The sequence below is a fragment of the Eptesicus fuscus genome, chromosome 7 (assembly GCF_027574615.1).
Source record: "Eptesicus fuscus isolate TK198812 chromosome 7, DD_ASM_mEF_20220401, whole genome shotgun sequence".
In the NCBI taxonomy this organism is placed as follows: domain Eukaryota; kingdom Metazoa; phylum Chordata; class Mammalia; order Chiroptera; family Vespertilionidae; genus Eptesicus; species Eptesicus fuscus.
In genome coordinates, this window is record NC_072479.1 from 38234242 (window position 1) to 38306330 (window position 72089).

The 72089-nt window shown below is 36.6% G+C and overlaps 1 protein-coding gene and 1 long non-coding RNA gene across 2 annotated transcripts; both read right to left on the minus strand.

Moving 5' to 3' along the window:
• Window positions 1-19721: 19721 nt before the first annotated feature.
• Window positions 19722-31418, minus strand: LOC129149770 (uncharacterized). The gene is made up of 3 exons (XR_008556576.1): window positions 31129-31418; window positions 27560-27632; window positions 19722-20306 (listed from the first exon to the last, which is right to left on the minus strand). It is a non-coding gene; the product is annotated as an uncharacterized LOC129149770 (long non-coding RNA).
• On the minus strand, window positions 27711-31135 carry ATXN7L3B (ataxin 7 like 3B). Its single transcript, XM_028136819.2, has one exon. The coding sequence runs from the start codon at window positions 31079-31081 to the stop codon at window positions 30788-30790; it is 294 nt and encodes a 97-aa protein (XP_027992620.1). The 5' UTR covers window positions 31082-31135; the 3' UTR covers window positions 27711-30787.
• Window positions 31419-72089: the final 40671 nt, after the last annotated feature.

Genomic DNA, 72089 nt, shown 5'->3' on the forward strand with positions numbered 1-72089 from the left:
TAAATTAGATAATTAAATGATGAATGTGAAGTTGTACTATAACTATAAAATTAACAATGGTTTTAATTCAGTACCCTATTGATTATTATAACAAGCCTGGAAATCAGTACTTTGAGTTCTTAAACATTTTTTCTGTTTTCCACATTTTCTTTGAGAAGCCTAGGGGAAAAAAATTGTAAAACAAATATTTGATAAGGAACTTGTATCTGGAATGTATTAAAAAATCAACACAACAGTAACAAGAAAAGAACAAATGGACACCAAGTTGGAACATGCTCCTCACAGAAAAACAATGCAGGACAATAATGTAAATATGCTAAACATCATTACTTAATATGGAGATGCAAATTAAAATGGCAATGAGGTAATAAATTACAACTCCAAACCCCCTAAAATAGCTTTAAAAAACCCCAAAACTATCACCAAGTATTAGGAAAGATATAGAACAACTAAGATACTAAACCTTGCTTTGGGGAATGCACAATGATAAAGTTATTTTGGAAAAAAGTTTGAGTTTCTTACAATGTTTAGCATTTGCTGGAAATGCAGAAATGTAGATATATATTGACCTGAAAGAAATCAAAACACATGTCCAATAGAGACCTGTATTCAGTGGTTCAGGCAGTTGTATTCATACTAGTAATCAACCCAACATGGAAACACTCAAATATCTATTAAATAGAAAACAGATAAATTCATTGTGATGTATTTATATAATAAAATACCACTCAGTAATAAAAAGGAATGGAATCTAAAGCATGCTCTAACATGGATGAATTGCAAAGGCATCATGTTAACAATGACAGAAGACTGACAAAAAAAAAGCCTAAGAAACTCTATGGTTCCTGTCATATGACATTTTAAAAAGTCAATATTGTAAGTCAGTAAGTGATTCATGTTTTGCCAGGGCCTGGGTATGGGCAAACACACATTTGCCAAATGTCATCAAATAGTACCCTTAAAATTTATTTACTTAACAACGAATTGATTTTATTTTGCATACTATTTTATATGTAAGTTATATCTCAATAAATATATTAATACATATATTATTTTTTAAAATATATTCTGCATTGTTCTTTCCTTAGTGAACCATTACAGTTGTGTCTCTGTCACTTACACACACATGTGTGCCCTTTTTCTTCTGTTTTTTTTCTTCCTATCTTCCAAATTTTTCTCCCTACAACATTCAATAAAAAGAAATATGTGAACTGTGAACATGGTTTCTATTTTTTCTGGACCTGAGTCTTTTAAAAGCAAGTCCTAAATGAAACTCCCAATTAAATGACAGTGTCTCCCTGTGATAATTATCTCCCTCTTAGGTAACTTTCCAGCTCTTTAAATATCAGGTAGTTATGATGGAATCTAGCTTAATTCTTGCCTAGTTAATTTAAGGTTTCCATTGATTCTCCTAAAAAAAAGACAGCCAACAGTCACTAATCGTTTCCTTTTAGCTTAATCTGTTTATGGAAAGAGAAAAGGAGATAAAAGAGTGAGCAAGCAATTTTGTCTAAGGACCACAGATAATCTTAACCAATTTTACAAACTGAATATCTTACAATGATAGAACTCTTTCAGAAAAAAAAATACACATTTACAATTTCTTTTAAAAACTATATATTTTTGTTTACTTCAGAGAGGAAGGGAGAGGAAGAGAAAGATAGAAACATCAATGATGAGAGAGAATAATTTATGGGCTGACTTCTGCATGACCCCCACTGGGGATAGAGACTATAATCTGGGCATGTGCCCTGACCGGGAATCAAACCATGACCACCTGGTTCATAGGTTGATGTTCAACCACTGTGCCACTGCTGCCAGGCTACAATTCATTTGCATAAACAAGTATGAGGTTCATGGATAATGTCAAGATCACAGACAATTGAAGAGAACCCTTTCTCTATGAGAGCAACGAATGTCCCTGAAAATATCTTTATTTTGTGCCTGGCTCATCATAGAATCAAATGCATTGATAAATAGTGGTATTTGCCATCACGATGATGGCAACTTCTTTCCTCAGTTGAGGTAACATTTCAAAATGTAGTTTAATTTTCTGTTGCTATTTCCAGAGTAGGAACATAGAGCAGGAATGAGAACATGATTCAATTTGAAAAACATGACATTAGGAAATGAGTGAAAACTCGAATGGCACTTTCAAAGTTGTTTGCCTTACTTGGTTTTCTACAGATGTCATTTTTTCTCAGCAAAATATACCACCACTAAGTATATAATTGATGTGCAACTGTGTGAGTTTGCACTGCCAGACATATTTTTTTCTGAGTCCCCTGATTTTGTAGAGCAACAAAATGGTATAACCAAGAGTCTGTATTGTTTCTATGACTAGCATTTCATTTACCTCAGAAATGATTTACAGATAATGCTATGAAAAAATATTAGCAATAATAAAATTAAAAGAATATACTTGATCATAAAAATAGCAGAATTTATATACTTTTATATATGGAACATCCAGTAAACTTCCAATTATCCATTACAATGGTGAAGATTTAGTTGATGAACTTAAATATTGACAAATAAGATACAAACAGCTTTATATGTAAAAAGTCAAATATTTTCCCCATCAGTTTTATACATCCACTGCTAAAAATAACAAACTATTAAAGCAAGTAGTCACCAAAATTTAAGAAATACTGTATACTGTATATTGTTACAGCTGACACAATTTAATGAGCTGATCATTACCTAAGACTAGTTAGAGAGAGAGAACGTTCTACAAAGAAATATCAGCCCAATAGAACAAAGCAATAGTTATCTGCAGGCCTGGTCCCCTCCAACTGCCCTCCCCTGAAAGTCTGGTCACCCCTAACAGCCCTCCCCTGCAGGCGTGATCGCCCCCAACTGCCCTCCCCTGCTGGCCTGATCGCCCACAACTGCCCTCCCCTGCCGGCCATCTTGTGGTGGTCATCTTGTGTCCACATGGGGGCAGCCATCTTTGACCACATGGGGGTGGCCATCTTGTGTGTTGGAGTGACAGTCAATTTGCATATTACTCTTTTATTAGATAGGATAAAGTAAGAAATTGTTAAAAAGACTGCATTGGTTAGAAAAAGAGGATGTTCCAGTAAAAGTCTGTATTCGGCAAAATAATAAATTTCACCTTCTCTTTCATTTTACCTATATGTAAATAATATTTGCCCACAAAAAGAAGTGATGCTTCAAGATATTTCAATAACCTTCATTTTGTATGTTACAGAAAAGAATCCTTAAAAAAGCAATCACTCACATCAAACCACATGTATTAAGTGCCTCCTTAGCTACTTGTTTCAGTGAATTGAGTTTAATTTACTACGTTAGGGGAATGATTTTTCTAGTATTCAGCCTCAGTTAACTTTTCTATATTCACTCTGCACTGAGCCCTCTGGAACAGCAGAGCTCATGGAACTAATATTGCAACCCTGTCTGGTGGGCCAGAACTTTGCCTTCCATGATTTGCCATCAGTGGTTTTCCTTGTATTTTTCTTCCTCTTTTTTTCTCCCCTCAGACATCTCTGATTTCAGGACTCGGGCAATACAATAAATTATTTCATATAGTTTCTCCTGGACATCTTCCAAGCCAAGTGCTCTCATTCTGCTATTTTGTACAGACTATGTAGCATCTCATGTTTTTATTGGATACATCAATTGTGCAGAGCATTTGATTGTATATGGGCAAATAGGACCACGCAGTTTCTCTAGTTTATCTTCTGTGTAATGTATCCTTTAAGCAATCTCATAAATAAACCCAGCCATTTCCCCAGCCTGTACTCCTTTGCAGGACCACGCTGAGAGTGAAATTCTTTTTTCACAATAATTTAACCCACCCTGAGGACTGGATGGGCAATTACCTTCCCTTTGAATCTATTTTGTACTGAGCTGGGAGGCGGGGGATGTTTATGGAATCTCAGCATTTACCTAGGCTTCATGTCCAGGAATTAAATCCAAGCTCCTAAAGAAGTCCCACAGCTCCAGCATGCAAGGCCTTGCCTTGCATCTCCTTCGTTTTAATTTCATGAGCCTTTATATGGTACTTACTATTTTCATCCAGAAAAATCTTGGCTATTTGATACATATCAGAAACACCTCATTCTGATCAACTAAGTTTTCTGAAGAACTATGAGCATAAATTTTTTTAAAATTAATTTTGAATGGACATCATTTAAAATATATTATGCTTTTCTTAAGCCTGATTATAAGAGACTAAAATTGGAGATACATGGGACATAAAAATATTATTACTAACACCATTAACTGGAGGGCTCTAGCACATTGTTTTCTTCCAAATTGGCCCAAATCACCATTTTCTTTTGTTTTTTTAGAGTACCTAAGACTCCTAGATTTTACTGTAGACCTACCTATTGAATCAGACTTTCCCAGAATCCACTTCACTGTGTGGGTGTGAGAGGAGGGATGTGGTGTGAGGGGGAGGAGAAGAGGGGGAGGAACATTCGTCCCAATGCAATCAGTGACTACGCATCTGACTTGAGAGCTAAGCTGTCTCTAGGGTGTTGCTGTTTTCTGTCTTGCTGTCACTGCTCATTGCTGCCACTGTACCAGCTAGTAACAGCCAGCCCCCTGCTGTCTAATGCAGTCATAGTCCAAAAAAGATAAATATTGCAAACATGATAAATTCCTTTGTAAGATCAGAGTAAATATTCTGTAAGGGTAGGCCCAAGGGGCTCTCTTATACATATTTAATGGGCTAGATGGTAGAAACAGCTTTGTCCCCTTATTGCCTTAATTACACTGTTTTATATATATACTAAAGGCCTGGTGCACGAAATTCTTGCACTGTGGGGGGGGGGGGAGGGGTGTCCCTCAGCCCAGCCTGCACCCTCTCCAATCTGGGACCACACGGGGGATGTCCAACTGCCGGTTTAGACCCGATCCCTGTGGGCCTCAACCAGCAGTCGGACATCTCCCTCACAATCCGGGACTGCTGGCTCCCAACCACTTGCCTGCCTGATTGCCCCTAACTGCTTCTGCCCGCCAGCCTGATCACCCCCTAACCACTCCTGCCAGCCTTATCGATGCCTAACTGATCCCCTGCTGGCCTGATCACCCACAGCTGCCATACCCTGCCAGCCATCTTGTGACCACATGAGGCGGTCATCTTGTGTGAGGGTGTGACAGTCAATTTGCATATCACCTCTTTATTATATAGGACTAGAGGCCCAATGCACAAAATTCATGCAAGAGTAGGCCTTCTTTCTCCCAGCTGCTGGCACTTGCTTCCCTCTGCCACCCAGGACCTGGGCTTCCCTCGGAGCCCTGGCTTTGTCCAGAAGGTCGTCCGGAAGGACGTCCAGTCTAATTAGCATATTACACTTTTATTATTATAGATATATGTGTGTGTGTGTTTGTGTGTGTTTATTATTGATTTCAGAGAAGAAAGGAGAGGAAGAGAGAGAGAGAGATAGAAAAATCAATGATGAGAGAGAATCATTGAACAGCTACCTCCTGCACAGCCACCACTGGAGACTGAGCCAGCAGGCAACCTGGGCATGTGCCCTGACTGGGAGTCGAACCCTGACCTCCTAGTTCATAGGTAGATGCTCAACCACTGAGTCATGTCAACCAGGCAACTACACTCTCTTGAAGTCCCCTTGCAGTCATTGGCATTTCAGGAATATACTATTATTTTGAGGCCACTTTCATTTTATTTTCTAGATCTCACATCACCCTCATAAGCTCCTGACGGGGCTTTACGGATATGGGTTGCCTTGCCCTGGAGACAACTCTCTTGGGCATCTCCCCTGCTTTCCTTTTGGACCACTAGAAAACTCACAAATCTTTGTCCCACTAAACAGGAGAAGTTCAGTTCTGCTAACACCCTCTCTCCTTACCTTCCATTATAGGTTCCTTTAGCCAGCCTTTGTATTGAGGACTCTCTTAGAGAAATCAGGTACCTGTTCTTTTTTTCTCTTGTAAACTCATAGAAACACATGACAGGTATTTTCCCAAGAAACTTCCATTCTTTTCCTGCAAGTTTATGCATGCTAGCTATGTCTCATCTGTGCCAGATGACTTCAAATTCTATCACTAGTCTTGGGGCACACTCACTTTTTTTAGGTGTGGAGAAAGGACCCTCTTCCTCCTTGCCTCCCTAGGAGAGGTGGGAGGGTAAATGCCGTAGACATTTCTATCCCTATTGAGTCTCTAGCCCTGCTTTACATCATCTGTGAATGGGAACTGATAATGACCAGGTTGTCCACCTCTTAGCAAGTCCTTTGGAATGTGTGAGCTCCTCTCTTTGTAATACAGAGCTGCACCACTTACCCTTTGTCCTGAACTTTGCAACCTCAGTCAGTCCCTCTCCATCTGGACAATAGGAATCATCCCATTTAATATCCAGTTACAAGTATGTTGTGTGAACCGAGGAGCAATTGCTTTGTAATATCTGTTTTACCTGCCCAGAAGCCTTTTTCATTTTGTTTTATTCCGTATCTGGGTGTATTTTAGATTTTCAAACCTGCAGCACTAATATGTTTCTAGTTTTTGATAAATATAATGGTGTAGGCTGCCGTGTGTTTTTTTTTAATGTTTCAGATTTATCTGTCACATCACCCAAAGCGAATTTTAAATAACTCACTGAGTTTTTAAAATTTCTTATATTTTCATCAAAAAATATATATATATATTAAGTTCTCAGCACTGTTTAAAGAAGGCCCTTGATATGTATTTACTTATTAATCATATGAGTTTTTTTCCTCTGTAAATTTTTATTCCTCTAACATGGCAACTTTGCATGAGCAATGCTTTGGCATTCTCTATGTTAAAGAGGAAAGAGATTGGAATGTGGGTAATAAATTCAAATGTTGCTTCACCAATCACTAGATATGAGATTTGGGGAAAGTTTGTTAGCTTATTTCAGCCTCATTTTCCATATGGTAAAGCACAATAGCTGCTTTTCTTGTTTCAAAAAATAAAATGTGCCCTGCCGGTTTGGCTCATTGGTTGAGCTTCGACCTATAAACCAGAAGGTCACGGTTCAATTCCGTGGTCAGAGCACATGCCCAGGTTGCAGGCTCAGTCCCAAGTAGGGGCCATGCCGGAGGCAACTGATCAATGATTCCTTCTTATCATTGATGTTTCTATCTCTCTCTTCCTGTACTTTCCTCTCTGATATCAATAAAAACATATATATTAAAAATTATAAAACAGAAAAAAATAAAATGTTATAATAAATATAAATTTTCTGGAACTTAGTAGGAGAATCATTAGCACCTTTCACATACCCTTCAATTTCAATCTTTCTTCCCTGAAGATAGTCCACTCTGAGTGTCTTCTTTGAATTTGCAATGGTGATCTCTTACTCTCAGAATAATTAATCTTTCAGAATCTGTATCACAAAACCTACAAATCAATTACTTAGCCACCCTTCACTCATTTGAAAACTATAAAATATATATGCACTTGCCAGAGGCAGTAGTGTTGCTTTTCCTAATGCCTCTGACTTCTATGATGTAATTAATCTGAGCTTGGTGCTCTGTCAACTTCAATAATCCTGACGGCCTTATTACACTCTCCAGCGGAGAGATAAGTATTAAGTGAGCACCTGAGGGAATTAGATTCTGCTGTCATCATTACCAGCCAATGTTTTTAGAAACCATTTCACCCCTTTGCGTATATGAGAAATTGTATATTAAACTGAGAATGAATAGAACTGTTGGGTTTGCTAACTCATTTTTATAACTGAGGACAGGGTAGAGGAGGAGAGCTACTGAGGATTCTAATAAGGAAGAAGAAAATTAAACTGCATCAGTGTAGGTAAAACCAAGAGTCTATTTTCATTATTAAAGCTGTTTGTCATTGCCGCAACCACTGGTTGTTGTCTCAAGGAAGCATTGTACATGCTTGCGATTCTAGAAAACATCTTCTCAATTTTGCTTTGCTGCTTTGGACTTGATTGCCAGGATGGTAGTGTGATTGGATACCTGAAAAATAATAAATTTTGGCATGCAGAGTTGAATAGTGGAGAAAAAGGATGAGGAAAATAATGGTGGTGGCTTAAGCCCATGTTAAATTTATGCAAAAATATGGTTAGCCAAATGATGAACAGATGCAGCTGAGTATTTCTATCATTTTTGTTAAATATCCTGCAAATGATTCTGGCTGGTTATATAAGAAAATTGCATCAAAATGAAGTGTGTACATGAGTAAAATATTAATGGCTGATCTCCATTCAATGGGCAATAGATAAGGAAGCAGTTTTTAGCCTCCAGCTGTGGAAACATAGTTTTTCTGGGGGGAGATGGGGAAAGGAAGCAGGGTTCGCATGTTGTTTTATTTCAGTCTCATTTCCTATTCACTTTTTTTTTTCTTAATTTTCTGACATCTCTTTGGTTCAGGAGAATATCTAACATCTCCAGTCTTCCCTCAGTAATAGGAATCAGCACTTGCAAACTTTAGTTAGACTTCTGGTATTGCGAGTCTTTCATGAGTGGTGGACACCTTGGAGAGGAGCTCATAAGGGTCTCAGAGATTGAAGAGCCCTTTATGATGGGAAGCTGTCTTTGCCTCCTGAGTCACAGCTGCCATGAGTCCAAGAGTGGGCTTGGAAATTAGGAATGGCCTCATTTCTCATAAATGAGAAGCTTGGACAAATATGATAGTGATTAAATCAACATTGTCATTTTGAGGGATGAATAAAGGCATACAGGTAGGAGAACAGGATGGGGGTAGGCAAAAGGCCAAAAATGTCCAGAGGTAGTAAGTAAAATCCATGAAGTAGAAATGGCTACAAATAAAGAGAAAACACAAGTGGATCAAAATAGGAGAGAGGTGAATTGCTATTGTAATAATAACATAGACCTATGTAGCCAAACACTATACAAAAATCATCTCCTATAGCATCTCATTCGATTAGCACAATAATCCTAAATATATTATAGGATGTTTCCCATTCCTACAGATGTGGAAAACTAAAGTGCAGGGAGATTTAAAATTCATCCAAAATCATATAGCTCATTGAACCCATTCTCTTAAGCACTGTTACTATGTTGATTTCAGTAACACTTGTAGTAGTGGAGGGAGAGTTGGGATGTAGTTGAGTCATTATAATAACAGAAGTGGAGAGTGGGGAGCAGGTACTTTCAATGAAATTAGTTCTATTTCACAGGGCATTTTAAATCCTTAAACTATATTTCCAGATAAAACTCATCCTTTTTTCCTTTGAGACTTGGCTGTATAGTCCTGAGGACTCTAGAACGCTTACCCATTGGAATATTCTAAAAATAGTATGGAAAGAGGTCTGCAAAATGAAAAATGAGAAGTGAAGATGTGGGGACAGAGTGGTCCAGGTAGAGACATCAATAAGTAAGTATAAATGCCTTGAGATAGAAATGAGTCTGGAATGTGCTAGTCTCAGCAAGAAGGCCAGGTTAGCTCTATTTTAACAGAGATTCTTTCTGTGCTTACTGTGAGAGTGACTGCTATATAGGAAGGGATCAGTAAACTACCTGTTGAATGAAAACATTAATGAACTAGAGGCCTTGTGCATGAAATTCGTGCACAGGGGCATGGGAAGGGGGAGTGTCCCTCAGCCCGGCCTGGACCCTCTCCAATCTGGGACCCCTTGGGGGATGTCCAACTGCTGGTCATCCCTCTCTCAATCCGGGACTGCTGGCTCCTAACCACTCACCTGCCTGCCTGCCTGGTCATCCCTAACCCCTCTGCCTGCCTGCCTAATTGCTCCTAACCCCTCTGCCTGCCTGCCTGCCTGATCACCTTTAATTGCCTCTGCCTGCTGGCCTGATCACCCCTACCTTGCCCCCCTTCTGGCCTGATCGACCCTAACTTGCTCCCCTGCCAGCCTGATCAACTCTAATCGCCTCTGCCTCAGCCCCTCGTCCTAAGCTGCAGTCTGGCCTCCCTCTGTGTGAGGTGACCTGGCGGATCAGGGGAAGGCACTGCCCCCATTACTCTGCTACTGCTGCCACTACCAGCCTGAGCCTGGGCCCTTTGCAGCCACCTGCGGCTGCCTGAGCCTCAGCCCGGCCCTCACAGCGGCTTTGTCTGGAAGGAAATCTGGATGGCCGTCCAGAAGACATCCACTCTAATTAGCATATTACCCCGTTATTAGTATAGATGAAAACTGAAGATTATTTGAGCACTGAGCATTGACAAATGGGAATGAAATATTACAAAATGGCAATAGGAGAGGAAAAAGATAGCTTGAGCATTTAAAATGAGAAAATTTCTTTAATTCACAAATTTGTTCTTGATTAACCCTGCTTTGTGTTTATATTTTATTATACCCAATAGCCTCATGCTGTTTACTTGGCTTCAGAGACCTACATTTTTCCAAATAAACATATGCTCATTAAAAAGGGCATTTCTGCCTTTTCGTGAATGGGGAATAATGCCAATATTTGAGAACTTCATTTCATCAGGCTGTTCATCTATGTAAAGTTATTAGGGTCATTTATTTCTAAATATATTCTGGATTGAGAGTTAAGTCAAAATCAAATCATTGCCTAATTGGCTACAGATACATTTTAATAGCTTCAGTGTTCCTTATTACCAATCGTGCAGACATGCTTTTTGACTAACTCAAGTTTTATGTCAGATAATAACCCATCTTTGATATGAACTATAATTATATATACAGGGTGGGGCAACTGTAATTATATATACAGTTGATCATATGGAAAATATTAAAGTAATGTAATAATACAAGAATAAACTATATTTCACATACTCATGTCCGTAAACCTCCTTTTGCCCCACCCTATAATCGTGCCATGTAGGATATTATAACCAATTCATTGAAAATCTACAAATAAAATACATGACATCCACTTTGTGTCCTATTTTGATGCTTCTTCATTTCTTCCCGACTTTACTCATGTGCATGTGTTTCTTCATTGTATGGTGTGTGATCCATGTGGTATCCAAAATTCTGCTTCTGGGTCTGCTACTTCTATTAAAGCTGCCAGTTGTTTGCATAAAATGTGGTTTAAAAAGTTCAATTTTTATTCACTTTTATTTTTCAGTGCAATCCATAAACACTGCTGCTAATTCTATGAGAACTTGGCAGCATCAATCTGAGTTACAGGCACCAGTGTGCACTGAGAATCCCTCTCCCTTCAGATGTTCAGTGATCAATCTTAAACCACATCTCTTGCTTGCAATAAATAGTTGAATTAGTTTGCAGGGACTGACATATCAAAATAACATGGACTTGGTGTTGTAAAAAACAGTTTATTTTCTTACAGTCCTGGACACTGGAAGTCCAAGAATAAGGAGTCAGCAGGTTTGCTTTCTTCTGAGGCCTCTCTCATTGGTTTGCAGATGGCCACCTTTTCGCTCTGTCCTCACTTGGACATTGCTCTGTCTCATCTTCTAATCTTCTTTTAAGGACACCAGTCACATTGGATAAGGGCCCACCCTTATGCCCCCATTTTACCTTAACTCTTTAAAGGCTCTGTCTCCTAATATAATCAGATTCTGTGGGATTGGGCTTTAAAATATAATCAGATTCTGTGGGATTGGGCTTCAGCCCATAACAAAAGTATTTCTCATGACATATCCCCTAGAAGAGCCTTGATGGCCCTGACATACTACATATGCAGACAAATTCAGGGCACCTCAGACTCCAACTAGGGCCTCTGCTACAACTCTGATGGTTTGCAGGGTAAAGTGAGGATTAAAGTGAATAGATAGTTTTACTTCTACAGAGCATAGACATATGTTAAGTTTTAATGAAGCCATTATACACTGTGTTTGTGTACATATTTTTATCTTTAGGACCAACATAAAAAGTTGATTTTACAACCCCATCCTATCTAATAAAGAAGGAATATGCAAATTGACTCTCAGGCCATAACAAAAATGGCTGTGCCCACAGCGGAGGCAGGGATTCCATAACACAAGATGGCTGTGCCCACAACAGAAGCAGGGATCCTGAACACAAGATGGCTGTGCCCACAGCGTAGGCTGAGTTCCTGTAACGAGCCTTAACGAGCAAATGGTCGGACCTGAGGCTGCACCCCCCACCTGGTGGGGCTTGACAGGGGACCTCAAGCCATGCCCCCTGCCCCGGCGCCAGGCGGGGGGACATCAGGCCACGCCCCTGCCCAGCAGAGCTTGATGGGGGACCTCAGGTCTCACTCCCCACCCAGTAGAACTTGGTGGGGGAATTCAGGCCATGCCCCGTGCACCGGTGCCAGGCTAGGGGACCTCAGGCCATGCCCCCCACCCACAGGGCTTGACTGGGGACCTCAAGGCGTGCCCCCCACTCCGGCCCGGGCAGGGGGACCTGAAGCTGCACCCCCCACCACAGCACTGAGCTGAGGAACCTGAGGCTGTGCCCCCTGCCTGGTGGGGCTTGACAGGGAACCTCAGGCCGTGCCCCCTAGCCTGGGCCAGGGGACCTCATTGTGTGCCCCCTGGTCCGGGCCAGGGGACCTCAGGCAGCACCCCCTGCCCCGGTGCCAGGCCAGGCGACCTGAGGCCGTGTGCCCCACCCGGTGGGGCTTGATGGGGGTGGGGCCGGCCAGGTCTGGGTCTTGTGCGATTTGAAGGCGAACGTGGGTGGGCGGGGACTTGACTCTGGGTCTTGTGGTGCACCGCAGACTCTGACAGGGGAAAGATTTTCATATACACTTTACTAATTTTCTTTCATCTCTGACACTTCTATTATAGAGAAAGGGAAAATAGCAATATTAAAATATTTCCTCTAATTAATTCCCTTTTAATGTGCATGAATTTTGTGTACTGGGTCACTATTTATACACATAAAACATCAAGGCTCAGGAAAGTTATCTAATGTGTAAAATGGCAAGCACAGCACGGCCGGGCCCTCCCCCAGGCAGGTCCAGGCACTCCACGTGCCTGCCTCTGGAGTCCCCTAGTCCTCTCAGCCCCCCAGCCGCCCAGGGCCAGCCCAAGGTGCAGGCAAGCCTCAGATGGCTGATACCCAGCCACCCAGGGCCACCCGAAGCTCAGGTAACCAGGGCCGGCCAAGGTTTGCACTGCTGGCAGTGGCAGCAGCAGAAGTGTGATGGGGGTGTCACCTTCCCCTGATTGCTGGGTCACTTCCTGACCCTGAGCGCTCCCGTTCTGTGAGAGGGGCAGGCTGGGCTGAAAGACCCCCCTCCAGTGCATGAATTTTCATGCACCAGGCCTCTAGTCTATAATAAAAGCATAATATGCTAATTAGATCAGACGCCCTTCCAGACATCCTTCTGGACGACCTTCTGGATGAAGCCTGGGCTGCACAGGAACCAGGGTCCCAGATGTCAGAGGGAAGCTGGTGCCGGCAGCCCCCAAGTACCAGAGGGAAGCTGGTGCTGGCAGCCGGGGGGAAGGAAGGCCTACTCTTGCACAAATTTCGTGCATCAGGCCTCTAGTTTAGAATAAGCACAGAAGTTAAGAAATGGTAAAGGTGTGATTCTTGAATAAATTTTCTTTCCCATAAGCTATGCTCCTTCACAAGTCACATAGTAAAGATTATTTTATAATCATACTTCCACATTTATATATACTAAAAAAGATTTTAAGAGCAAAATGAATTGCCAACTACTCTTTGAAAGATGTTTTGTTAGACAATCTTACTAGAAAATCATTGCAATAGTTGGATACATGTCTAAATTACCAAATAAAGAAATAACACATTACAGACAAGTAACCTTTTTTTTCTTCTAGAAAATATGATTAATATATATCCTTTGAGTAAAATTAAAATTTAATGATATTCAATAGAGGGTATTTCATAAATGTTCCACTAGATCTTTCCTGGTGAAAATATTAGTGAACATTGGGTATGCAATTGCAATGTTCATGTGTATTGACTGGTTTGAGAAAAGCAAGAATAAACACACTGCTTTGGTACTACTATCTGCTCCTTATTCCTAATCTGGGACTTTAACTCAAGCCCAAAAGTTTACCTTGAAATAATCTAATACATTGACTTAGTCCTTCTGTGAGATTTCACTTGAATTCTTTTTTTTTTTTTTTTAGATCAAAGTCTCTTTCTGTTAAATGACACTCAGAAGTCATTTTACGTCATTTTACTGAACTGCTCCATAATTGGTTGACCTGTAGCAAAACCATAGAATTGAAAACAGAGAACAAAATGATTGGGGGTGAGTGGGTACATTTAAAATTATAGCTTAAGTGATCTATAATCTAGTTGTTATTTTCTTAATAAATGAATTGTCTTTGTGCTCAAATCTAAAAATGATGTTTGCAATGTGTGAACTCTTCTGAAAAGTAATTTTAAAAATTATATTCAAATATGACATTTATCAGACACATGAAGTTATCTACTGCTCTAAATAGACCTGAGATTGGCCACTATAATTTGATCACTAAAAGGAGTTCATCAAGGTTTAAATTTTATTCAGTTTCCATCATGGCAAAAACAGACATGCCAAAGTTTATAAAAACGTAGGGTGAATTCCATTTTAGCAAGCATAACAATAAAAATAAATGATAGGACATATGGGAAATGTAGAAATGTTTTAAAGCCAGGTTTTCTCTCTGTACCAGTAGTTAAATTTAATTGTAGTTTTCTAAGTCTTGTTAGATGCTTTTGTTGTGTCATGGTATGTTTTGTTATAAGCTTTTCTTTTACTTCATTAAGCTACCTAATCATAACTTTGTTTCTCTATGTAAAATTAAAATGTAAAATTTGTGCCTAAATCATCTTATAATAGTCTACCCTCATAATCTAGTATCTTAGCTTTTTAGAAGTTGTGATACTCTCATTAATGCTGCCCCCAAAAAGAAAGAATTAATTAATCAAGCTTTAATTGCCAAGGTACTTCCTAGGAAATGGAAGTTATGAGATGAATATTAACCTACCTCATTTGCATTTTGCAACCAAACAGAAAAACTTCCCATTTCACTGTTTGGATTCATAATGTACTAGGCATAAAAGGAAAAATAGTAGATTGCTATTCTTAAAAATAATTTTGAAATGTCTTGATTCTTAGAGATATTAAATTTGCTTAAAAGTGTGAGATCTTAAATTTCTTTAAAAAATAAAGTAGATTAAAAACAAAACAAAAAACAAATTCTTAAATTCTTCAGAGTAAAAATCTGGAATATACAAATATTTAGAAAAAAATATTTCATAATTGAAATAATGGTAAGATAATTTTTTTCTCCTTGCCAAGGTGAAAATGAATTCATTATTTTACTCTTGGAATTAATATAACAGAATATTCAATTCAATATACCTCTACTTTTATCATTTACTCTACTAATATTTATTCAACATCTATAATGGGCCAGACATTGTGCTGGGCAGTACACAGGACAATCATTATCAGTTCTCATGAAACTTAACCCTTTGCACTTGCTTGCTTTTTTCTCGATTCCTGCTACCGATGCTAACTGTGTCGAGTCACACTCGACATTCGAGTGCAAAAGGTTAAAATTCTAACAGGAAATTCTTAACTTTGTGAGGAGCTGTGTTGGGGTTAATGGTCCCTACCTTCAAGAAGTGTGCTTATTCTGCTCCTCTCCATTAGTTCTGAGGGAAGTGAGAGTGATGTGGTGGAGCATTGAGACTGGAGTGGTGGGTGAGGGGGTGGGAGGCAGGGAAATGATTCAAAAGTGCCCAAGTAAGTGCTCCAAAGGGGGGCTGTCACAGTCGGTAGTTGTTCACGTCCCATATATTACTGATAAGTTCTCCCAATGGATGTAAATAAAATGCAACAATCAAGTTCCCTAAATATCAGATGTTGGCTTGCTTTGATATTGTGATATCCTGTGCATCCATGGATATTGTGTTTCCATAGGGAACTCCAGGATTTGGTAGACAGGGCCTCTTGTGGATTACTTATATGACACCTACTCTTACTGAACTGTGCAACCCTGCTCCCTGAAGACCAAACAAGAGAACAAACAGTGTATACTACCTTGGAAATGCCACCCTTAACTTCATAATACCTTATATCTAGGTACTTAGGAGAGAAGTGAGGCTGAGTCTGTAAATGGGTGTGGTCAGCAGGAATCTAAAATGGCCTCTAAACCTTTGCTCCCCAGGTTTATACACCCTGTTTAACCCCTTGAAAGAGTGAGGGGGGAGCTGTGAACATAATGGGTTATGACTCCTATAATTAGGTTCCTTTGGGGTTTGAGTTCATAAAAAGGAAGATTACCCTGAGTGGGCCTGACCTAACCATGTAGGTACTTGAAAGAGAGTGAAGCATCAAAGGTGATTTTCTGTTGGCTCTAAGCTTCCATGTTGTGAGAGGAGGTGGTTATATGGCAAGAACTGGAGCGGGAGGGGGCCTATAGAAGCTGAGAGCAATTCCTCGTAAACAGCTAGCAAGAAATCAGAGACCTCAAGCATACAACCACAAGGAAATGAATCTGCCAATAGTCAATGAGCTTGAAAGAGGACCCAGAGCTCTGATGAGGTAAAGGCTCTGGCTGACACCTTGATTTCTGTCAGAACCTCAGCAGAAGACTCAGTTAATCTGTACCTGGATTCTTCACTCACAGAAACTGTGAAATAATTAATATTTGTTGTTTAAAGCTAGTAAGCTTGTGATGACTTGTTATGTGGCAATAGACACCAATTGATTCAATGGAGGGATCAATCAATGTGTGACCTTGAGTAAGTTCCTTAATTTCTGTATGCCTCAGTTTCCTCAGCTGTAAAGTGAAAGAGAGGTAGTTTCATTTTCATGACTGGGTAAAATTTATTCTTCCAAAAAACATGTACTAAACACTCAAAATAATATAAAAATTGATTGCAGAATAAGAAAAGCAGAATCATGCTCCTAGCATAATGTCACACAGAGATGTGTGATGTATATATTTTTTAATTCTAAACACTTAAAAATTGTCTTTTGTGTACCTGTTAGTGAGAGGAAATGCAGAACATACAGATAATTCAGCAGTGTAGAACGTTACTTTTTAATGCATGTGAACTAAATTTTAAATGATGATGATGACAGTTTTCACAAGACTTAATTTTCTATATTATATCTTAACAATTTGCTCACTACCAGTTAGTGATATGTACTCTGATGTTTATCATTGCTACAAAGAACTAACTAATTCCTAATTATAGGGCCCAGACTCTATCATAGTATCTGCAGCTGGATTATTCAGTTACATAAATTGGTATTTATAAAATATGATCATTGTTAAATGTTCTTTTTCTCCATCTGAACACAGAAGATTAGGATAAAATGGGACCAGAGAGAAAGAAAGCTTCTGGAATTGAAATGGGCCAGGTGGGTATCAGGACAGCTTCACATATACATAAAGGGATGTGGAATCTATATAAGATTGAACAATGGGCATTTATATCTAAATTATCTTCCTCCTCTTTCTGAGCTAAGGACAGAGTGACATTTTTCCATAAAAGATCCACTTGCCTATTTACATGATATATCATTACCTCTGAAGTAGCCATCACCACCCTGTATGCTGTTTTTTTTTTTGTTGTTTTTTTTTTATTGATTTTTTTTTTTTTTTATAGAGAGGAAGGGAGAGGGATAGAGAGCTAGAAACATCGATGAGAGAGATGATCAGCTGCCTCCTGCACACTCCCCACTGGGGATGTGCCCGCAACCAAGGTACATGCCCTTGACCGGAATCGAACCTGGGACCCTTGAGTCCACAGGCCGACGCTTTATCCACTGAGCCAAACCGGTTAGGGCTACCCTGTATGCTCAGTTAACCACAGCTCCAGGCATAAACCATTCCTGCCATTGCAGAAAATTGTATTGAATAGCACCGATCAATAACAGGTAACTTTTAAGGCCTAAAACATTGTCCCTATCCAAGAACATGACTAACTATAAACCAAATATAGCAAGTCACTCTGAATTACTCCTCCCCTCCCTCTGTTCAATGATGCTGCCTACTAATAACTGTGAGTTGCTAGGCATTACCTGCTATATTGCATTGTTTGAATATGACCTCAAAGTGGATGATTTGGTCCCAGATTGCAAACTGCCCATGGTTTTGCCACTGAATCACAGGTAAAGTTTGAAGTTTGGAAAATTTGCTTTCATTCACCAATTGAACTCCCAGAGCATATAATAATGATGTATTGTTTCATTGTTCCAGTTTATCCCCTGTCCATTTTTTTAATTTTATTTTTTTATTGATTTCAGGGAGGAAGGGAGAGGGAGAGAACTATCAATGATGAGAAAGAATCATTGATAAGCTGACTCCAGCATGCGCCCCCACTGGGGATGGAGGCTGCAACCAGGGCATGTGCCCTGACCAAGAATGGAGCCAAGACCTTCTGGTTCATAGGTCGACGCTCTACCACTGAGCCACACTGGCTGGGCCCTTGTTCATTCTTTATGCCAAATCACATTAAGCAAGGAAGATCCAACTTCAAATATCTTTATTCCTTCCATTGTCTCATATATTCCAAATTACTCCATCAGCTAATCCACTATGCATTTTTTACTATATGTCAAGGCAAATTATACATTTATTTCTAACTTCTGATTAGTTACATACTCTTGTCAATATGTTATATTACATGGAAATTTAACATTTCCTTTGAAGACTTTCTCTCAACCTCCATTACAGTTTGGTCTTCAAGCTCTAGTTTTTAAAAAAATTCTCTCAGGTTTTCTGTGAGTTATAACAGAAAGGCCTAAGGTAATGATATAATTTATTGTCTCAAACATAACACTTTTGAAAGGATAAGGAGATACTACCAGTAATACCTGAATAATGATAGTTGGTTTCAGACTCTCCCAGGAAAACCAGAATGTATGCTCACTCTAGTAATAATCCTCTGGGCCTTGTTAGGGCAGGTCTGATAAATATTTACATATATCCAGAAGATAAAGCAGCTTAATTATCTTTTTCCATAGAAACCTTATAAATGTCCCTAATATACCACTTTCTGAGCCTCTAGTGCTTCCTTGAGCCTATCTCATAGCTTTGCCAATAGTAAAAATTATAAGCTTTATAGACCAGTTAGCATTACTTTCACAGTGGCATTTTAGACTACATTTTAGATTATTCTTTCCCCTGTAAATACTGAACAACCTATAGTAAATAATAGATAAACTAAATGGAATCTTCACTCTTTTATATGTTCTTCACTAGTACAATATTGTTCTGATAGAGATTGTTTTATTACTCTATTGTTCTTGTGGTCTGCTGTCATTGCTTAGAAGAAAAGTTATAGCTAATGATAAGTTGATGATGAGGAAAATCAGATTTTAAATTTTATGAATAATCATTAGATCTGTTAGGAGTAAATCACTGACTGTGTATATAATGCTCTCAAATCAAAACTTGAGCTGAATGGAAGTGTAAAACACTTGATACTAAGAGACTGAGAAATAGTAACTGAGAGAAGTTCAGAATACTTTAATTGCTGCACTACAAATGCAACTGAGGAGTTCATTATAGGCCTTAATTCTGATGTGATAAGATGATAAATTATTTCATATTTTCCATCTCTTACTCCAGACTGCCATTTTTGTTCATGCTGCAAGTGTCCTTTTAAATGAACACTAAACTCCTGAGCAAAAGGATGGAACCTTTTCAACTGATCCAAAGATACTCAACAGAAGACTAGCGCCAAATGTTTAGGGGCAGAGGCATAATATATTTTGTATTCATTTGAGAGGTAAGAAGTCTCAGTGTCATAATTTAAGGAATAAGTGCTCTAAATCTTCTATCTTTGTAAAGGCATTACAATGTACCTGATGTCTTTACATTCTCACATTTTAAAATAAAATAATTTACATATACAGGAGCTCAGACAAAAAAAAAAAAGTCCAAATATCTTAGATGGTTTATTGGAGATTAAAAGAGAGAATGAATATGGAGTTGTTTTCTACTTTCTCTCCAGGGCAGTGGTTCTTAACATTTAGAATGCATAAAATTCACTGGGGCATATATTGAAAATGCAGCTTCCCAGACTTCACTTTTGCATAAGATGAAAGATGAGGTTCTTATGGGACATTTAGTTGGAGACACCTAAGTATGGTCTTAGATATGTACATCTGAAACAGAGAGAGCGTGGCTTAGAATGAGGCATTTCCAACCAACGAAGGGATGGAGGTCTAGGGCAAAGCCATGGAACAATTAACAAAACAGAAAATCACAGACTGATGTGAAAGAACCCATAATCTAATGTTGCCAATTCCTCTGCATTTAGATGAGAAAAGTGGTTTTGGGAATAAAATGACTTGGGTGGTTATTTTCCAACATTTTAGCTCATAGAATCATAGAATGCTACAGGTGGAATGGATCTAAGAAATTATTTCATTCAAGCTCATTATCAATGAAGAGACTTGCCTTATTGGGGTCACAGAGTTTACTGTATAATCAGGACTGAGATGAATGTTTTTTCCAACCTATTAAACAAAATCGAAGTCACTCGTTGGGTCACTGTTGAATTCTATACTAAATAGAAAGCAGAAATAACATGAGCACTCTTATTTATTTTTCTTTAGCTCCTCCCTCCCCAACTCCAAAATGTGCTTTATTAAACTAATTTAAGCTCATTTGGCATTTCCTACCCCCACATACACACTCTTACCAGCAGGCATGCATGCCAGTTGATAATCATAGGTAAAGACCATGTGGTTTTATAACCCTCTATAAACACCCTGTCTGTACATTAGGTTAATACCAAACTCGTCACTTATGCCACAAAACTATTCAGGATGGTACAGACAACTTTTCAGGTACTGTCATCTATTTATTTTTAAAATTAATTAACTTTTATTGAATTTATTGGGGTGACATTGATTAATAAAATTAGGCTTCAGGTGTTCAATTCTATATACAGCATCTGATGAACACTTTTAATTAAAAAAAAAAATTAGCTATAAGGCAAGTACTTAAGAGGCCAACACTGATCCACCTTTAAACTGTGAAAAGTGGCTGGTCTGTAGGAAGGCCTTGAAGTATAATTCATGTAACAGCAAGAGCAAAAGCAGATTAGCTAACCTTACTCTGACCGGGGGCTTGATTTAGAGTAGTAACTCCCCTGTGTGCACGGGCACATGTGCGTATTTTGGGAAACAGAAAGAGCTGGGAGATTAAGGAGAGTCCAGTGGGAGAAGAGTGAGCTTAGGGTATAAAAGCACATTAAATGTGGAGAGGTCCCCTTGTATGTAAAACACCACTTCTATCTTACAGATGTAATAACATCTCCCAGGTGTAAGATGTTATTATGTTAATGAGTTTGTTTCCTTAGAGCTCTGTGGAATTATATTCCTAATTACTATTTATCTATTTACCTGATAAAACCCAAGTACGAGGGTTATGCCAGTAATAAAGATCACCATCTAATGACTTTTCCTTTCAATAGCATCCAGAAATCTCCTGATAAGAGATGGAAGGGATATGTGGCTTTATATTAAGTGACATTTTTCTATCTATAGAGGAACAAAATGATAATTTCCCCAGAGCTTTAAACCTTCCATTTGAATGGTTCTAACACATCAGCTCCCTGAGAGGCCTTTCCCATCTCCATCCTCCTCTAACAACCCAACCCCCACTCTGACAAGTTTATCCTAGGTAACTAGATTCTCAGTTCACATATCACCTTCTCAGGAAAGCATTACTTTACTCCATTCACTACCCGTTACCCTCACATATTTAGTTTCATAACTGTGTGGTATTATTGCTATATCTATAAAATAAAAAAAAAGGAAGAGTTCTTAAAGAATGTTAACTTCCCAAATTTATTTATTAATAAGTTAGAGTGAAGATTAAGGACAAATATCTGAGTACAATGCCTATGAACTTTCCTTATACATTTGTGTTCTTCCTCATGCATTCGAGGTTTTTCATTAATGCAGGAAGTACCTTCTTCCTCCCTTAATTCTTGGCTAAACATTGTCTGTTTCATTTAGCCTATATTCTTTTTTCTCTGCTTTTGCTACCAAATGCTTTCCTTACTTTTGTACTGTCAGTTTTATAAGCTTTCCCAAAGAGCTATCTGGAGAACCACTATTTGTTTGTGTTTTAGGCTAAATCTCCCAAATTATCTATGGAAGGTCAATGTGTGATTTCTTGACTGCTAATTTTTTAAATTTGGAATACAATTTTTAAAAAAGATGCAGCATTAACATTTTAAGAAAAGAAACAGCCCGACTGGCATGCTCAGTGGTTGAGTGTCAATCTATGAACCTGGAGGTCATAGTTTGATTCCCCATCAGGGCACATGCCTGGGTTGTGGGCTCAATCCTCAGTGTGGGGTGTTCAGGAGGCAGCTGATCAATGATTCTCTCTCATCATTGATGTTTCTCTCTCTCTCCCTCTCCCTTCCTCTCTGAAATCAATAAAAATATATATTTTTTAAGAAGAAAAAAGAAAAGAGACAATAGCTATGCAGGTAGTGCTTGCTTTGACAGTTGTGCGGATTGTAAAAGTGACCCTGCAAACTGAAATGAGAACATCTTTCAAATTTCTCTGCCTTTTCACTTCCAGATGGAGTATTTTCCAAGTTTTAAACTGGGTCAAGTCCAGCCCCAAATCTCCATATCCTCAGATCAATCTATGAGGGACTTTAATTACATCTGTGAAATACCTTCATAGCAGTGTTTACAATACTGTTTGATTGAATAGCCAGGGGACAAGAATCTCGAGAGACTTATCTTTAGAATTCTGCCTTACTGGACAGTTTGCACTTTCAGTATTTTGAAGTATCTCTGACATATCCTTTAATGTCAAGTTTACTGGAACCTTCACCTCCTCTGACACATCTTTATCCTTTTTGTCACAACCAGATTCCTCCTTTGTGTTGATAATTTCACTTTCATTAAGTTCTCTGGCTGCATATCTTGGGACTCTAGAATGTTGGCAGTGTCACTATTCCCACAGTCAGCCATCTTCTAATCACATCCAATTGACTTTCAGTGTTATTACTTCTTTTTCTTTGCAATTATCTACTTAAAAAAAAAAAAAAAAAAAAAGAACCTGGGTTTACTAATAGAGGCAAGGAGGCAGCACAAATACACACACTGCTGTCTGAACAACTAAGCAAAATCATTAACCAATAGATTGTGCTTAATGCTGGTTTTCATTTTTCCATTTTAATTAAACTGGAAGTTTTAACTTTTAATTAAACCTGTACATTGAGTTTTTAATTTTATAGGCATATTGTTTTATTTTCAGTTCTATTACTTTCATTTTTATAACTCCATCATCATTCTCTCCTGTATCTTGTTCATTTAAAATTCCATTTATTAACTTAAAGATTTAATTTATAGATGTTATAATTTGCATCTAATAATTCTAGTTACAAGAAAAGAGTGCTAATTCTGTAGTCAGTAAAAATAATAATCTACAGAATTAGCACTCCTTTCTTATAAGTAGGATTATTAGAAACAGAATATAATAGGTGTGAGTGAAATCTTTAAAGCAATAGATGTTTCTTTTATTGCAAGCTTATATTTTCTGAAATGCCAATGGACCCAAATTCTGACAGACAGCTAATGAATAAAATATTATCTTGGACACATTATATAACTTTTAGGTAGAGGTTTGTCTTATTAGCAGGATAGAGTAACTATGTGAAAGCAAGGGAATGGGTACAAGTTCCCAAAAGGAATGATGATGATGGTATTGTTATTATTTCACATCTGGCCATGGCAGACTTTCTTTTCTGTTCTCTCTGCAGTCAGGAAGGTATTTGTCTTTCAGTCTCTCTCACTCTTTAATATTATTATTATTATTTAAATCTTTACTGTTGAAAGTATTACATAAGTCCTCCTTTTCCCCCCATTAACCTCTTCCGGCCCACTCCCGTCCGTCCCCCCTCCTCCAGGCCCTCACCACCCCATTGTCTGTGTCCACGGGTTGTGCATATACGCATACAAGTTCATTGGTTGATCTCTTCCCATCCACCCTCCCCTGCCTTCCCTCTGAGGTTCAATAGTCTGTTCATGTCTCTCTCTTTTTACTCTACCCAGTCTCTCACTAAGGATGTGAAGATTATTTCAGGTATCTTGTATTTATATATAGTGTAAGGGTGTCAATTTTTGATCCAGGCTTAATCTTCCACCCCCACATGGAAATTCTTGGTATCTGTATGCTTCACGGTGCAGTCCCGTTTTCTGTTTCCACTGCATCTCTGGTGCTCATTGTGTGAATTTAGAAGGAAGAGCTGGCTGTTTTCCTTATTTTCTTGGAAGGATAGCAAGACACTTAATAGTATCTTTGCTGCAATTTATTCAATATCCAGATGTTTTGTATCATCTTTTTCCAATCTCTAGAAGTAGAGGTCTAGTTGGTGTACAGAACTTTTTTATTACATTTGCACATATTCCTTAAAAAATATAGCATTGGTTTGCATATTGTTAAACTTCAAGTGAAAGGCAGCAAATTATGGTAATCTTTTACTAAATATTTTATTTGTGCAGTTCTAGTTATTTCCAATTCTGTATAGTAACTATATGTGTATTTTATATTGTTTTCAAATTTTTCTTATTACAAATAATGCTACAAGAAGTGGAAATATTAGGGGACTGGTTATACTTATCAACTTTAATATTTCCAAACTGCTTTTAAAATATTTTTATCAATTTACAGTCTACCAGCAATGTACATGTTTTAGTTGCTCCATATAATGGTCAGATTTGGTATCATGACCTTTTTAAATTTTAACCACACTGTTATATAAATTGGTATTTCATATGCTTTTTGTTTGCATTTCTCTGAACCTGTTAACTTTTCACATCTTTTTATGCCATTTGGATTTCTCCTATAAATGAGCTATTCTTTTACTTGGTCCATTTGTCAACTGTATACTTATTTTGTTAATAATCTTTTATCTATTATAAGAACTACAACACTTCTACTCACAAATATGTCATAGGGATTTGTTTTGTTTCTAGTATGACAAAGCACAAAAAGTTTGTTTTATTTTAGTCCACTGTATCAATCTTTTATTTTTGTTTGCTTCTATTTACTTAAGATATTTTCTCTTCCCTATAATTATAAACATATCCTACTTTCTTATATAGGTTTGGTGTCTTACTTTTCCACAATAAGTGTTATATGCACATGAAGATTTTTTTGTCTAGAGTACAGTTTTATTATTTATGGATAATCTATTTCAGAACAATATATTGGTTTATAATCCACTGACTATAATAATACCAATTTAATTATATAGAATTAGGTTTTTTCCAGCTAATTCTGAACTCTATTCTATTCCACTGTTCCTGCACCAAAACCATACTATGCATGATACATTTTTTTAAAAGATCTTTATTCTTGCACCTTGGTTTTTATATAAATCTTAAAATTAGCTTAAGTTCCATAAAAATGTCTACTAGAATTTGGATTTTTATTAAGATAACTCCAATTCATATACTTGTGTAATTTTGAGCTTTCAATCCATGAATATCCTATCATTCTCCATTTATTTGGGTTTTATCTAACATACTAGAAGAAAATTTTATAATTTTCTCCATCTATCTTACACCTCTGATTCATAGAATCACTATAATTTTTGTAGATTTACATTAGAAATATTTAAATTTTTTTATTATTCTGATTATGTATATTAATCTTATATCCAGCAACTTTACTGCAGTCTATCAGTCTGTTCAGATTCTAGAAAATTATCCAATTAAATATCTGAGAATATGAGAATTTTATTTCTTCCATTCCTGATTTTAAAGGGAATGCCTCCAGGTATTTATCATTAAGCACTGGAACTGTATATAGTACTCAATGTATGGGAGTTATTTAGCCCTACTTTCTATATTAATAACTATTTTTTAAATCAACAATTGACATTGAATTTTACAGAGTATTTTTCTGTATCTATCAAGATTTTCAGTTTTACCCTAATCATGATGTGACTTTCTGAGTCAAAATCTTACTTTCTTGGGATGAATTTGGCTTGTTGACAATGTTTTTGACATTTTAAAGGATCTGCTTTGATAGCATCTTCAAATTTTAAAAAAAATCTATCTTCCTAATACACGTAGGCTTGTTTTTTTCTGCTGTATTGTCTGTAAAATTCTAAGTGTCTAGTGTTTTTGTGCGTATATTTGGGTAGAGATTAGAGGAATTGGCTTTTAAGTTGTAGACGTATTAATTAAAAAATACAAATTCCTTCTGTCACTTTTGGTGAGTTATACTTTATATTTTCGATTTTTTCAATGTTTTCAAACTCACTGCCTTAAAGTTTTCAATCTACTTTAACCATAGCTTGTCTTTTTTAAAATTAGTCATTTCATTTACTAGATGAAATTTCCTATTGCTTCAACAAAGAGCACTGGATAGCACCAGCATTCTGCTTTTGCTTCTAGTGTTTCTCTATTTTTGTTTGTTGCTGGACATATTTTCTCATCTCTAAAATGAATTTAGTATTTTATTTACTTACCTAATGAGGCTCAAGCAATATATGATTGAAAATGTTTTAAAAATGAAAAAGAAAAATCCACAGATTTACAGGTTTATCTGCAATATCTTTTTAAATAAGTGTACCACTTGTAACAAATGTTTCCCTCCAAAGCATCATGAGCATCTTTTGTGACATGAATGAGAATCAGAGCTTGGGCCTCCCACAGCAGCGTAACACTTCCAGTCTGATGCTCTCTAAAATTATATGAGAAGCAGCAATTCACTAACCATGACAATTATTTTAAAGATCAGTGTGAACGAAGTTTTATAAATTATAAATGTTGGGTTTTAACACATTAATATGTCCTCATTTCATAAAACACTTTAAAAATTAAAGAAACTATTTAAAGTACCTCAGATAGGTCCTAATGGAAGGCAACATTACTAGCTTATTACTGTGTGCAAATAAAGCTCTTCCTGAACCCTTAACTTGAGCATAAGTAATTTTCTGTCTTTATCTTGTTAACATTAAGTAACCATTTATTAGATTCCTGATCTCATGCTACGTGTGCTATTGCTAAAATGCAGTAGTAGGGAATGAAACGTAGGAACTTAAAAGGTATATAATGTTGTTTTTCTTTTTAAGAAAAAAAAATTAGAAAACATGAAAAGGAATAATTTTAGAAGTCTTACCATGAATTTAGTAAGGCACTGAGGTCTTGCAAATATCTTATTTAAAAAAACTAACTAGGTTGGTATTAAATATATTAATTCCGATCTAAACATACAAAATAAGATCCAAAAGTATTTGCTGTGGCTGCATTTGAATGTTGTGACTCAAAATCATGTTATATGTCCAGAAGGCTCCCTATTTTGAGACAATTTTCCCTCTTAATTCCTATAATAATTTTTACTCATCTAACATTATTTCCAATTTTGGACTGTTTCTTTAATGAACTACAACATTTAGCAATCAAATGATTTTTATCAGTACTAAGAAGTAATTAATATGCACAACTTGTGGGGAAGTACTCCAACTCTGGATGAGGAAATGGAATAAAAAATTCAAACATGAAAAGTTGGGGTAAAATATAAAGTATTTGGAAAAAACTACCTTTATAAAGGTAAACTCATGTTTTCCTATGAATCACTTGCCTTTTTAGAGCAAGGACATTAGCTTGAAGCGGTGGAGAAAGGTATATATTTAAGATACCTTGAGTTCCATTTAAATTGAACGATCTTTCACATGGAACTTTTGGTGATAGGTTGGACTATATTTATTTTACCACATTCTTACCTCATATGAAAAAGGGCAGATTCTATATAGTTTGTTTCTTTCACTGGATGTTGCAGAAAGTAAATTTGCAGAACTAGATGGAAAACCAAAGTTAGACAGTGTTCTTCTATCTATACTGATAAAACTCCCAATCAGGAAAAAGTGATTAAGGTTCAACAGCAATTAAACATTTATTTTACTATCAATACCTGAAAAACATATAGTTGTAAAGGATTAACATACAAAGGCCAAATAAAGTCATTTTTAAAAATTTTATTATTACTATTTACCAATGGGGAGATGCAATTTATTTACACCAGCAGCCATAGGGGCAAGGGGAATACACAGCAATCTATATAGGATAAACTACTTTGCAAAAATAAGAATCTCCAAAACAAAGGACAGAGGTGAATTTCACTACACTTCCCCAATGATCCCAGCATGCGATAATGCCAGGTAATGGCCCCTGGGCATGCGGTGACAGGAAATAATGTATGGAAGAATAAGCCACAAACCACAGAAATTTTGTAAAGAACCCCTTCCCCCCATACACACACACACACACACACACACACACACACACACACACACACAGACACATAAAGAATTACAGGGTGATCAATACATTTAATTGAAGAGGAAAGGATAAGAATTTTGCTGTTAGAGGGAAGATAGGTAAGGAAAGGCGAGTTCCTAATCACTGTCAACTATATGGTAGGGAGCATTATCTCCACCAAAATGAATTAGTTTGTTCTAGCCCGCTTCATACCCATCCAGGGCAGGGGGCTACTGCCCCAATAGTGGGGAGCAAAAAACAAAACCAAGTGAGAGATAATATGAACTTCCCACTTCATCCTCTAACCAGGAGAAAAGGCCAGTAAGAAAATGGTAATGTCACAAGCCGAGCTCCCTCTCTGATGGAAGAGTGGACAATGGCATTACCTTCAGTGTTTCCCAGACATTATATGGAAGTAGGCCAGAGTCTCACTTAAACCCTCCTTTACTTCTGTATCTCCTTAGAAGAAGATGTCTATAAAGTCAAGGGCAGATTACCCAAAATTATTTTAGCTCTTGCCAAAGTCTGACTTTTTAAAAAGTAATCATAATTCTTAGATTAAAGACCAGTCTGTAACTAGGCCCCTACCCTGACCAGGACAACTCTAGGGGGAAAATGCAGTAATCCACAATCTTGAGGCCCTATTACTATTGTTTCCTAAATCTTCTAGAGCATGTATCCCAAATCAGTCCACACAGTCCAAATAATTCCTTCTAGAGTAAGAAAGGATGCATGCATAGCCAGGGTTAGAGAAAATGGATCAGGACCCACTCCATCCATGTGTTTGTCTCTAGCCTTTACTGTTCTGCTTATCCAAGTGGAAGTGGGAAGCTATAACTCCTCAAGAAATAAGACACAGCAGGAAGGCATATTAGCAAGGCAGTCCTAGAGGAGAAAGACTTGGGAATCACATTGCCTTTCATATACAAACAATTACTTTTTTCCCCACCCTAATCCCAACAGAGGGAGCCATAGATTCTTCTGAGTCTCCCACAAAAACAAGGGGAAAAACTTAAAAGAAGCCAAGGAAAATGAAACTGGTTAGGCTTCAGAAGCAGGAGCATCAAGGAATGAACTGAAACCGGTCATTGTAAAATCAAGGTGGCAGGCAGCACCTGGAATCATGAGCTGCACCAGATAGGCAGTGGAGCAGGGAAAAGGAGGAAGATGGGGCCAAGCCAGACAGATGAGGCTGGGCCCCTTACTGGGGCACAGAATGAGGTAAGAAAACATTTCAAATAAAGCAGCACCTGCTCACCTTGGGGCTCCCTCCCCTCTACACTTCATAACCCGCAATCAGGGAATAAAGTGGAGGGTAGTTTTGATATGCGGCTCACACTTTCCATCTTCCCCTAGCCCATTCCCTGAAGCCAAGGAATTTCTGGGGGCCCTTCCCTGACTTCCAACAACAAAAAACAGCTCCTGTATTCAAGGTCCAAAGAAGACCAACCGAAAAGGACTGCCCTTTGTGAGGGGCAGAGAAGGTGCTGACAGTCTAGAGGTACCACAGCAGAGCTCTGTAACTGCACACCCCCCATTCGACTGGATACTGCACAGGCAGATGGGAGAAAACCCAGTCCTGCTCCTTGGCTCCTAACACTAACCCATTCACATTATTGAGGGCTGCTGGAAGAGGTCCACTCTGGGCTCAGCTTTCAAAGCACAGCCTCCTGCACAGCCATGATGCTCCTCCATAGTTCAGGCCTGCCCCTAGGGTAGAAGGCAGGTAGTGACCTAGCATAGTGACCAAGTCAGACCCACGGACTGGGCTATGTAACCATAACTCAAGAGTAAGAAAATGACTGCCCCAGCAAACTGTTGTCCACAGAATAAGATATCCAGAGATGAATCTTGCTGTTTGAGATCGTGCACAGTTGCAGAGGCCCCTGCTACCTCCCCAAGGGACCATAACCAAATCCTCAACCTGCCTGGATAACCAAGCAGTCCATCTGCTAAGCCTATGCCACCACGTGGGATGCCGGAAAGAGGGCTCTCTTCAACAATAGGCCAGCCCTTGTCCCCAAGTCCGTTGAAGTCACTGTAAATGCTGGACCCTTGGGAAGTTGGTGACTTGACCTTTTCTTCTTATTGGAGCCAAGACCATAGAGTTTCCCCTACCAGATTCGGCTGGAAATTCTTCTCGGTTTTCCCAAATTGGAATGGTTAATATCCAGATCTCACACTGGACTTTCATTTTGTCTTGAAGAAGTCCAAAACAGAGGCTCAGAGATCAGAGGAGCAGTCCACTGAGGCCCAAAGATAAAGGCCTGGCCATCAGTTATGTCCAAAGTGTTAGTTATTGAAGAAGCCCTTGACATCGGGCAAACCGAAAGGATGAGGAACCAAAGGATCTTGTATGCTGGGCACACCGCGGCTCCCCTGCGCAAGGGGGGGGCAGTACAGGGATCTTGTGCACTTTCCGGTGTGTTTACAAATCAACCTTGCATTGCATGGTGCAAGGTGCACAGTTCCTCCTGCCCAGGGTTTCAAAACTGATCCCAGGTTAACACACTTAGAAAAGAATCCGAATTTTTAAATTCTCCACTTTGGGGTTTTAAAGGCTAGAATCTTCAATGGGAATTGGGAGTTTTGTCTGATGTTTTTCGCCCCTTACTTAGCTACCTAACTTCTCCAGACCACAGGACCGGTCTATGTTATTGTCCTGGTCACACGCAGGCTCTCTCATATTGCAGCTACTGGAATTCCGGAGGTGAGCGTTGCAGCTGCTGATCAGGCCCATTCCCAGACTCTCCAGGAAGGGAGCAGAGCGGGAGGCGGCACGCTCCTTTATCCTCCACGGGCTGAATGCCAAAATCCTTCACACTACCAGTGTCCGCGAACTCCAGGTAGAAGTAGCCACACTTGACTGCCCGGTGCACCTCAAAGCAGAAGCCCAAACAAGAATCCTCTATCAGGTCTACGTATATCTCCTGAGCGATGGCCTCTAGCTTGTTAGTATCCAGGTTAGCCAACGAAATCTCCTCCATTTTAATGTGTAAAGGACCGTGGAGAGGGCGCTCGGAGCGGTACTCACAGCAGCACGGGCGGCAGCAGCGCGTCGGGCTCCGCGGGCCGCGCCTAGGCCTACAGGCCTCTCAGGGCCGATCTTCAGGCGGCGAGGCGGGGGTGTCCGCGGCCGCAGGCAGGGAGCCAGCCGTCGGCGAACCAGCCGTCAGCGGCCACCGCCCCGGAACACCAAGTCCTTAGCGTCTCTGGACGTCCCCCGCGGTCTGGGGCTTTGAGCTCCAGCCGACCCCAGACTCACCGCCAAACAGTCCCCGCGCTACACCCAGCTGCCTGGGCCTCTTCCGCTCCTGGCTCCGTGTTTAGCCCCGCCTCCCCGCTTCCGCTCTAAGCGCGCCTGCGCACTGGCTCCGTGCAGACGCGCGGTGCGTCTGCGCAGCTGCCTTGGAGGAAGCCTTGGAGTTTAGGAAGAGGGTGGGACCGACTGAAATGTGTATGTTCTGTCTAATCGTAAACAGATTACAGGGATGCTGTTTTTGTTATTTAGTTGTGGATTTAAACAGTCGCTGTTAACTCAGCACCCATGCTTAATTGATTTCCTTATGAAAAAGGAAATAAAAATAATTAGGAGTATATTTGTGGTGTGATCCGAAATAGTTTTAGGAGCAGTTCTCCAGTATGTTTGAAAACTTAACTTGTTCAATTAACTTGTAATCCTGTACGGTACTGCGCAGTTGTCATTTAAATCCACTAGATGGTGCAAGGAAACAAATTACAGTATAGTTTATATCTTTTTAAAAAATGAAAAACAAGGCACTAAAGACATAATTAATATATATTGATCACAGGAACCTAAGGCATTTATCTTATTTTAAGACCATTAAGTCAATGTGATTATAAATAGATCATCATATACATCTCTAAAGTAATTCAAAGAGAAAATTGTATGTATATTCTCTATTGAAGAGAGGAAACCTGAAATATGTTAAATATACTGTGAGATAAAAGAAGTTTCCAAAAGTTGTGCATCATGAATTGTTAGAACTAGAGTCACTCTACTGGCTTTAAATTCAATATCCAACATTTAACAGTTCTTGTTTCCTCATCTAAATTAAGCTAGTCCCTATTTTATGATTAAGATTAAATGACATCTTTAAAAATCTTTTATGACAGTTCCTTACATATAAGGCAGCATTCAGTAAATGGCAGCTATTTTAATCATATTCGTTTGGACTTGAATATATTATAAGAAAACCACAGTATTTCTTTTATTTTGAGCTGTGTTTTTTGGCCCTGTGAAATAGAACATCCTCTTATACCTTTAAATTTATTTTTTTAAAAAGATAACTTTAATCACAGAAAAAAGAAATTTTAACGTATGTATTTGTATCTGTCTGATTCTTTAATTTCATTCCAGAATAAAGGAAAGTATAGACATGGACCCAGACAGATACAAATAAAATTTTTCTAACATGTATGTTCATTAGAACACTCTTAAATAAATTTAGAATTTATTCTTTTAAAGAATGTATTCTTTTATGATTCAGTAGGTCTGGAGTAGGGCTTGGGTTTCTGCATTTCTAATGTACTTTGATGCTGCTGGTTTATGGACTACACTTTCAGTAACAAGGAATTAAAAGGGATTGTAGTAGGCAATTGCTCTTCATAATGATTGACTCCCATATATTTGTTCTGGTCAAATTATCATGAGAACCTTTACATAATTGATTTTTTAAAAATATATTTTTATTGATTTCAGAGAGAAAAGGAGAGAGAGGGAGAGAGAGAGATAGAGAGAGAGAGAGAGAGAGAGAGAGAGAGAGAAATATCAATGATGAGAGAGAATCATTGATCGGCTGCCTCATGCACACCCCACACTGGAGATGGAGCCTGCTACCCGGGCAGGTGCCCTGACAAAGAATTTAAGCATGACCTCCTGATTCATAGGTAGAAGCTCAACCACTGAGCCATGCCAGCTGGGCACATAATTGATTTTGACAGAAGAGAATAAGAGATTGTTTTTCTGTCCCTTAAATCCTCTGTGTATTGTGAGAATTGAAACTCAAATCCTCAATTTAATAAAGATGGGTTTTCAATAAAATTTATTTCAAAATGTATATGAGCAGATCATCATATTAATTGAAATTCAGATAATCAGGACCATAACTAGGTTTAGATTTTTCATCACTATTTTATTATATTTACTCTTATAAATGGAAAACTATCATAACATCAAAAAATATTATTGAACATACCGTGTTCAGGGATTGGTAGAATCAACATCATTAAAATGTCCATACTACCGAAAGCAATCTATAGATTCAATGCAATCCCCATTAAAATACCAACGTCATATTTCACAGACCTAGAAGGAACTCTCCAAAAATACATCTGGACTAAAAAAGACCCCGAATAGCTGCAGCAATCCTGAGAAAGAAGAACAAAGTAGGTGGGATCTCAATACTAGATATCAAGCTATATTACAAAGCCACTGTTCTCACAACTGCCTGGTACTGGCACAAGAACAGACATATAGACCAATGGAATAAGTAGAGAACCCAGAAATTGACCCAAACCACTACACTCAATTAATATTTGACAAAGGAGGCAAGAGCATACAATGGAATCAAGACAGTCTCTTCAATAAATGGTGTTGGGAAAATTGGACGGATACATGCAAAAAAATGAAACTAGGCCACCAACTTACTCCATACACAAAAATAAACTCAAAATAGATAAAGGACTTAACTGTAAGATGGGAAACCATAAAAACCTTAGAGGAATCCACAGGCAGCAAAATCTCAGATATATGCCAAAGCAATATATTCACTGATACAGCTCCTATGGCAATGGAAACTAAAGAGAAACAAATGGGACTACATCAAAATAAAAAGCTTCTGCACAGCAAAAGAAACCATCAACAAAACAACAAGAAAGCCCACTGCATGGGAGAACATATTTGCCAATGTTATCTCTGATAAAATTTTAATCTCCAACATTTACAAGGACTCATACAACTTAACAAAAGGAAGATAAACAATCCAATAAAAAAAATGGGCAATGGACATAAATAGATACTTTTCCAAAGAAGACATACAAAAAGCCAAGAGACATATGAAAACATGCTCAAAGTCACTAATTATCTGAGAGATGCAAATCAAAATGACAATGAGGTACTACCTCACACCTGTCAGAATGGCTCATCAACAAATCAACAAATGACAAGTGCTGGCAAGGATGTGGAGAAAGGAACCCTCATGCACTGCTGGTGGGAATGCAGACTGGTGCAGCCACTGTGGAGAACAGTATGGAGTTTCCTCAAAAAACTAAAAATGGAGCTCCCATTTGACCCAGTGATCTCACTTCTAGGAATATATCCCAAGAAACTAGAAACACCAATCAGAAAGGATATATGCAACCCCTATGTTCATAGCAGCACAATTTACAATAGCTAAGATTTGGAAACAGCATAAGTGCCCATCAGCAGATGAGTGGATTAGAAAATTGTGGTATATCTACACAATGGAATACTAAGCTGCTGTAAAAAGGAAGGAACTCCTACCATTTGCAACAGCATGGATGGACCTGGAGACCATAATGTGAAGTGAAATAATTCAGTTGGAGAAAGATAAATATCACATGATCTCACTCATTTGTGGAATATAATGAACAACATAAACTGATGAACAAAATCAGATCCAGTGACAGAGAATCATTGATTAGACCATCAAACCTCAGAGGGAAGACAGGGGAGGGTGGGGGTAAGGGGGAAAGATCAACCAAAGGACTTGTATGCATGCATATAAGCATAACCAATGGACACAGACAATAGGGGGGTGAGGGCATGAGCAAGGGTGGGGTGCAGGAGAAATAGGGGGATATGGACACATATGTAATACCTTAATCAAAAAGAAAATATCTATTAAAACTGCAAAGATCCCTAACCAGTTTGGCTCAGTGAATAAAGCTTTGGCCTGCGGACTGAAGGGTCCCAGGTTCGATTCCTGGTCAAGGGCATGTACCTTGGTTGCGGGCACATCCTCAGTAGGGGGTGTGCAAGAGGCAGCTGATCAATGTTTCTAACTCTCTATCCCTCTCCCCTTCTATCTGTAAAAAATCAATAAAATATATATTTTTAAAAACTGCAAAGAGATTAACAAAAAAAAATTTTTTTTGTTCTTGTATCATTCAACAAGATTGCTTTCTTATTGAAATGTACTAAAACTCTACATTAAATCAATGACAAGCCACAAAAAGATGTTAGAAAAAACTTCTTGGTTCTTTTGCAATTAATGAGGTTGAAAGTTTTTAATCCTTTGGTAAAAATAAGGTTTTAAAAAGTAGAAACTCTCCATTACCTCAGTCATTTTCTCAATACCAAGTGAGTAACAGGGATTATTTTTTCATAAATAACTTATCATCAAAGACTATGCATATCATATAGGCTTAAAATACTTAGTTCACAAATTAAGATAGTTAAAATCAATGTAACTGTCTTCATTCTCATTTCATTCAATAATTTTAATATATGCATTGTAGAAATTTCTCTTTCAAAGACCAGCATATTTTAAATCGTTATTGAAAGGTTTTTATTAAAGACTGAAATTACATAAAACAAATATTTTCCAGAGTCACACATTTTGTGTGTGTGTGTTCCCATAAATTTTGAAGAGTAAGGTAGCAAAGTGTATTAGGGATAGACCTGGGAGCCAGTGACTTGGACAAGAAGGTGAATTCATGTTTGCAGAAAACAGACAGCTGGATTCACATTTACTGCATATGCTTTTTAAACTAAATTTTTATGAATTGAGGAATCTAAGGAGTTAGGATTCAAGTTAAGGGTCAAGTAAATTCTGATGTATTGGCCCACAAAGTTCAAACTGCAGAGTCTAAGGTTTTTCTTACCACCAACTAATATGCTCTACAGCCTAGGGAATCTTAAAGCTCCTCCACAATTTAGGGTTAAGAGCATTTTTCATCCACAGAAAACCAGCTGTGTGTTGTAATGATATTGCCTATCAGAAGACGTTGCTTGTAGTAAGGCAGGATAGTAAGAAGTTAGGAAAATTCCTTGGCTAGTGGAATGGGGCAACTGCATCAGATAGCTGAACAAACTGGTCAAGCAATTTACAGCCAGATAATAAATCACAAGGTCTTATCTTCCCTAACTGAGGACACTTTGGAGCAAATGGTTTACACATTTCAGACTGTGCCGTGTCAGGCCCACCTTGGTCCTGGTCCCTCTTCAGTGACATTCTTAGAAGGTGAAACTGACCACAGAATGACCCTGACCCCCCTATACCCTCATTTTGATGAATCAGCATTGAAGGGCACACCTGGGAAACTGATTAATATTCTTACTAAGATCCTCCTCCGAAATCTCCCCTAAAATTCCTGCCTTTAGAAAACATAAAAACCCTCAAGATGAAGTAAGCCAGCGCACTATCCTTGGAACATGCGTGTGTCCCTCTTCCCTATCATGTATTTTTGCTCTGTTTCTTCTAAACTCTAAGGATCCCTAGGAAACTTGTATCAGCAGAAAGTGGCAGCTCCTCTCAGGATTTCCCCCTGAACCTTTCTCCAAGGCCTCCTTTTCTCTGACTTTTCAATGAACTAAAAGCATCCCTGCCTTGGCTCACTTCTATCACTGTGACGTTTACTTCTCAGTGAGTCCATGCAGCCCATGTGGCTCACTTCTTTCCTATAATGTTTGTAGAGGGCCAAAGCAGCACTTCCTAGGCTGTCCTGTTGTTTCTTCTATCCTAAGCCCTTCCTTTGTTTCACTGTCCCCAGCTTTAATAAACATACTCTCCAAAATCACCTGGACTCATGCTATGAATTCTTTCCTGCACTAAGTCAGGAACCTGCACACTGCAGGCCTGCCTGAGGCAAACCTCTCATTTGGGGCCCAGTTCCCTTCCGGAGATAATAGAAGGTCAATTATCCTTGAAAATTTTATTTTATCTGGCAATTCTGACTCCTATGAAATTAACTTTCACTTATAAAATATTCATTAAACCTTTACTTGTTTTTCTTTACTTACTCTGGCATTATAAGTGAATAGTAAATCAGAGAAGGAGGGAACATTTTGCCATATTATTGTCTCTTATAAACAGTACTTTCATTGGACCATGATTTATCTCAGAAATAAGCTATGGAGTATTATGCATTTTTGTCAATGATTTGTCAAAAGAAATATGTATGTGTCATAACTCAATAATAAATACTCGCATGTCCTCCCAGATATGGCCAGCTTGCAATTTCAAATTAATTTTCTACTGAAATCCATTTTTCAGGATTTGCATTTAAAACCTGCTTATCATGCCTTGCATGAGATTCTGAGATGCCATAGTTTGATATTAGATAAGGGTGTCATGCTAAAATTGCAATGTCTAAAATAAATTTATGATTTTAATCTATCCCACTAAACTGTGAAATCAAGGAGACTTAGTGAATTTTGGTATTTATGGCAACCCTAGCTTGTGACCTACTAAAGAGAAAGACACTGTAATCCTGAACTACCTAATAAGTACTGTAGTATATTAATCTAAAATAGCAATTTTAGTACTTTGTATAGCACAGTATTTTTTAAAAAGTTGATCTTTTGATATATCAATTGTTCAGAACCACTTTGATCTATGAAAGAGATTCAGAGTCTCTCTGGAAATATTTCCACATATTAGTGTATACAGACATGCTTGTGAAAACATTTTAAAAGTGTTTATGACACTGCCTTTCTAGGTTATAAGATATTTTTGAATAAAGATAGAATAATTATATTTTAAAATATATTTTTATTGATTTTTTACAGAGAGGAAGAGAGAGGGATAGAGAGCTAGAAACATAGATGAGAGAGAAACATCAACCAGCTGCCTCCTGCACACCCCCCACCGGGGATGTGCCCGCAAACAATGTACATGCCCCTGACCGGAATTGAACCTGGGACCCTTGAGTCCACAGACCGACGCTCTATCCACTGAGCAAAACCGGTTTCGGCAGATAGAATAATTATTGTTGGCCCCTCCTTACAGAAAAGAATACCTTATATGTGAATAGAAGCATGGGCCCAGAAAAGTGTAAAGCTGAACACTGAAAATAATTTATGATTATATAATATGGAAGTGGCAACAATTAACAGAGACTTTTAGAAAACTCATTTTAAAGGAATTTCACTTACAGAAGAATTGCAAGAGTATTACAAATAACTCCTGTATACATATGCTTCATCCAAATTGACCCATTAACTTTTTGCCACTTTTACTTTAATTTTCCCTCCTTGGTTTCCTTATCACAAACTAATCTGAACTATTGCTTTTCCTGATCTATTTGACAGTAAATTGCAGTCATCGTGACCTTTTATTACCCCTAAATATTTCAGTTTATGTGTGCCTAAAGAAAAAGATATTCCCTTATATCACAAAGTTACAATGATTGATATTAGGGTTTTGACTAGTTTAGGAATTGACTAATACCATTGTCTAATGTACATTCCAAATTCAAATATTGCCAATTGTCCTATTAATTGTTCTATTATTTAATTAATTAAATTGTCCTATTTAATTGTCCTATTAAATGTTCTTTATAACATTTTTTCCTGTATCCAGCCAGGATCATGTATTACATTTATTTATTATTACATATTAATGTAATATTATTATAATATTACATTTATTGTTGTGTCTGTTTACTAGTAGTTACCCATAATCTGAAACAGGTGTTTATCTGAAAATTTTGAATATAAAATAAGGATGTACACAAGTTCAAAGACATTTCATTTCAATTTAATATGGGCAGAGTAAAAGGATTTTGGAAGACATGCAATTTTCCTAATTAAAGCCTTAATGGTGGTAAAAATTTATCTTAGCAGTTCAGGATGCTGCAGCAATGTAGCTTGATAATAAAAATGATTCTTCAGTTTACAATACTGATAAATCAGGTTTCCTTTAGACATAGACGGCTTCTGGAACTTCTATTACATCAGTTTTTAAGCATATTTAATCACTGTAATATTAGTTTTGCCAAGTGCCGTTATTTTCAAGAATATAAACCTCAAGGTTGATAAGAAATTTTTATCATGATATATAAACTATTGCTTTGTAAAACAAGCCTTTTGGTTGCTAGTACATATCACAGTTAAACAATGACAAGGGACATCTGAACATAGGACTCACTAAGAAAAGTTCATGGCATTTTCTACTTAACCAGACTAATAGAAAACTAGGAAACAAAAATAATACATTAATTTTAATTTATTTTTTTATATAGAGAGAGAGAGAAAAGAAGAGGAAGAGAAGAGAAATTTCGATGTGAGAGAGAAGCATTGATTGGTTGCCTCCTGTATGTACTCTGCCCAGGGATTGAACCTGTAGCCTGGGCCTGTGCCCTGACTGGGAATTGAACCTGTGACCTTTCAGTGCATGGGACAACGCTCAACCAATTGAGTCACACTGGCCAAGGCAATATGTTCATTTCTGATAAAGAAACTAGGGCCAAAGATGTTAAATACAGAGTTAGGACTAAATATCAGGGCTTCTGATTCCTAATTGTCTTTCTGTTATACAATGGTGTCTCCAACATTTACTTTTTTATTGCAAATCCTCAGTAACAACTACTTCCTGGAATGCATTTCATAAAAGAACTTTAGAATCAGCATTAATATGTACTACATCAAAATTTTACTGCCAATGTAGCATGTATCATTGGCCAAAGATACAAAATATAGTTGAACTACCCTGCTTACCCACAAGGTGCTAAAACTAATTAAGTCATGCTTTGCACAATATGCTCTTTAGTTTTTTTATGCTAGAACTTCAAGAAGCATTTTTTTCAGATTAACAAATCATACATTCCGCACAAAGAGCATAAACTTAACTTAGAAATGTATTTTGAGAGTTTTAGGAATCAGATTTTCACACAAAAGTTCTTTCTGCCTAAACATAATATAATTTTTAGAACTTTTTCACCAAATTTGTTTTCAATTGTTTGGTGCAAAGTTAAGTTTTTTTTTCTAACTTTCTTTTTCCACAGTTCTTTGCTTTCATGGTAGAGAAAACTTTTCATATAATTAATTGAACATGCTTTTTTTTTCTACTTTGACTAATGCCCATTAGGTTTGTTTTTGTTTGTCTTCTCCCATCAAGAGCTGTCTCATATTTTCTTAAGTCAAGCTGTTACACTAGTGGGTGGGATGCTTTTACTTCTGTGTTCCACAGACAGGCATCTGGCAATTGCCACCAAGTGAGAGATTAATTTTCTTGCAAAAATCTTGGCAAATGTAAAAATTAAGGGCAAATTTAGGTACTAACATGAGGGAATCTCAGAATTTCTCACAGATTAGTTACAGGTGTTTTGTTTTAATTAAAGTAAATCTGGTTTCTCTTTTTGGACTTAACCTCAAATAGTATTACCTCTTCTTTTCCTTCATTTACCTGAACCTGCTCTTTGTTTTTCAATTCTCAAAGGAATTCCAGACCTTGATTTATCCCCACTCTTAGAGATCATTAGTTGCCTTCTGGCCTCACATAATTTATATTTCTTGATCTTTTTTAATGACTTTACCCTAACTTTACCAATCCTCACTCTTTATTAACATCACCATTTACTTTTGCCACTAATTTCTTAGTCAACATTGAGTAACATTACCTTCACACACCTTTCCCTCACTTCCTGATGTGTGGTTCTCACTTGCTTCAGGAGCTGAGGCCTTGTATTTTATGGAAAAACACAATCTTAGATGAGTGTTCTTCATTTGCATTTAGCACAATGCCATGTACAAAGGGGATCCTTAATATACTTAATATACTATAGGATCTATTCCACCAAGTTTTAGAATTGAATTTCATTTTTGAGTATTTCCAACTATTAGTAAAATTTCTTTTGCTTCAATAGCACGGTTGAGTAGTTTCAATTGAGACCATAGGGCTTGTAAGCCTAAAATATTTACTATATACTTTTTAAGAAAAATGTTATCTATGTTGCGGTTCTGTTAGAAGGATAAAATAATAATGAAAGAAATAGTCTCATTTACTTTTCTTATTCGGTTACTTAAAATATTACATCATCTCTCAAGAAGGTCTGAAGAAGCCTGGAAATACCTTCTGTATAATCTGCTTTTAGATTTTTTGAAAACAATTCAGAATTTTTTATTTGCCGCCCTTAATGGAATAGAAAAAAGTTGACAAAGGAAGATGATTTATAGTTATTAATCTTTTGATTCATCTAAGATAAATTGAAAGAGACAGCAGTACTGGAATGATGATAATCAAATGGATCATGGATATAAAATATATCATGTACATGGAATCTCAGAGACAATGGGGCAATGAGTCTTCAAGATGATACTATATAGATATTTTAGAATCTATAAGTGAATAATATATTTCCAAGAACAAAAGAAAATATGTTAATTACACCTCATTAGTCATTAACTAAGAAAAACTTCATTGGACAATGTTTTGCAGTAGGAACCTGGACTATTCTGTTTTGCTAAAAGGAAGTGTGACATATTTTTTTATCTTTTATTATATTTATGTGCTAAAATTTACCTTTTACACAAAAGTTTGTAATGTTTAAATTTATTTTTAACTTTCTATTATAGTTGTTTTCTACTATCTCTTTATCCTTACTTCTGTGAATTATTTATTAAATGGCAAAATTATTTTTAAAAGGGTCCATTAGACTTGGGTGGCAAATGATGGTGACACTTTTGTTGATAGACTGAGGTTAAATGTTAATGATAAGAAAGAAGGAAAAAAGAAACAAATTGAAGGAATGAACTTAGGCAAGGTAGAGTTAGTGGTTTTAACTCATAGTTTAAAAATTAGTGTAAGATTTCTGTATTTTGTGTTTGTTTTTCTCTGGAAGGTAGCCTCTATGTATCCCACACAAAATCTTAAGAATTCATATATTAATAGGATTTTATAACAAGTTTAAAAAAAAATACAAGTATCATGTGACCTTTAAACAGTTCTGTGCAGTGAAATTCTCATCTAGTCAAACATAGATGATCTTACCATTCTTTTCTAGATCATACATCTGGTTCCTAGAGTTGTTTTGATCTGCAGTTTTTCCTTTGTGTGCCAGCTTTTTGCCTTATTTTTAATTCAAGTAGATGTTTCTGCGGGTATACTTTAGTGTGCTTACCTCTGGTTCTTATTAATACTTCCTTGGATGGTTTAAGAAAATAACAAGACAGCCGTTTTTTTTTAGCCCCCAAATACATGTTCCCATAAATCCTACACGCATAAACAAGCAAACAAAAAACTCTCAATATCAAGGTGAGATGAGGAAAATAAATATTACTTTAAATAATTCTTTTCTCACACTTGAATAATAAAGTCAATCTGTTGGCAGTGTACATTTTGACACATGGTGATGTGGGGGAGACAAGTAAGGTTGATGGTTCCAGGCTTAAATTGGGCAGTTTACAAACTGACAAAGATTTACACTTCTTTTTTAACCTACTTTTCCCTACACAGAGTCCATTATAATTCTATACAAATCTCACTGTATAGTGTAGATTTCTTTTTTGGGGGGACAACAACATAGAAGAGATGGGAGAAAAATAAGAGAGATCATGCTGGTTTTTAATTTTATGCAAATAGCTACCTTATGTTAAGATCTCAGAAGAGTTAATTCCTTACATCTACTCTCTAGTTTCATTCATTTGTAACTTTGACCACATTCACTTTGTTATAGAAGCATGCATGTTGGTTAATTAAAGGCCTTCTGAAGTTAAACCCTGGGGCAGTTGCTATTTGTATAAACCTAGGTGATTCTAGTAAAAGCTCAGACTTAGTTACATTATCTGTAAAATAGACATCAAATAGTGCTTTCTTATAAGGTTGCTGTGAAAGTAAAATAAAATGTAAATTGCTTACAAGAATACTGGATATTATATAAGCATTCAATAAACATAACATTTTTATTTCTTAAAATGATGTAAGAGAAATATTAATCTTTCAACTCAAATGATCTGGGTTTACAATCACTTATTTTTATTATCAATAAATACTGAATTTTTTTTCTTGTGTGTGGAACTTGAGGTACAATGATAAAGGGGTTTAATCCCTCTTTCAATGAGCTTCTTAGGAGAGGTAAAGGAATAACCTTTTAAAACTTATAGAATTAAGGATTATGGGAGTTATGATACAAATAAGCATAGCATTCAGTAGACATAATCAAATTGTAGTAGTCAGTTTTATGTGCAGAGAAAGGAACATTTTGTGAGAGCTTGATACTTTATTTAGGAATTGGAAGAGGACTGTTGCTCTTTAGTAAATACAGGTAGTGTGGGGGACATTTTAAGGGGAGAAAAGAGCATGATTAACAGCATAGAGAAATTATCTGATGTATTATATTCATTATCTGTAAGTTATTCCTTAAAGCTAGAATGGAGGAAAGAGTGTATAGAAGCTGGGGATGGAATGGAGGAGAGGGTAGAAAAAACACTTATGGTCATTAAAAAGTTTTAAAGATATTTTATATTGGAAATATTATCTGGCATCAATGCAGGGGATTAATGGAATGTTATAAAACTGGACATGCAGGGTAACTCATAGACTATTGTAGTCCAGGTGAGATATGATAAATTCATGAACTAATGCAGCATAATTGAAGATGGGAGGAGAGAAATGATTATAGTAAATACAAAATGAGTCAAATTGATAAAATTTGTTTGGGTTGCAATAATAAAAACCTCAGAGAATGGAAGAGATCATTTTTAAAAACTATTCTGTAAGACATTAAGCTGTATGTGGTTTTCAGTTGTTATTCACACTCAGGGATATATAATAAGTGACAAAGAAATAATACGTTGTCCTACAAAATGTAACAGTTGTCTGTTACTACATTTTTGAGGCTTTGTATTGTATTATTAAGAACAATCTTTCAATCTTTGGAGACTGTCCTAATAATCCTAGTATATTTGTGGGAACTGTTGCCACAGTGACATGTGTTTTTATAGAATTCAAGTTTCTTGTATACTTATATCTGGTCAGGTTGACCTATCCTTAAAATTTTACCAGAAAAGACATGTGCCCCCCCCCCTCTCTCTCTCTCTCTCACTCTCACACACACACACACAAACATCCACACACATACAAAATTTGATTAAACTAAGGACATTTTTGAGGTAGTAAAGCTGTGAACAAATTTTAAATTATATAAATAAATACTTAAAGAATAAAATTGGAGGCATAATTATATTGTTTTTCATTTTTTAATTGATGCTCAAGTTGTCTTCATATGCAGAGGTTGACTGGTAGGGAGCAAATTAATTTTTACCTGATAATCATTTTTTCACAGAGCTAGTTAAGGTCTTTGGTGGTCAAAGTCCTATAAACCTTGACAAACACTGCCCTACATACACCCTAGGTCTTTTATTCATTTATTTCTGGAAGAATCCAGCCATGCCTGGCATGAGTTTACAAACATTCAGAGATCTAGTTCTCATATTCTACAATTTGGAGCCATTTATCCATTGACATTAGGACTGCCACATCTGTTCATGCATTTAAATGAAAGTTAAAGACCTTCCTTTTTGATCAAGTTTTAGTGTTTTCATAATTTATATGCACCACACTATTCTAGAAGAGTTTGTTCAAGGCAATTTTCTCTATTTTTTCTGTCATTGGCATTTTTATGCCTTTTATTTTGCAGCCTTTAAGATGTGATGAGAATAAAAACAGCTAGCTAAGTAAAGATCGTCTGGTAACAGTCACCCAACAAACAATAGTCTTCATATGAGACTAAAAAAACTATCTATGTTGGTTTAAATGATAAAATGGCACATATCTTAATTCATTGGAATGTACCTAAAGTAATATTCTCATATACATGTTAAGGTTAAATTAGGAGTTTTTTTTTTTTTTTGAGAAAAAATATTTTGACAAATGCTTTGTTTAAATGGCTGAAAACATCTGTGCACAATGGTGTCTTAAAAAGGACATTGGAATCATCGTTTTCCCTTCATGGAGTTTGATTTTATATTACTGAGAGGAATGTACTTCCATGGGATTGAATTAAGTCATTTTCAATTACATCCATAGGTCAAAAATTTCTTCAGTGTCTTAATCTTCAAGAATCCCTCTAACACCTCTTTATTCTATTGGAAGAGAGAAGAGTGTATGGAAGAAAAACTGCTAGTCTTTTCTATACAAATAGGTTTGTTAAATTTCTTTTGTGTGTATAGCTTCAAATTTATTAAATAACATAAAAATTTCCCCAAATTGGTTGTACCAACTTATACTACCACCAGCATAAATAATATTTTCCATTATCCATATTCTTGTCAATGATTGAGATTGTCAGATTTTTATTTTTATTATTTTTTGGAAGTTTTTATGTTTATGCTTTTTAATTTAGTTTATTGGGGTGACATTGGTTAACAAAACTATACAGGTTTCAAGTGTACAATTCAACAAAACATCATCTGTATACTGCATTGTTCACCCATTACCCACAGTAAAGTCTCTTTCCATCGCCATTTATGCCCTCCTTGCCCACCTCCACCTGTCCACACCCCCATATATATATATATATATATGTTGGATTTATATTAACATTACTTTATTTTAAAATATTATTTACATAAACATAATGTACATAAAAAAGAGCTAGATTTTTAATAGATTCTTAGTGGATACATGAATTTATCTGTATTAAATAATAATATAAAATATTTCTTAAAATTTGTGGTAAATGTTATGCTTCTTGGGAGTATAAGAAAGCACAATTGTAAAATAAAATAATATAAATATATTGTAAATTGAATTGCATAAAACTCCATCAGACGAAATAGAATGTGTACCAAAGATACTTTGGTGAGATAGCTCCTCTATATGGTAAACACATAAGCACATGAACACTTACTCTGACATTCTGTTCTGAAATTTAACCAAACTTTAAAAATTCAACAAGAGTTCTAAAAAGGGTTGTATTTTGTCTCTAATTATCTCAATTTATACATTTGAGCATATTATATTAAATTCTCATGTGGGTGTTTAAAAGATGTAGATAAATATCCAATTTCTCTTTTGTTCAAACAATTCCTATGCTAGATTTTGAGCTTCAGTCATTATAACTGAGCTCTAGCCTTGAAAGTCTACTTGCCTGCATTGACATCTTCATGTGGTTATCTGCTAGGTATCTCAAAAACTTTTACCTATCTAAAACAAAACGTTTTATCTCCTCCCCCCATGCTCCATCCACAGTTGCCTTTTTGCTATTCCTTGACAAGCCTCATTCTCATCAAAGATCATTTAGTTATTCACTAAGTATGAAAAATACTCTTCTCCCACAATATTCAGGGTACTTCTCATATATTTGAAAATGTCATCTCCAATAAACTTATCTAAAAGAGCCTCCTTACTGCCCTGGCCGGTTTGGCTCAGTGGATAGAGTGTCAGCCTGCAGACCGAAGGGTCCTGGGTTCAATTCTGGTCAAGGGTATGTGCCTGGATTGTGGGTTTGATCTCCAGTATGAGGTGTGCAGGAAGAGCCAGCCAATGATTCTCTCTCATCATTGATGTTCCTGTCTCTCTCTCCCTCTCCTTTCCTCTCTGAAATCAATAAAAATGAATTAAAAAATAAATTCTTACTATTTTCTCTACTCTTATTTGCTCTCACCTTATCTTGCTTAATTTCTTTATATATCTAATTTCTATCTGCAACTACATTATATACTTGATTGTATATTTATCATATCTCCTTTTGTTAGAATATAAATATCAGTAGTTTGGACATTTTGTCTTGGTAACTGCAATATATCTTTAAGACCTAAACAACACCTATAACATACCTCATACTCAAAATATAAGTGTTGAATGCATGAATAAATGAATAATTTAAACTTTATCTGGTGATAAGAGCTTCCTTCTTATATTTTTATACTCTAACATGTAAGTCAGGCATGCAGGAACATGTTTGATGAATCATGTATAGGTGTCTTTGGTATTATCACCCCAAATTACTCTGTGACCTTAAGTATATCAAATAGTATAGATATAATTGTTTAAGAGATGAGAAATTAACTTTTGTTTTAAGAATTACTGTAAATGTACTATATCTGAACAAATTGAATATATATGGGAAAAGCTGATTAGTAATATCACGTTGAAAGGTATATTAAAATGCTTGTCTTTTTGTTAAAGCAGACCAAAGTCCAAGAAGCTAACCGTTTAATTTTATGTTTATGAGAAATGGAGAACATGAGATACTAAAAGATTTTTAAAGAATAAAACACTTTATCAAACAAATAATGTGTCAGTTCATTGTCTGCTTATTGAGAATGCTGAGAGCTTTGTAGCATTCTCTTCCTGGCAGGAAGATTGTTACAATTGTGATTTTTAAGTATTTTGATTAACCTTCAACTTCTTCCCAATTTTAATGTTTTATTCCTTGTTTTAAAACTGCTCTCTTTGAAATTTATTTTATCATAAAGATAATTTATGAAAATGCAACTCTGATCTCAGGCATCATTGCCTTACCCTGTCATGATTTGACTCACAATGTAAATAAGTCATTTTCTGTTTGGGGTAAAAATTGATCCACAAGGAAACCCAGGCTTGTGTGTATAAACTTTCAAGAGACTGCGCATCCAGCTCAGTATGGATCCCCTGATCATTGCTTCCCATATCAAGTTACCAATGTTCAGCCTTAAGATTCAAGCAAGGAACATCATAGCTTGAAGTGTTGTTCTCTTTGTAGACTATCTTTAGGAACTTCAGTGAGATATTGTAGTGAAATGTTGACTTTGGGGCTTGTTATTATGGTGGTGAAATATTGAGCTAAATTTCCTAAGTTAAATTTATTATCTCTAAATATAGCTGGAAAGGCAACGCAAACTGATGGAAACACATTTAATTTTAGGGCCAAATTGATAGCCACAGCATTATCATGTGAGGGAGTGATACTAGACATATCTCTTCACAGAGTGGAAATCACTTCATCTAAAATTTTATATAGTTATGCATTATTTATAGTGGGTGGTAAACATTGAATTCAGACTACAGAACAAAATTTACAGGTTTTAATGTACTACATAAATATTTTTATTATTAGAATACATTCCATCACTCCCATTTTATTTTTTACAAAATATTTTTCCTCATAACTATACTTGAATTTGAATTTGAATGGTCCCTTCAATATTCTCCATAGTAGGTAATTTTACTTTGGACTAGTCAGGAATGAAGCAAAGAAAAAGCTAATGGCTTGTTGCTCATATAAGTTTAGGTCATATTTCTTCTCCCTCTTTCCTCTATTTTTCTTGACATTTAGAAATGTGAACAGGGAGAGGTTACATGGCTTTCTAATGGGAATAGCTCATTCTTCATTGACCTGCTTATTGCTGCAACAGCAAGCCTTAAATGTGTTGCAGTGCAGACTCTGGGCCCTGGCCATGAAGGGAGAGAATGAATACTCTCCTAGGACTTCAGTGTGAAGCAATTTTCAGAGATGCTCTGCCTTTGAATTGTCTTGTCATTTGATTTTATCAATTCAGTTGAGAATAGATTTGACAGGTTAAGTAAGAACTAGAACACAATGTTAGACTTCTAGTTCTGAGTTCTAGGTGTGACTTCTAGTGTCAGATATTCCTTATCTGCCCAAATACCCATCACCATCCCATTTTAATCCTTCCTGGTAATGCAAGGATTCTTTGTTTAGGAGTTTAATACTGGAGAACAGTTGAGACATGACTCCAACATAGGACCCCATAGGAAGGTAGGGGAGTTAATTAAACCATGCTTTCATGCATTTCACCTGCAGCCTTGAAACAAGCCCATTACTAGAACTAAACATTTTCCACTCCGATTTCAAATAGCAGAGCTCTGTGTTTCAAAGTTGTATATTCCCCTATTCTGCTATATGACTGGAAATGTTTTTTATCAATCAACATTTAAAAAGTCTCCTTTATTATATCAAAATATAACAAAACTTAAGACATGTCATTTGGGTTAACAAATATTCATAATCTCTTCTAATTGTATATATACATATTTGAAACTTGATTTTTATTATGGTAGGATAACCCTTAATGAAGAACTTTTTAAGATCTTGGTCATATATTCTTACTGTAAATATGTTCTTCCAATGAAAACAAAAAGTCCTATCAGTACTTTAGATACATTGATTTGCTTTTATTGTTTAATTTTGGGGAACTTCTACATGAAGTTCTTCTCTAGAGAAAATCTTGATCTCTCTATTAAAAATCAATTTTTACATCCTTCAGCAAAGTTTTACAGTTTTCATCCCATATAAGCCCCATACAAGTCTTATTAAATTTATAACTAAGAATTGTATTTTTTTTAGCTTTTCCTTTAAATGACATTTTCTCTTTTATATCTATTTCTATTAACAGATGATTTTTTAATGAAAAGTTTGTTATATGTCTGGATTTTTTTAAGCCAATCAATATTTTAACTGATTATTTTAAATATTTCTCAGTTGAGTCTCTGATGTTTTAAATGTAAACACTGTCTGAAAAATAATATTTTTCTTCTTCAAATTCTCTATAATAAATCACTGAGGGATTGTGGTTATCCAAACAAGCCACTATGAGTAGCAAGTGATTTTTGTTCATTGTCAAATGACCAAAATGTGATGTCACAACTGCTCACTGACTACCATTGATATTAAGGTGCCATTGACTAAAATATATTGACTTCTGAGATGTTAGAATAATAAATAAATGTGTATCTCAGGATCAATGAAAAACATGGTTAGAGTAAATGCTTACGTGCAAATCCTTTTATACCATGATGACTTTAATCAAACATTCTTTATTTTTAATATTTTTAAAATATTTTTATTGATTTTAGAGAGGAAAGGAGAGGGAGAAGAGATAGAAACATCAATGATGAGAGAGAATCATTGATAGGCTGCCTCCTGCACACCCCCTACTGGGGATAGAGCCTGTGACCCAGGCATGTGCCCTTGACTGAAATCGAACCTGGGACCTATCAGTCCACAGGCCAACACTCTATCCACTGAGCCAAACCAACTAGGGCTATTTTTAAAGAATGGTTAATTACATGTAGAAGTTTTTGTTTCGCAGTATTTTTCTTTAAGCACTTTGCATATTTCATTCCACTGCTTTCTAACCTCTATTGTTTCCAATGAGAAGTTATTTATTTACCATGGTTCCCATGTGTATGATGAGTAATTTTTTCTTGGTGATTTCATGTCTTCCTGTCTTTAGGTTTCAACAGTTTTATTATGACCTCTTTGATTTTATCCTACTTAGAAAATTCTGAAATTCTTAGATTTGTATATTAATGTTTCATTGAATTTGGGATTTTTCAATCTTTATTCTTATAATACAGTGTGTGTATGCTTTCCTTTCCTCTTTCTAAGGTTGACATTACATGTACATGGGCACCTGCATGCTTGCTGCAAAAGGCTATGGTAATATGAAAACCTAGAATTCTCATACAGTGCTGGTGGGAATATGCAACTATTTTGAAAATTTATTTTTTAAATATAAAAATGTAAACTTATTTTACAGCTAAGCAATTTAATGCCTAGAACTCTGCTCAAAAGAAATGGAAATATGTATTCACATAAACTTGAATCTGAATGTTCATAGAAACATGATTATGGGATAATAAAAGTTGCAGACAATCCAAATATCTATTAACTGGGGAATGGATAACAAAAGATGCATATGCATACAATGGAACAGTATTCAGCAATAAAAGGGAAAATATAGTGATTCATGTCACAACATGGGAGAAACTCAGAAACAGTATGGTGAGTAAAAGTAGTCATATACAAAAGGCTGCATATTGCATGATTCCAATGATAAGAAATGTCCAGAAAATGCAGGCTTACTGAGACAGACCAGTGTTTGCATGGGAATAAAGATGAGAGGGGGGATTGACCACAAACAAGCTCAAGGGAATTTTGGCAGGGAAAGAATGTTAAAAAAAACAAACACTGATTGTCCCAGTAGCTGCAAAACTTGGAATTTACAACAATTATTTATATATTTAATTACAATAGGCAAATTTATGCTATGTAACTTATACCTTAAAATTTTATAAATAAAAAAAAAGATAGGAAAAGAAAACACTGCTACGGTGAATTATCTGATGCACATTTCATTCTACATTTTTATTATTTTTTGTTGTTGTTGTTAATCTTCACCCAAGGATATTTTTTCCATTGATTTGTAGAGAGTGGAATGGAGAGGGGTGGAGAGGAAGAGAGAGAGAGGGGAGAGATAGAGAGAGAGAGAGAGAGAGAGAGAGAGAGAGAGAGAGAGAGAGAGAGAAACATTGATCTGAGAGAGATACATTTGTTGCCTCTCACAGGTGCCCCAACCAGGACTGGGGATGGAGCTTGCAACCCACATACAACCTACTTAAATGCCCTTGACCAGGAATTGAACCCATGACCCTCCTGTGTGCAGGCTGATACTCTAACCACTGAACATTTCGGCCAGGGTGCACTCTACATATTTTCATGTGTATTTCAAGTATAATTCCCTAGACATGAAATTATAAGGAAATTATTTTACATTTATAAAATTTTATAAATTGTGCCAGAATGCTTTCTGTAGAAATTATAGCAATTTACTCTCCTCCAGTAAAATCTAGGAAAGCATGATTCCCCAAAGGTTGACCATATTTTATATTTTAGACTTGGATTTTAACATTCTAGTACTCTATACAAACTTTTAATTTTCATTTACCTTACTATAGCTAAGGATGAGGACCTTTTCATATATTTAAAAACCATCTGTATGCCTTTTTGTGCACATTCTATTGGTATATTTTATATTTGCATTGGGGTTTTCCTTTTATTGATTTCTAAAACCTCTTTAAACATTACAACTTCAGCCCCTTGCCTGCTTTTTAATTACAAATATTTTTCCTATTTTGACATATATCTTTGACTTTGGACTAAATGTATTTTATTAAGTGTTTTAATTTTCTTTTCATTTCACCCTTATCTTTTAACTATGTAATCCAGTCTCCTTTTAAAAATATGTTTTTATTGATTTGAGAGAGAGAGAGAGGAAGGAAGAGGAAGAGAGAAAGAGAAACATCGATGAGAGAGAACCATCCATCAGCTGCTTTCTGCACAACCCCTACTGGGAATAGAGCCCACAACCCTGACATGTGGACTGACCTGGAATTGAACCAGCAACCTCTCAGGTCCTGGAAGGTGCTCAACCAACTCGGCCACACCAGCCAGGGCTATTGCTGGTAATTCTACTTTCAACCTTGATCTAATGTGAATATTCTCTATAATGTAGAAGAATTTAAAAATTAAAGACTTGCCATGCTATTCCTGCCCTCATACTCTTTAAAACTCTCTCATTTCATTCAAAATTAAGGGTGGAGGGGGGGGGAGAATCTTACAAATCTCTGTAAGAACTACTGCTGTCCTATTTCTAGACGATTCTAAATTGTATTCTACTCTTCTCTCTCTTAGTTCTGGCCACAGGGTAGAAAAAAATCTCCTGATAATGTGTAACTTCAAAGCCACCCATACTGTTACAATATTTCCTAAGAAATAAAATAACTTCCTTTGACCCACATACCTTAAAGCTATTGGCAGAATTCAAAACGTTGGTATATCCTAAGAAACCTCAAGCTGACATTTGTTTCAGAGTGTTCCCAGTTTGGCAGTCCTCTGAGATGAGTGGAAGAAGGAAATAAAAGTCCTCTCTGGAGAAAATCATGTTTAAAATAGGTCTCAAAGAATTTTCTCAGATAAAGTTCCAATGAACTTTATGTCAAAAATCATTACCAGAAAAAGAGACCATGAAAAAGTGCCAGCAGAAACAATAGACAACAAAACCTTGCCTGCAGTGAATTCAGATATGGAAATCATCAGGTGCAGAATACAAAATCTGCATCTAAAAAGAAAAGAAGAAGCCACTTAAATTATGGGTTAGAAATAAGTGACTATAAATAAAAGTCACCAGGTAGTTTTGACTAAGGACAACAGAGAGTTTTTAGAAAGAAACTGGGAAGTATCCCTCAAAGAACGAAATATCAGATTGTACAAAGACAAAGAGGAGATTCATAAATTGAAAGATAGATATAAAGAAATTATACAAAATGCAACACAATGAGAAAGAGTGTCAAGAATGTAAAATAAGGATTAAAATATGTAGAAGACAGAGAAAGAAGTTCTAGATCTCATCTGGTGATCTAGAAGTAGATAATAGAATGTGGAAAGGAAATATTTAAAGATAACATTTTTATAATTGAAAATGGACAAATTATCAGATAAAAGAAATAATATATTTCTAGCAGGAGAAATAAAAAGAAATCCTTTTAAATACATCTCAGAGAGAAAATGTGTATTAGAAATGTAAAAGAGTTTATCTTTGAAGTAAGAAAAAATAAATGAGAGATAACATATTAGAATGAGTTGTATTAAATTGCCATTTTTTATAGATTGAAATGGTGAAGTAGCTGCAATTTCATATATAATTTAATCCAAACAACAGTAAATCTGTTGAAATCCTATATAATCCTATATAATAAAAGACTAATATGTTAATTGTCCCCTCAACTGGGAGTTCAATCAGGAGTTTGACCACTCGCTATGATGTGCGCTGACCACCAGGGGGAGGCATGGAACATGGTCGGTGTTGGTGACACAGCGCTGGTAGCAGGTGGCAGTGGAGGTGCTGCCAGCCCCGATGGGTCCCAACGTGAGCAGGGCCACAGCAGGATGGTGAAGCAGGTGAGCAGGTGATGCCAGGCCAAGGTCGGTGCAAGTGGGGCCCAATTGCCCTGCTGATTGCCCAGAAGACTGTGACCAGTGGCTGCTGCGGGGGGTGGGGTCACTGCCAGGCTCCCAGGCACTGAGGGAGCTGGGCAGGGGCCTGATGACTCAGACGGAGGGGGTCGCTTGGGGGTCTGGGGGCCCAGGTGCTGCCTAGGGCCCAGAGGTCAGCTGAGATCTGCCCTTCCACGCCAGATGCTCACGCTTCAATTGCCAGCCAGGCCTAGGGACCACACCCATGCACACATTTCATGCACCGGACCTCTAGTGTGTGTGTGTGTGTGTGTGTGTGTGTGTGTGTGTGTGTATAGTGGTCTACATAACTTTTTTCTGGAAGAATGTGAAAGTATCGATTATAATCTTAGCCTTTGGAAATGTGATTTAGAATTAATAGACGGTGGGAGGGAGACATAGGCATCCTATTTTACCCTTTTTATTGTTTGAGTATAATGCTTATGCAATATTAAAAGTTTAAAGTTAAAAGTACTCTATATGCTGTCAGAGGGGTGGTGGGTTGGGGAGTTGGATGACAGAAGGTGACGGCATTAAGCAAATACACACACATGCACACATAGCAGACAACACTGTAATAATAGCCAGAGGAAAAGAGAGGTTGGGGTAAATAAATAGGTTGGCAAAGGAGAGGGGATGGGGATAGAAAGAGACTTTGCTTGGGGGATAGGTGCACCGTGCAGTGTACAAGTGATGTCTTATTGTGTTGTACACTTGCAACCTGAATGCTTTTGCAAACTGAAGTCACCCCAATAGATTCAATAAATAATACTCTAGCTCCGGCCTATGTGTCTCAGTTTGTTGAGCATCAGCAGGAGGCAGCCAAGGATGCTTCTCACTCACATTGATATCTCTCTCTCTCTCTTTCTCTCACCATTAAATCAATAAAACCACATTTAAAAAATACTCTATATACAGAATTTATATATATATTATGGAAAATTTAGTATGAAATTAAAGTAATATATACTAGATTTTAGTAACAGTGCATACTGACACACTTTCCTTTGCTAGAAACTTCAATGGATGAGTTTACAGTTAGTTACCTATGGACTACTTATTTGACAGCTTCAGTGCTCTGAAATAAGAAATCTGTGAGCATGGGACAGACCTGAGTTGGTGGGAAGATAGGTCAAATGACATTTTAGCTAATTGGATGTGAAAATGAAGGTTTGATTTACTCTGAAATGGATCTTTCGATACAGAAATGCTGAAATGGACTCTTCCTTTACCTGAAAATGATCAAGACGGGAAAAAGGAGGTGGGGTGGGGAACAAGAAGAAATACTGGAACCTGCCTAATATCTCGTCAAGAAATGAGGAAAGGAAAGCGAACAGATGGCAAAAAAGTATCTTTGAAAGCACTGGCTGCAGAAACAGTCATCTCCTTGTTTATACACTTACTGGATTTTAAGTGTCAAGTAGTTCAATTAAGTAACAGTATTATAAAATCTAAATGTCTGTTGCAGGAATGCAATTCAACAAATGGTTGAATACGATCTGTCACATGGCATAGTGTTCTCTAAAAGGAAGATCAAGTAGGAACAGATTTCTTTCCCCTTCGCTCTGTTTTCTTATGCAAAACTTTTACGATCTCAGACATATGTTAACTTCCATGGCTTAAAGCTACCATGATGCACCACCACAACCTCCACTAATGGTTATGAACTGGGAAGGAGAGGCTATTTTCATTCAAAGTACAAGAACGTTAATAACAGCAAAGGATATAAGTTTGGGATATCGCCTATTTGCATGGATATGTTAATAGATTTTTAAAATATATTTTATTGATTTTTTTACAGAGAGGAAAGGAGAAACATCCACCAGCTGCCTCCTGCACACCCCCTACTGGGGATGTATGTGCCCGCAACCAAGGTACATGCCCTTGACCAGAATTGAACCTGGGACCCTTCAGTACACAGGCCGACGCTCTATCCACTGAGTCAAACCGGTTAGGGCTTAATAGATTTTTTAAATCTATATTTTGTATGTGTGTGTGTGTGTGACTTACTGATCCAAACAGAAGCTATTTTTAGGCTTACTATATAGCCATATTTCCAAAGTTGAAGATAGAGTAAAATGGGAAAATTTCTCCCATTTCCAAGCAGCCGGTGATCCACCATCAGAGATAATTGTTCCAGCGGGGCTGCTTGTGCCTAGCTAACTGTAAGTATTTCTATTTTGTGTTAATTCCCTGGGGATGGATGGAGGAAGAAATCTGACCTTTTCTTAAACAATGATACCAGCATGAGGAGTCCCAGCTTAATCTCAAAGCCAACTTGAGAATAACCCATCCAAGTAATAACACTTTAATTTGTGACTCCGGTGAACCCTGAAATAATGAACAAGAAAATGATACTGCTTAACAGAAGAACAAATCAGGAGACCAGTTTTGAAGAGTTGTCCCCAGCCACTGGTCTTTAGCCCTGCTTCTGAGGTTCTATCTGTCTATCTATCTATCTATCTATCTATCTATCTATCTATCTATCTATCATCTATCTATCATCTATCTATCCATCATCTATCATCTATTTCTATGTCTATATATAAATACACCTGGATAGATCTATGCATCCATATATATCTCAAAATATAATTGAACAAGGCCTGGTGTATACATATTTAGCTCTTAAAATTTTTCAGTTAATGTAGCAACCAGCATATTACATCCTGTAGACAGTTGCTCAAGCTCTCTGCTTTAGTAATCTTTAGTACCCGAGCAACCAGAACTTGGTAGCTATAAAGGGGACTTTGAAGTCCTAGCATCTCAAGTTATGAATTAAGAGAGTTAAGAGAGAGTGTTTATGTGACTTGCCTAAAATCGGTGGTGTCTGCTGTCAATCTGCACTAGACTCAAAGGCTTGCGTGACCTGTCTCAGCTTTGGTAGGTAATTAAATGGGTAGAATGAAATCCTTTATTCCTTTCTCACTGTAAATTAATTTCCCCAATCTAGGCAGAAGTATCTAGGAGCAGAATGACATTCTTCACCAATTTAGTAGGCCAGCCCGTCAAATATTGCCGTCTGTTGCCATGTGGTGCATTGTGGAGCTGACACACATTTAGCCTTTAAGGAAAGGGCATGTAATTGCATCAGTATGTTGTGAAGCCCATTTAAATCTGGTAAATGTACTGCAATTCTTCGTTAGCAATTATAAATTCACAGTGGTAGGTGATAGGAACAGAGACAGAAATGGAATGTCAGGAAAAATGAGGATCACTTGCTGGCAACTGTCTATTCAGTTGCCAAAAAATGAAACAGTTTGAGTTTCATTGTGGTATTAGTGCTACTGCTTAGAAGCTAGCAGTTAATTTTTATGCCCCCTGCCATACCCACCTTTGTTCTCATGAAGCAAACAGATTTAGTTTCCAATGCACAGAGTGATGCCATATGAAAAAGAGGATTTCTCCAAAGAAAGGCATACGAAAAATGAAGTATTTCTTTATAAAATTATAACAATTTAAACTGAACTAACAGGCACATAATGAGGAGAGTAAAAATCAAGAATTTTTTAACCCTGAGTATAACTGTCCGGTATAAAAGATGGTGTGTGAATGTGTTCACCTTGTTTGAATTACAGAATTTTCAGAAAGACTTTGGCAGAGCACAAATAAGCAGAACTTCCAACTTGTTGAAAAGTGAAAGTGGTGGGGATAACACAATGACAATGTTCAGTTTTACGCTGCATTTAATTCATAAATAGCCTTCTTGATTTTTAAAGTCAAATACGGAGATGCAGTCAAACCACACCTCAAAAATATGAATCTTTTTGCCACCCCGCCCCCCACCACCACTACCACCCCGGCAATGACAGATCCCATAACTACCAAGTGGGTAGTTAAGTGGGGAGTAGCAAGTGAGTTAAATAGACAAAGTAACCTAATGCACTTTGTATAAATCTCCCAAACACATTTAAAAGCCCAAGCATTTTAACTCAGAGTTTAAAACTTAAGGAGGACTAGAGGAAAGTTCTTCAACATCACTGTTTTCCTTTTCTTTTTTTATTAACTCTAACTCTTAATCAGCAATCTGGCTTTCCTAAGCACCCCAACCATTCCTCCAAAACCTCCATCAGAAAAAAATCACTATCTAATATCACCTCTTTTTCCCCTGTGCTACTGCAAATCCCAGCTCTCTCTCTCTCTCTTTTTTTTTTCAGTTTCCAATTTCAAAATACCTCCTCCTTCCCAATTATCTCCCAACATATTTTTTCTTCAAGAATCTGCAGATGATGGCAATAATTGGTAAATGAATAATATATGGGTATGCTGTGATTAGCTGAAATGCCAGTCTTATCTTTATTGCAAATCAGCAACTTAAATTACATTGAAATGGATCGTTTTCTTATTTCTGGATTTGGAAAAAATGTGTATTTATTTGGAACGCTAATGAGAAAATGAGAGTTAGATATCTTATTACCTAATTTTGAGACTACATTAAAGCTAAATCATGTATTTTCTCAGTATAGGGAATATCATATTTCAAATTATACATCTGCAGGACTAAAGTTGATCATTGGACTTACATATAAACATCCTTCTGTAGAAATTTTAGCAATTTTAATGGGAATTCCAGATGATGAATTGAAGCTCCTGGTGAACTGAAAAGCAGGATGAGCTCATTAATCAATTCAATACAGTACCTGTCACAGGTAACTTTAGAATTATCTATTTCCTTCTCATATCTGAAAAAGCCTCGTTGCCCAATGACTATTGATAAAATGTCATAGTGAAAAAAAATGTCTGAAATTGAAGTATACTTGCTTTGACATAAAGTACTTGAATTATTAAAGAAGAACAATGTTTGGCATTACATCAACTCTCTTAGATACCCACAAGTCAGTGCTTTATATGAATATAGAAGGAAGACTTGAAATAAATTAGATGCTAATTATATCATTTTAACTGAATAAAGAAACTTCAGCATAGGCACTGAATTAATAGGTGATGACTCCCAAATCTGAATATTAAGCCTGGATCTTATTCCTAAATTTGAATCTCAAGTCCAGAGTTCTAATTCAAACCCCAGCCTAACAGTCCAACTTGTCTATATCATCTCTGCATAATGAGCACTGTCTCAAGTTTAGTGTTACCAAGATGGAATTCTTATCTTTAATCCTCAAGCCTGCTTCTGCCCACCATTTCAGTAAGGATACCACAGTCACCCTATAGCCCAAACCAAAACTCAGAAGTCTAGCTTGATTACACTCTTTTACTCACTTCTCAAATCTAATCCACAAATAAGCCATGCAGACCCACCTCAGTATATGTCCATGCACTTCTTACCATCGCCACTATTGTTACCCTAATCAGTCATTATGATTTCTTGGCAAGATCACTAATTCAACTATTTTACTTCTTGCCACAGTATGATCCAAGTAAACAATGGCTAAAAGTTAAGTCAAATCATGCCAATTCCTACTTTAAAAAAAAGTATAATTTTCTTCACTTAAAATGATTGCCAAACTCTTTATAGACTTAAAATCAGTATATGTACTGGTTCCTGCTAAACATTCAGACCTCATATTGAATCACTCTCTCCTTTACTTATCTTCTTCCAAAAGTACTGGATTCTTATGGCAAGCTTGTTCTCATCTCTAAGCCTTTGCAAAATTCTTCTCTCTGCTTAAAATTACTTCTGCTTGGCTTTCTCAAGGCTGACTCCTTCCTGCCATTCTGATGTCAGTTAAAAGTCAGTTTAAGTATCAGATTCATTCCCTGACATAGACTTTTTGTAGCCACTCAGAGGATCCCTATCTCATTGCTTTATTTTAATTCTCTACATAGCAGTTACCATAGCTCATATTTCTTTGGTATGTAGGTTACTTCTTTAGTACCCATCCAAGCATGAAACTTACCTTCTTTTCTCAATGTATATAACACTGATTAGTGCATTTTGGCATTTTATATGTATTTTCCAAATAAATTGATTAATGAATAACATATTTTCAATTGCATAATTGCTGTAACTTGGTCATTGTGAGGCAGGAAATCATCTAAAAATAGTAAAAAGGTGAATCTACATGCCAACATCTTATTTTAGAAATTAAATTCATTTTTTGTCCCATGTTTGTGCTGGGTTAGAATATTTGCAAGTTTACCTTATCCTTCTGAATTGTAAAACTTTTAACATAAAAACACTTAAAATATCCATTTATGATAATGTAAAAGCTATTATAGTCCGTGCAATTATTTAAGTGCTTTACACATGTTAACCATGTAATCTTTGCGACACTCTAATAATGTAAATTTTATTTTTTCGATGAGGAAACTAGGCACATAAAGATTAAGATTATATGAGCTTGAGATTATATGCTTAATAAGCAGCAGAGTTGGGAATCAAACATACAACCTGGATTATCTATGTTCATAACCACTAAATTATATTGCCTCTTATCCTTTAAATGCAATTTAACTCATTGGGCCAATATTTCACAATCATACACTGAGAGGTTACTGTGCTAATTGCAAAGTATTAAATATTTTAGATGAAAGACAAATATTACAGTTATATTCTTCAGAAAGATTTTATTCTAATAGGTTTAGCAAAAAAGTTAACAATTACTGAAGTGCCAGATATAATGAGTGTAGAAATGTTTGTTAAATAAAAGTGGCAGGAGTTATGTGAACTCATAAAAATACCTTGTAAGAGCATCTGACATACATTGATGGAGGGAATTTGCCAGCCAAAGGACCCCGGAGGAGCTTATGTTTAAGCTAAACCTCTGTGCATCTGTAGGAGTTACCTAGGAGAAGAATGGGCATGCCCGTGGCAGAGGAACATAGCAAAAAGTAAAGTCTAAAGTCAAATCTAACCTGGTACATGTTTTATGTTACAGATTTACACTGAGATATTAGATATTCTCAGTGTGACTAGTTTTTTTTCTGGCTGTCACTAACATGTTTTCTCACAGGAATCAGTCTTTTAATATTCGCATTCAGTGGCCTTCCTGAACTACTGACCACAAAGTCAACTGTAGGTCATTGCAATGGAGCTAGTTTTTCTCATCCTATACAAAAGAAGACATGAAAGAGCTGAAAATGACCTAAATAAGGAATTTAAAAACTTGTGCAAATAAGCAAGTTTAAAACATTTAAACAATAGAAATACTTTTGAAATGCTATAAAATAGAAACATTCTGTTTTTAAAGTAATTGTTTATGAGAAACATTTTTATGTTTAACAGTGACCAATAAATCTGAAAGTTAGTATCTTTAAGATAATTTAAATCAGGATGGGTTCTAGTTACCCCCCATCCCCACCAAGTAAACTTATTTCTTAACAAATATAATACCCGACATTGAAAGAATAAATATCAAAATGACCACTATAGATTTAATTTCCTTATTTTTATTTCAGTTAGTAATACCTGTAGGAATTATTACTTTAAAATAGTGTTCCTAGAAAGAGTAATTCTGCCCATCTTAAATCGTCTGTGTGTGTGTTTTCTTTTCTCCTGATGAACACTTTGGAATCAAAAGATGTATATAGACTCAAATGTTTACTTTTATACAATAGCCTATCATCACAGAGGAACTCTTGATAGCTATATTAATCAAATAAGATAATATTGGAATAAGTTCTACTATCAGATTTCAGGAAATCTTTAGAATATTAAAGACTAGTGTAACAAAAACCTTTAGAGAGGGTGTTTTCTTTTGTATTAGCTTATTTATTACACATTATTATGTGATTGAAGAAGAAAACAGAGCAGTTCATCTCTTTACTGCTTATTGGCTCATTTCTTTTCAAGATATGAGGATCTATTTCATGATTAATTGTACAACTTTTCAGTAGCTATAGTTGTTGCTAAAGAACATTCCATCAGAAACTTGAGAGAAAATTTAAAGACATTCATCAAAGTTCTCATTTAGAGTCTAGAGAAACAATAAAGTAGATATTGACTTCTCTTGAGGAATGGATCATGATTTATTGATCCAAAGGGAGAGTCAATATTTACCTTAAGTGAAAATAATTATTGATGCTCAATGAAATGTAAAATGTAATACATTATTTCTAATCACAAATAGCTTGAAATCTATTAAAAGATGACACAGTTTAAATAGTGTTTACATTTTTCAGTTTGTAAAAATATGTGTACATTATAAGAAATTGTAATATATAGAATATTAAAAGTTGAAAAATTACCAACATTTTCTCATCAAAAGAAATGACTATTAATATTTTAGTGTATTTTATGCCAGTCATTGTCCTATAAAGTATTTGAATGTGTCTATGAACATATACTTTTATTTGAAATATAATAAAAATAAAACATGTAGTCTGTTGTTCTTCCCAAATATGTATTCCTGCTGACCTGTGACTTGTTAAACATTATGTGCAATGAGTATACATCTCCAACCAACTGACATTGTGTTTGTCCATAAAAACTGCTTTGGCCAGTGGCATAGGGCATACACATAGCACCATATCCAAGTCTTAAGAGCATTACATGTTTCCACCAGCTCTCTGCTATTTTCTCTTTGTCACAAAACCAATTATATGTCATATAAGGTCTTCTCTTTCATATGGATCCAGAGCTAGAAGACATAGAAGAGGAGAGCATCAATTCCTCACAGATGCTGACATATAATGTATGTAAGAAAGAAATATTTAGTGTTGTAAACTGCTAAGATTTTTACCTATTGTTACTGTGCAAAGGTAACTAATGCACTCAAGTGTATTAATAAACATATAATGTAAGTTTTACTAACCATAAAGAAAACATTGTGATAAATTCTACTACCTCAAAATTAATAATTTTTAAATTAAAATACACCACCAAGAAAGTGAAAATAAAGCTCACATTCTCACAGAAGATATTTGCTTCATATGTAACTGAAAAAGAATAAGTACATTCAAAATGCTTTAAGATATTATATAAATTCTAGATGCCTAGTGCATGAAATTTGTATACTGGGAGGGGGTCCCTCAGCCCGGCCTGCCCCCTCTCGCAGTCCAGGACCCCTCGGGGGATGTCTGCCTGCTGGAGCAGGCCTAAGCTGGCAGTTGGACATCCCTTTCACAGCCTGGGAGGCCTTGCTCCTTACCACCCGCCTGCTTGCTGCTCCTCAGCGCTGCTGCAGAGGCTGGAGAGGCTCCTGCAACCACTGCTGCATTCACAAGCCTTGAGCCTGGCTTCTGGCTGAGCAGCACTCCCCTTGTGAGAGCGCACTGACCACCAGGGGGCAGAACTTGTGTTGAGCGTCTGCCCACTGGTAGTCAGCATTCATCATAACAACCTGTCATTCCACCATTTGGTTGATTTGCATATTAGGCTTTTATTATATAGGATATATTTTACACTAGTTGATATATAAGTGTAATAAATAAAATGTATTTATGTATAAGTATATAATATATAATATGTAAGTAACTTGATTAATATGAAGATCAATAAAAAAAGGTAAGTAATTTGAGAAAACGGTCATAATGAATGAATGGGTATTTTACAGAAGAGGAAGGTCAAATATGAAATAAACATTTAAAGATACTACAGTTCTTTAGTAATTAGGAAAATGCAAGTTAGGAATACAATGAAAAACAGTTTTGCTTACTACATTGGCAGAAATTAAAACTGAAGTACCACGTGTTGAAAAATATTTAAGTCCATTGGACAATAAAATGATTACTCTTTGGTTGAGTGTATTGGGGCAATCACTTTAGTAAGCAAATTGGTTCTATCTTTTAAAGCAGAAATTATACATATTAGATTACTTAGAAAGTTCACTCTATTTACTAGAGAACTTTTGTACTTCAGTACGGGGAGACTAGGAGATAGCAGCTCTATCCTTAGGAGTAGATACCTGGGAAACAACGGAGTGTGCTTTGATATAAAAATGCAGAATAGACTGTTGAGAAGTTCTACAAAACTAGTATGCAGCTACATATAAACACACAGATAAATCTAAGATATCATAATTAATGCAAAAAAAAGGAAAATAAAAGAAATGGAAAAGAAGGAAGTTATGGACAATTACTTACAGTAGATGAATATTTATAGAGTTTACACACATATGGAAAAACAATACTTTGTTTAGAAAACCTATGTTTTATATTTGGTAAACAAAAATTTTAAGTAAGAATTATCTGTAGGGAAGAAGGCATAGAATAGAAGTGTGGAGCACTCAGCGCATTAATAGCTATTTATTCCATTATTATGCTTTATAACTTAAATAAGTTATATCATTGCCTCTTTATAGTCTCAATAAATTTTTATAAAATGACTTATCTTTATGGAAATATTAAATATTAGTAATATTAATGAAACCATGATGAATATTTACTTATATTTTTGTCATCTTTTTGGTTATTTTATTAGGATAGAGTACTCAAGAATGGACTAATTGGATTTAAATATCTTATCATTTTTAATATACATTGTCAAAATATTTACTCAATAATTGTGCCAATACTTTTCTACCCAAAATATATGATTTGTGCATCAACACTGTATGTTTTTACTTAGCAACATTTTGTGCTAATTTAATTTATGAAAATAATGTTCTAATGTAAAATATTTATTTCTTTGCTTATTAGTGAAATTGATCATTTTCCATTTATAGTAAATACTAGAGGTCCGGTGCATTAATTCGTGCATGGGTGGGGTCCCTTGGTCTGGCTGGCAATCAGGGCCATCCGGGGGGAGGGACCACAGGAGGTTGGCCGGCGGTGGGGCATTGGCTGTGGGAGCGCACTGACCACCAGGGGGCAGCTCCTGTGTTGAATGTCTGCTCCCTGGTGGTCAGTGCATGTCATAGCTACCGGCCCATCATCGGTCGTCTGGTCATAATGGTCACTTAGGCTTTTATATATATAGATAAGTTTCATTTCCTTTATTATTAATTTGTATGAAGATTTTACAGTGGAAACAGCAACTCTTAAAACTCATAATGACTGCAAGAAACCTCCATGTTATTGCCTTTTTTTTTTTTTTTTTTAAGCACAAGGATGTTTCATTCTCATGATCTTACATCTATCTTTTTTCCACTTTGGGATTCTTTTTCTTTTTAGTTTTAATATTAGAAAACTATTTCCACATTTAAAAAGAAACAGTTACATTGTTTCTAGTTTTAATGTATATTTTTATGTTTAACTCATTTATACTTAAGAGAATTATTTGAAGAGTATAAGTTCAGTTTATTTTTCTTTAGATTTTAACCATGTATAACTCTTTCTCATCACAATGATTTGTTAGGTTTCCTTTGTCAGGTAATACATTTTATTTTTGTGATACTTTTTCTATTTATTAGTGTGTTACTCTCTTAATTTATTAGTGGTTGTAAGATAGTGCTATATAATATTCATAATGTTAACTCCCATTACTAAGTATTTCAATAATTTTTACATAGTGCAACATATTTTTGTCTTTTTTAAAGAATATTATATTTATTTTTGTTCACTTACAAAATATAAATCTTTGAAGAATTGTTTATCTTTAAAATACTTATTGCTCACTTCAAGGTATTTGATGTTTCTTCATATATTTTATGTTTTTATATCTTTCAGAAAAAGAATTGTAGCTTTCTGCTTATGAGTTAAACATATTTTTTTAAAAAATATTTTGGCCTTCTATAGTCTGTTGCTATTATAAATGAGATTTGTTTTTAATTTTTTAGTAACTAAATTACTAAATGATGAGAATTTCCACTTCATGCCATAGAGTTTCTTTTTATAAGCCTCAGAATAGATTCTTTTTTCATTGCTAATCTTTGAACAAAGAGCTCAATGCAGGCCCAATGTTGAGACTCAAATATTGAACTCAACTACCTCATGAAAATTAAGGATATTGGCAATTTCTAACTGCATAGCTCCATGTATTAGAAATTCAAATTAAAATGTAGAACACTTGACAAAATTTTAAAAATACTTATATTCAAACTATGTTCCATGGGAAGTCCAGCTGAGTCAAGTGGGAAGCAAGAGCCCTGGCCAAGTAGCTCAGTTGGTTAGTGTTGTCCCCATATCCAAGGTTGAGGGTTCAATCCCCATTAGGGCAATTGATGTTTGTCTCTATTTCTGTCTTTGTCTCTCTCTCTCTCTCTCTCTCTCTCAAAATTAATTTAAAAAATAAATCAAGAGTCAGGAGTGAGGGGAGCAAAAGGGATGAGAGTTCTATGTTCTGCTTTTCTGTAAGAGCAACCCAACTTGGTCTTTGCTGTATTTTATGCCTCTAAGTGAGAAATATAAAGATAAAAAAATACAAAATAGGAACTAATTACATAACATTCAGTGGATTAGGAGAAAATCACCGATTTTATACTTGTGTGCTAAAAAAGAAAACCTACAGCAACAATATAGACTGTCACTAGCTTTAAACATCAACTAATTACCAGCAGAATTTGAAATTACAGTACAGGCTTGGCCAGTGTGGTTCAGTTAGTTGAGTGTCATCCCATGCACCAGAAGGTCGCCAGTTCAATTCCCAGGCAGCGCACATGGCCAGGTTGCAGGCTCCATCCCCAGTAGGCGACATGCAGGAGGATTGATGTTTCTCTCTCTCCCTCTCCCTCTCCCTTCCTCTCTCTCTCTCAAATCAATTTAAAATTCAGTGCAATTTGTAATAAACTTTTATAGCAGACAACACAAAATCAAGACACCGATTTAAGGAAAAAACATGAATGAAAAAGTGCTAGGGAAATTTACTCAGCCACATCTGATTAAGTGCGTCCTCACACCCAACGTGAAGGGTTGGAAGTTAATATAAGAACCGTTCTGGAGATTATTTCTAATACAGGCAGTCCTCGGGTTACGTCAGACTCGATGTACGTCGTTTCGTGGTTACATCCCCATCTCCCATTTAGTTATTAAAAAAAAAAAGTTCCGTCATTTCGACGTATGTACATATGTGCTTTATGTTTTTTATTATTTATTTACCACAAGTAAAGGTCAGGAATTGTTTTCTTTCTTTTGAAATTTTTTTTCTGTTTCACTTCATTACTGCTGTGTATGTGCTTCATGTGAGTGACGTAGGTGCTTATGTAGGTGGGTTCCGACTTACGGTGAAAATCACATTATGTAACGCTCTAGGAATGGATCTCTGATGTAACCCGAGGACCTACTGTATGTTTTTATATAATTAATAGAGGTCCGATGCAGATTCATCCATTCATTCTGCCAGTCTCGCCCAGTCCCGATAGGCCAAATCCCAGCAGCAAGCATCTGCCCCCTTGGTGGTCAGTGCGCATCATAACGACTGGTCTAATGGTTGAACGAACAGTCTGACACTTAGTGTATTAGGCTTTTATTATATAGGATGCTAAGTGAACTCTTTATTCAAAGTATGCCTTTATTCCATGGTACGGATCAATGATTCTCAACCTTTCATTATAAAGTATTTAACTGAAGAAAATCTCTGTGCAATTTATGCGTAGGCATCTGAATGTGATTACCACTGATTAATAATTGATTTCTAGAAGCCGTTTTCCAGGCTAAACTATATAGCTAAGTCCCACTTAGTATCTGAACTGCTTAAGGTACCAGGCACATTTCTGTTGGTTATGTCATATGCTGCCTATGTATATTTTAGTGGAATTGTTTTATGATTTGTAATATCTCTGATAAACTTCAGAAACATTAATTATGAATTAATATATGAATAAGAGGTTAAGAGCATTAAAGCATATACATTTAGACTCTAATGGATTCTTATATTAGGTAATTGAGAATAACAACCTTATTATCACTGATGTGCATTAGGGACCAAGAGGCTTCCAGATATGCCAACAATTTTCAGTCCCATTTACCGTTTTAAAGACAGAAGTATTACTGTACATAATTCATTAATAAAGCTTCTGGAAGATGCTTGTTCCTTTAAAGAACACTGCACTCTACAGATAAGTGGCATTAATGTTACTCAAAAAACCTGACGCTTCAATATACTCTTGGGAACAATTAGGATTCTGTCACATACTAGTAATGCTAGACTGTATCTACTTAAACTGATTTTCTATATCATGGAAAGTAAAAAGGTAATTATCAAAATGGATATAAATGAAACATGCATTTTAAAAATAGTTGAGCCAATTACTCTCAAGAGATATGTAAGGGCTGAAAAATCTTTCACCCAATTTACTCATCCACTCAAGTCTTATTTCCAAAAGTAAGCAGATCATCCCATAAATATTTATTTATTAGATTTATAAAGTGTGGCCAGCTCAAGCTGCAGAAAACTGTTTGAGAAAGGAATAATTTAACAACTAATAGAAGACCATTCTTAAGAGATATTTCTGCTACAGAAGTAGACTTTTAACAAATCTCTCATGCTATCTAATGAAATCTATGTATATAAAAGGCTAATATGCAAAGTGTCACCTCAGGAGTTCGACCAGGAGTTTGCTCATTCGCTATGACATACGCTGACCACCAGGGGTCAGTGAGGAACGAAGGAAGGCCTTGGCTGGCAGCCGGCAGCCAGGGAAGGAAGGCCCTTGCTAGCAGCCGGAAGGCCCTGATCGGCCCTGATCGCCAGCCAGGCCTAGGGACCCTACCTGTGCACGAATTTAATGCACTGGGCCTCTAATACTATTATAAAAGAAGAATTTTTTCAAAGTCTACTCCCTTTATCTGTCACAGTGCTATATGGGGAACAATAAATAGGACTAGCGGATTCTGGAGAAAGGCAACAACATGCACATCCCTATTTCTATTAAAATAAGTAAATTGCATACCTAATTATCTAGGGGCCACAGGAGTATGGTTATTTTATGTTTGGCACTTGGATTCCTCACATATAGCCTGCATTTGATGTCTTATAATAAAACACTTTGCTTCTTGTAGGAGTAATAGAAAACAAGGGAAGGTATTATCCTCTGCCTTCTTTTCCTTCTCTTTCCCCCCTTTTGTGATTTCCATACCCTTGCCATGATCATTACTGTCATTGTAAGCTAAAAAGCAAAATGTGAATAAACTGATGGTTGAACATTAAAACAATGATAAAAGGAAAAGTGAAAATGATAAATTAATGTTACTGTGCATTCTGTTTTCAATACTTTGAGTCTTTAAGGTAGGAGTTATATCCATTGTGTTTATGACATCCTTTGCGAAGTAAGAAAAGTGAAGATAAAATGAGATTATGTAATTGGCCCACAGTTAGTGATCAGCGTAGCAGTATTTAAACAGATGTATGGACTTCTTTGATATCTAAGAGACATGGATTCAAATCTCAGCAGCACTAATTTATTTCTTGGTGATCATTGGTAAGTTGATTAATCTCTGTTCTCTAGAAAGTTTTGCATACCAGTGTTTAAGTGATGTAAAGTCACATTCTAAACTTTCCACTGACCCAGAGGTTTTCCCTCAGTTAAAGGCTCTTAGAAAGGAAAAGAGGTTTGTGTGTGTGTGTGTGTGTGTGTGTGTGTGTGTGTGGGTGTGGGGGGGGGGAATATTATAAGCAAAGAAATAAGTGACAGAAATAACTGTGTTCTTTTACAGGTTAAAACATTTTTACCATCCTGAATGTTCTTCCTCAAGTGATAGATGGACATTTTCCTACAACAGGTGTAGTGTCAATAGTTCCTCATAAAGCATGATTGAACTGTGCTGGTTGATGGTATAGCATGGTGATTAAGAGCACGGTTTCTAAATTCATACTGTATGGATTTGAAGCCTGGGTGTACCACTTACTAGCTAAAAGACCTGGAGTAAACTACTTTATCTGTTTGCATCTTAGTTTATTTATCTGTAAAATGACTCTAATGATAATAGTACCTACATCCCAGAGTCAGTACTGACTCCCAACTGCCCTCCCTTGCAGGCCTGGTACCCCCAGCTTCCCTCCCCTGCTGGCCAGGTCCACCCCCAACTGCCCTCCCCTGCAGGCCTGGTCATCCCTAACTGCCCTCCCTGCTGGCCTGATCGCCCACAACTGCCCTCCCGTGCAGACCTGGTCCCCCCCAACAGTCCTCCACTGCAGGCCTGGTCCCCCCCCAACTTCCCTCCCCTGCTATCCTGGTCTCCCCCAACTGCCCTCCTCTGCTGGCCCAGTCACCCCTAACTGCCCTCCCTGCTTTCCTGATCACCCACAACTGCCCTCCCCTGCAGGCCTGGTCCCCCACCCTACTGTCCTCCCCTGCAGGCCTGGTCCCCCCCAACTGCCCTCCCCTGCAGGCCTGGCTCCCCTGCAATTGCCCTTCTCTGCCTGCCTGGTCACCCCCAACTTCCCACAACTGCCCTCCCTTGCAGGCCATCTTGTGGCAGCCATTTGTGGTGGCCATCTTCTGGCGCCATCTTGTGTCCACATGGGGGCAGCCATCTTTGACCACATGGGGGCAGCCATCTTGTGTCTTGGTGTGACGGTCAATTTGCATATTACTCTTTTATTAGATAGGATACCATGAATTTTCATTATTGCCAAGTATGTCTTCAGAGGGTAATGAAGTGAAGTTGCCCTAAGGACATACAATTGTTAACATGTTCTATCAAATAAAACTGCCACAGAGCATGGCCAGATTTCAAAATATTGGTAATAATCATGCCCACTCCCATTGGCTACAGTCCATCACTGCAGGCTTCTTTAAAAAAAAAATTTTTTTTTATTGATTTCAGAGAGGAAGGAAGAGGGAGAGAGAGAAACAGCAATGATGAGAGAGAATCATTGATCAGTTGCTTCCTGCACACCCCACACTGGGGGTCGAACATGCAACACAGGCATGTGCCTTGACCGGAAATCAAACTGTGACCTCCTGGTTCATAAGTCAATGCTCAACCATTGAGCCACACTGGCTGGGCACTGCAGGCATCTTAACGATATTAACTCAGAATTGTTTGGTAGTAGGTGTGTTGGTACTAGTTCCTGAATACCTAGACAGAAGAGTGATAATATAGTTTCTATTAGATCAACTAATTTACCTTACTTGCTTTCTGTTGTGGAAAGATATCCCAAACTCACATGTATTTCCTGTTCAAAACTGAACTATTTCCAAGGACTTGATTCTTTTGGTGGAAAATAGTATTTAGAGACCAAATTCTGAGCGCGAGTGGTGTTCATCTCTGGGCTGGTTGTTGTTACTGCCTATAAAGTGTATATTAAGAGGTACATGAGTTTTATAGTACAAATTCACAATAATTCCAATTCAAATTTAGTTCTATAGAATAGTTACTTAACCTTACTAATCCTATATCTTTCCTTCCATATTTATATATAGAAAATCCTGGATCTCAACGTTGTCATTTGCATAATTCCACAACCGACACAACACTCTCAAAATGGCATTGGAAACTAACTCTATCACTAACAGAAGATTATTATAAGTAGATAAAGGTTTTTTCCTAGTTCCTTTTGTCCTTAGAATATATCCTACAAACTACTTTGTTTTAAATGTTCCTTATAGAGTTACTATAAATCTAAAATCAAAGTACATTCTGCATAGTCTGGTAGTTATTTTCATTCCTCCTCCACTTTTTCCTCCTTTCACAAAAAATAGGTGCTTCTATTGCTTGTATGATATTGTTTGTTTTTGGCAAATAATAGCAAAAATATAGCCCACAAACTTTTCTTTACCTTGCTCTTTCTCTTAACAATACATCTTGGAGATCATAACAATATCTAGACTATATGTAGACTTATGTGTCACTAGAGGCCCATTGCAGGAAGATTCCTGCAGAAATAGGACTTCCTCAGGCCTATTCCTGCAAGAATAGGGGTTCCTGCAGCCAGAGCGAAGCAGGAAACCCTATTTCCGCTGCCTCGCTCCCCTCTCATCTCCATTGCCTCACTCCCTTCTCCGCAGCTTCACTCCCTTCTGTAGTGCTTGGCTTCCTTCTACACTGTCTTCAGTCTTCTGTGCCTGCTCAAGCAAATGAACTGCCACCTTTGTTGGGTTTATTTGCATACTCACTCTGATTGGCTGGTGGGCGTAGTGGAGGGATGGTCAATTTGCATATTTCTCTTTTATTAGTGTAGATAGACTATATGTAGACATATGTGTCATTCCTTTTTCAGCTGTGTACTACTGACGTGTGAAGTTTTTGACATAACATAGTTTATTTAATTACCACAATGGGCATTTGTGCTTTAGTCTGTTGCTATAATGCTGTTATTACTAGATTTATAAATTGTAAATACATCTTTCTAGGGTTTCTTTGTTGTTGTTTGAATTATTTTCTTGTTGGTGGTACTTTTGCCAGTGTGCCTTAGGATATATTCCTAGAAGCAAGATTATTGGGCCAAAGGAAAAGTGCCAATGTAATTTTGCTAGATATTACCAAATGTCTCTCCAAATTTTGTATTCCAACCAGTGATGTATGAGTGCCTATGTTTTCACTGGTGTGTCA

Coding starts and splice junctions, on each gene's coding strand:
- ATXN7L3B (XM_028136819.2), bottom strand. CDS start 31,081: ATGGAGGAGATTTCGTTGGCTAACCTGGATACTAACAAGCTAGAGGCC.